This window comes from Camelus dromedarius, chromosome 14 (genome assembly GCF_036321535.1).
Source record: "Camelus dromedarius isolate mCamDro1 chromosome 14, mCamDro1.pat, whole genome shotgun sequence".
Taxonomy (NCBI): domain Eukaryota; kingdom Metazoa; phylum Chordata; class Mammalia; order Artiodactyla; family Camelidae; genus Camelus; species Camelus dromedarius.
The window spans coordinates 24,294,485-24,366,573 of NC_087449.1; the positions used below are offsets into that span (position 1 = coordinate 24,294,485).

The 72,089-nt window shown below is 39.5% G+C and overlaps 2 protein-coding genes across 2 annotated transcripts; both read right to left on the reverse strand.

Annotated features, from left to right (window-relative positions):
* Nucleotides 1-4,982: 4,982 nt before the first annotated feature.
* On the reverse strand, nt 4,983-5,324 carry LOC116156715 (large ribosomal subunit protein eL29-like). The gene has a single exon (XM_064493314.1). It carries the CDS (start codon nt 5,322-5,324, stop codon nt 4,983-4,985), a length of 342 nt encoding a protein of 113 aa, XP_064349384.1.
* Nucleotides 5,325-23,945: 18,621 nt separating this feature from the next.
* Nucleotides 23,946-25,391, reverse strand: FOXD3 (forkhead box D3). The gene has a single exon (XM_031465282.2). It carries the CDS (start codon nt 25,389-25,391, stop codon nt 23,946-23,948), a length of 1,446 nt encoding a protein of 481 aa, XP_031321142.2.
* Between the last annotated feature and the right edge of the window lie 46,698 nt (nt 25,392-72,089).

Below are 72,089 nucleotides of genomic sequence, written 5' to 3' on the forward strand. Positions count from 1 at the left end.
CAGGGAAACAGAGTAAGTTACAAAATAAATCCTTTCCTTCCTTCTTGAGTATTTGCTTTTGCTCACCAATTTTTTAAAAAGATTGCCAAACTAAAAAAGAGCACTGAGGAGAGGGGTGGGACACAAAATATGTAGCATGTGATTTTTTTTTTATCACCATTTTGTTTTACAGTGGGTTTGGGGTTTGGTTTTAATGAGAAAGGAGATGGCAGATATTGTCAATAGTAACACTCTGCCTCTAGGAACATGGATTTAAAAATCTAAATGAGATACCACACGTGCCCAATAATAGTAGCTACTACATATCACCTGAATGATTCTCATAAAATGAAGGGAAGAACCTAGGTGCTTTGATGGTGTGGAGGAAAATAATCCTTCCTGGATATGCAGTGAAGACAGGTTTGGAAAAAGCTATCTATAAAAAGTTATTTTCTATAATTGATGGAGTTAGTTTTCTGGAATAAGAGCTGAACTGAACAGAACTAAACTACTATTGAATCCACAGTAGTCAGTTAATAACCTCTAGGTGCCCTTTCTCCTCCAGGATTTATTTCAGGATCTGGAGAAGAGGGCTAGGAAGAGGAAATTATCTTCTCCCTTCAGTTGATACCCAAATCTGCAACCCAAGAAATGTATGATCAGAAAAAATGTAAAACAAACAAACAAAAAACAACGAGAAGTTTTCCCCCAAACCCCTATCCAAAGCTGTGGTGGAGTATCATCGTGTTTACTTTTCAAAACACTGGAGCAATTGTTCTTTATAACTGTTCTTGGGAAAGAGTTGAACTACTGCATTACCCTAGGTATACATCTGGGCTGATTACAAGGGTGGGGCCAGAGGAGTACTAAATCCTGTTTAAATAAATAAGAGGGGCTGGAGAAGAAAAGTGTGAAAAGTCATTCTCCAAAATAGACCCCAGTGAAATGCAATTACGATTTATCAGATACCCTGCATTTTCATCTCCAAAGAATTCTACAGAACATTGTGGTTTAAATGAAATGCACCAAGGCTGGAATCTAGTTACATTAAGCCCTAATTTGACTCCTAGGTTTGTTCTCTGCTGGAAGCTTTCTGTCTGTGTATACTTCTCTTTCCAAATGAATTTTCCCTAGAGGCATCAGAGAAGTGGAAAGTCTTTTCTCTGGAGGCTCCTTTTCCAATTTTTGCCTCTCACCTTTGTAAAATACTTAGCTCCTTTAAGCCATTTCACAGTGTGAGATTTAATTACATTCTGGGTTGCTTTTTTTCTGGTCCCTCCTTGGTGTCACTGATTTGATCAAAACTACCAACTAGAGATTTTATTGAGTCCTAAAACCTAAGACACCCAGACCAAATTTTAGAAAACCTTGTTTTTTTACTAAAGTTCTCTATTTTCTCAGCATGCTTATCTTACATTGAATTAATGAAGTTTTGGTGGCTGTTTAAATAGATTAAATGTCACACTTTAAATAGAAAGAGAAGGCTCTTACCTAACTGACCTATTTTTCATCTGTGATTTAGAAAAAGGCGAGATTAGCATGGATATTGCATTTTCAAGGACCTCACCACTATTAAATAGACTGTTAAGTGCATTTTATGGCTGAAGAGTCTGTTCTCAGTTCAGTCTACAAGACGTGCTAAGTTCATCTCTACCTGCTACATTGAACATTCACTGACTAAAATACTTTCTGTGGATGTAATACCTATGCTCTGTATCTTTTAAGTACATAACTCTAAATATTTTAGGACTAGTAAAACGTAACTCAATAAAAGTCCCAAGAATATGTGTTGTCCCTCAAGACAAATACAGTGTTCTTATTTATCCAATGATATACATCCTGTGCTCCATTAGCAGCTGCATATCATAAGGTGACCAGATGTTGAAAACTAACATAGTCACTCATAAAATGAGATTCCAAGTCTTCTTTGAACCAAAAAAGCAACAATAACTGGTTAAAACTCCATCCTCACAACAACTTAACTTGCTCTCAGCGTTTCAAGGCTGTAAAGGAACTGGTTGATGGACTTCTAATGAACAGACATATTTTACCATTCATTCTCACTGCAACTTGGACCAACTTCAGCATTTTTCTCTTGTTTCCTTTTAAGTAAATTTGCCTGGCTGTTTACCTTTTCATTTAGGTGATCTTTGAACACAAAAGAAAATATCAGTGGATAAACATGAGATAAATCCTTAATTTAAAAATCAAAAGTACTTATATAAATCAAAAAATTATTTTCCTGTGTCCCTCCCTCTTTCATCAGTTTATGATCTATTGTACTGTGTTAGCAAACCCAAAAAGAAGTAAGTCTGTTAAAGGAGAATTCTGTTAGAAAGCCTACTTCCCTGCTTTTGCTTCCTTGACATGCCAGAACTTTGATTTTAATTGTTCAGTAGACTTCATCTAACCCAGATATCCATACATAATAGTAATTACAGGTATTCTTCAATTCAGAGCTTTATGTACCCAAAAGATCCCCTTATGGGGAGAAAAAGACTATCCATTCTGAAGGTTCGCAATAGCCCAGACATACATCTCAATCATTTAAGCCTTTTAAATTCCCCAACTTTAACTTTCTGTGAAGAAATTCTATTAACCACTCTAAATAAAGAAAAAATTTCTTTTGGTTCTTCTTCCTTTCTGCCACAAATGATATAGCCTTTCCCACTCTGCCCAGCTGGCATTACTACACTTGTTCTTCTACATTCTTATTCCTCTTTGCTAATGCCTCCCTTCCAGCATCTTATTCATTCCTCCTTATGTTGTAGTTAGTTATATACAGGCTGGCCAGCCACAAAATGTATGCTTCTTAAGAGGAAAGTAAATGCCTCATTCTTTTCTATAGTCTTTATAATTTTCAGTGCAATATTTTGAACCAGCTGGTTCACAATAGACATTTGCTGAATTAATTTAAAAATTCATTAACTAACCAATTAATAATCAATATTACAGTAATTAAAGACTAAGCTGAGCTGTTAGAGAACTCCTAAATTCCCAGTGGGACCAACAAGAATACCTTGAATATACTTGAGAGTACATTTTTTTTTTAAATATCCCAAAAGAAAACATCATCTAGGCCCCTTTGAACATTTTATAAAGCAATTTTAATGGAGTTATTTATGACTTGGTAAATTATTCATTCTACAGAGGCACTAAGTCTAGGTCTCATTAAAAAAAAAAAAAAGAATGGAGGGCTGAGGCTAGATTACCTAGATAATTCAAATTCCATTTTACTTTTCTCAGAATTACTTGGATTCTTTCTTTAGTCTTTTCCTTTGCTTGGTTGAGATGTAGCCTTTAATGTTCTTAAGTCCAGCCACAAACAATAAATGCTGGAGAAGATGTAGAGAAAAGGGCACCCTCCTACACTGTTGGTGGGAATGTAGTTTAGTGCAGCCACTATGGAGAACAGTATGGAAATTCCTCAAAAAACTAAGAATAGACTTACCATATGATCCAGCAATCCCATTCGTGGGCATATATCCAGAGGGAACTCTAATTTTAAGATACATACACCCCAATACACACACACACACACACACGTATATATACACACACAATATACATACATATTAAAACACATATACACAATATATAAACATATGTATACTATATATATATATAATGGAATACCACTTAGCCATAAAAAAGAATAAAATAATGTCATTTGCAGCAACATGGGTAGACCTGGAGATTGTCATACTAAGTGAAATAAGCCAGAAAGAAAAAGAAAAATACCATATGATATCACTTATAAGTGGAATCTAAAAAAATGAGACGGATGAACTTATTTATAAAACAGAAACAGACTCACAGACATAGAAAACAAATTTGTGATTACCAGGGGAGGAAAAAGGGGTGTGGTTGGAGGGATAAATTGGGAGTTCAGGATTTGCAGATACTAACTACCATATATAAAATATAAATAGCAAGGTCCTGCTGTATAGCACAGGGAACTGTATTCGGTATCTTGTAGTAGCCTATGATGAAAAAGAATATGAAAAGGAAAAAATATATATGTATAACTGAATCACTACGTTGTACACCAGAAATTAACACAATATTGTAAACTGACTGTACTTCAAAAAAAAAAAAAAAACACAATAACATCAGAAAAATAAATAAAGTTCTTAAGTCCAAGACTTGTCAAGTTCTCTAGATCAAAGATCACTAAAAGCTTTTCTTGCAAAAGGAAGTCCTACTGTGGAATTAAGAGCACAAGACTGGAAGTCAGAAGACCTGGTTCTAATCCTGATGCTGTTACTACCCATGTTTTCTTATCCAAAACACTTTACCTTTCTATCCTCAGTTTACTTACTTATAAAATTAGAGAATTTTTATACTAGATAATCTCCAAAGTCCCACCCAATTCATAAAACCCTATTAATTTATTACAAATAGCATTGATATTTATTTGTTTAATTAAGTATTGGGAAAAGTAGTATGTGCATGTATAGATTAAAATTGTCCACAAATTCTTTGAACTTCCTCCCTGTAAGAGATAGGATCTCTTTCCTCAGTCCTTGAATGTATGTGGGCTGGCCATGTGACTTTCTTTGACTAACAGAATACGGCAGAGGTGTTGTATGAGTTCCTCTGATTCTAGGTCTCAAGAGGCCTTGAAACTTCAGCCCTTGCTCTCCCTGAACGCAGGCAACATATCAAGAAGCTGAGGCTGACCTGCTGCAGACAGATGGCTCACAGGACAGCCAGACACTTTAGTGAGTCCATGTTAGATCATCCAGCTCTTGTCCAGTCCCCAGACAAATGCAGCCACATGACCAAGAGAAGATCAGGAGAACTATTCTGTGAGCCCACCCTAACTGCAGACCCTTAGAACTGTAACCAAAGAAAATAGTTGTTTAGCCACAAGTTTTTTGTTTTTTTTAATTTATTTTTTGACTGACAGATCCTGCCTCAGGTTTATTTGTACAAACAGGACAGGTAGACATGAGCCCCATGCAGACAGCAGCCCAGGGGTTGCACTAGTCCTTATATCCTCACATCAGTAGATGAAAGGCTCTACTCTGGAGCTTTTGTGGGGGCCTGGGCACCTTTGGGAGCCTGAGCCTGAGCTGCAGCTGCAGCTGCCGCCTTGGTCTGAGCCTTGGCCTTTGGCCAACAGAGCCTGAGACCCTTGGTGATGCGGTCATGAGCACGTTTCCTGAGCTTGGGGTGAGCAATGCAGGCAAGTTGACTGAGCTTGTGGCTGTTGCCCTTTGGGATCTCGGGCTTGACTTCCCGAGAGCCTTGACAGCCTCAGCATGTGCACTCATGGCTTTGGAGTTGTTGGCCTGCATCTTCTTCAGGCCCTTCTTGGTGTGCTTCTTGGTAAAGAGCATGTTCCTCAGGAACTTGGGGTCCACCCCCTTTAGCCACTAAGTTTTGAGGTGATTTGTTATATGTAGCAATAGATAACTGGCATAATACATCTGGTAAGAAAAAAAATTTTTTTTCAGAACAAGCAAAAATGCTTCTTTTTTCCTCCCCAAAACCTGAGTTTCCATCCCCAGAGGCAACAGCCCCCACAATGGGAGCATATTCTACACGCTGCTATGCATTTTGTTTGATTCCTTTAATATAATATAGAACTTACTCTATGTCAGCCATATAAATGGCCTTGGAGCATTCTATTCTACAGATAATATATCATAATTCATTTAACCAAACCCCTTCAGATGGACATTTAGGCTGCTTCTGCTTTTTTGTTAATTACAAACATTGATACAATGATCATCTTTGCACACACACACTTATGCATACATGTAAGTATATCTCTATATCTATAGGAGGTGGGAATGGGGACCAAGGATGGTGCTTCCTTACTCAGATATGTGGAGAGTCCACACCAACAAACGGCTATACAACAGCCAGAACTTGGGAGGCAGTCCTATTGTCCAGTCAATGCCCAAGAGGGTGATTCCTGCCTACCAAAGGCAACTTAGGTTTTTGTTTAGTTTTGTCTCCAGGCCAGAGTCACTCTATTGTTCTCGTGCTATGTGTTCTCAGTGCTGGTTCACTATAGCAGGCTTCTGAACTTCTGCCAAAAGCTACAGTTGTCATATCCTTTGCCCAGACATCTATCGTTTGCTGGGAAGTCTACCTAAGCTTTTGACAATAAGCACCAGTCTCATCACTTCCTCTCATGGAGGGAAGCCTGTCCCCAGAAGAGAACTACCAAACAGGTAAACAGTAAACACGGATAAAAATAATGCCTAGATTTCTCTGCATTATATTCCAAATAGGATACTTCGTTTTACTTCTCTTTCCTCTCTCCACTCCAGCTCTCACCTTCTTTTGTGCTTTCTAGGGCCCTTCTTCTGACTGTAATTTTTCATCTTTCACCTCTTCTTATAGTTTTGGATCAGGCTCAACCCTCTCCACACAACTTATCAATTTATCAGAAACATAGGCTTCATATGACTCTGGTTCAAGGCAGACACCAGCACTCCCCAATCAAAGGCTCACAAATGCTTTCCATTCTCACTTTCCAAAATCACCTGAACCCCCAATTATGAGAAGCACAGTTTCTGAGGCACTCCATCACTGTGCCTTAGGCTCTGAGGGAGAATGACACCCAGCACATAGGACAAAGCCTCTCCCATGGCCTCTTCTCCCAGAGAAAAGACACCTTCAATCACATGCTCCCAGGTTCTACACCCCAGCATAACATTTTCTGCTTTCATTAATAGTGAATTGAACCCATTTACAAAACAAATGAGGCTGGAAAGTGAGAGAATTTCCTACCCTCCCTTGTAGCTACAAGTAGACATCGTGTCCCATTGAAGTCATTGATATGTAGAGGGAAGTCAGCTGGGAGAGCACTCATGAAAGTTTTTCCTTTTCTAACAAAAGGGATAGATGCAGTGTGGTCTTCCTGCATTAAATGCGAAAAGTATATCTGGAGCTCCGACAGCTGTCTTTCAATCATAGATGATGTATTAATTTTCTATTGTCAAATTACCACAAACTTAGTGGCTTAAAAAACAAATTTATTATATTACAGTTCTGGAGGTCAGAACTTTTCCAGTATTTAAAGGCTGCCTGCGTTCCTTGGCTCATGGCCCTTTCCTCCATTTTCAAAACCAGCAGCACAGAATCTTCAAGTATCTCCGTTTCTCTGACCTCCGCTTTTTTCAACACATCTTCTCTGATTCTGACTCTCCTGTCTCCCTCTTATAAGGACCGTTGTTTATATTAAGCCTATGTGGATAAACCAGGTTACTTTCCTCATCTCAAGATTCTAAACTAAATCACATCTACAAAGGCCTTTTGGCCATCGAAGGTTATATACTCATAGGTTTTGAGTACTTGGACGTGGACATCTTTTGAGAGCTTTTATTCTCTCCACCAAAAATAATATGCATAATGACCAAAATCTGAGGATGATAAAATGGAAAGATGGAAGAGCCTAGATGCTTGAAAACATTACAGAATTACAGTAACCAGCACTGTGGACTGCCTATCTCTAGATAATAAAATATCTTCATTGCTTAAGTCACCATTAATCAGGTCTTCACTTTCTTGCAACTGAATACATTCTGACTGGTACATTGCTTTCATTTGTGTAAGATTTACCATGTTGGATTAAATGAGATTGTGTTTGGAAAAGTTTTGTTTGCTTTGGCCCTATTGAATTCCCTGAAAGCACCATACTGTTGCTTTCCTTTAAGCCTTCCTACACTATTTCTTTTCTACCCTTTCTCACATGTACCAACCCCTATGCCACCCACCTTCACCTGGCTAATTCATCATTTTGATCTCTTCTTGGACATCTCTCCCTGCCTGCCGAGAAGTCTTCCCCAACCTACCTCTGCTCACCAACGCCCTGGTTAGATATCCTGCCTTGGTGTTTCCATGGCAGCATGACCCTCTTTGATCATACTGTTCCTATCTATAAGCTCCTCAAAAACAAGAGACCTGTGTGTGCCTTACTTTTGACTGGATCCAGGTGCTAAAGGGTATCCTCAGGAGTCAGCTTCCCCTCATCCTTTGGGGCTGCTTTTCTTTCTCTTGCCTTTATTCCTGGGCAGATTCTTCCCTCTTGGAGCAAGATGGCCACCAGTAGCTTCCAGCTTACCTTTTACCAACTTGGCAACCTAGATGGAAAGAGAGAATCTCTCTCACATTAGGTCCAGAAAAAGATCTGGCCTGACTCTCACTGTCCTAAATTGGGCCAGGCCTGGGCCACATACCAACTTGTGGAGCAGAGCTATGGGGTCAGTCCCACCAGAACCTCAGGAACTGAGAATAAGGGAGGGGAAGTTTCACAAAGGAGAATCTGGGCTTTGCTGCCAGAAAATGAGCAAACAGATGCTGGGCAAACAAAAGCAACTGAATATCACTAAAGAAGGCAATACATAAAGTGTTCTTTTCTTGAGCACTTGCTATGTTCCAGATACAAGGCTAAGCCATTTTTATTCATTCAAGAAACAGTTACTACACCTACTACGTGCTGGGCAAGAGAACAAGAACGATATGGCCCTTGTTCCCAAGGTGCTTAATATTTGAAGAGAGTTTACAAGTACTATCTCATTTAATCCTTTCAGCCATGATAGGAAGTAGGTATTTTATTTATCCCTATATAACAAATTAAAATATAAAATGGCATATAGCATAGAGTGCTTAAGTAACTTGCTCAAACTCTCATGGCAGTGAATGGCAGAGCTGGAATTCAAAGTTTATCTGAGGGGCCTCACCCTAATCTAATACACACGTTGCAAGTGTAGATGGGAGATGAAGTGAAAGGGGACAGCATTGCCCCTAGTGACCTACAGCGCCAGGGCTGTTCCAGAGAATGCTGACGACCCAGACAAGACACTCCATTCAAGTTAACATGGATATTAAGGGCAGGTAGAGAAAAACGTATGTGAAAGAAGGAAGACAGACCCTTGTAGTTTTCAGGAGTGAAGGGGAACCTGGGGACCGATTATATATTTCAGTTCATTTTTAACATAAATGAGCCCTCATCCTCCCTCTTTGCTCCTTTCATCACCATCTGTAGTCCTTAAGTTGTAGAACCCAAGAGCTGGAAGATGAGTTAAAGAGCTTCTAGTCAAAATCTCTTCATAACCCAGACAGCAGCCAGTGTCTCCTTGCCTCTTAAGACCTACTACAATTGATTCAAGCTCCCACTCCACCTGCTCTGGAAAATCCAATGCTCTTCCCACATCACCAAAAAAACCTAGGACTTATTCTCACGGAAGCTGCTTCTGGCTCTATTTTGTCTTCTAAGTTCTTGATCTCTATATTGTTGCTTCTTCTTCATCTCAGCCTTGTCATATATTCAAATATGGAATTCAGCCCAATTAATACATAAATCTCCTGCACCTCATCTTATACTAAGGAGAAAAGTGAGGCATGAAGAGGCTAGAAAACTTGCACAGAGTCATTCAGTTACGAGGGGCAGGGCTGGGCTGAGAAGTCAGGCCTACTTCCTACTTCATCATTTGCTCCATCAGGCACTTTTGTGTAGAGCAGAAGTCGTGAAGAAAACTGTGGTGACTGTTTCCCTATCCTTATGACCTCATTTAACTTTATCTCCCAAAGACCTTGTCTTGAAATACATTTCTGTGGAGGGTTAGGACTTCAACATATGAATGTTGAATGGGACACAATGCAGTCCATAGCACAGTCCCATTAAAAGTTAAGGAAAAAACAATGTGCCATCTCAGAAAACATTTTCATCTGACTTCTCAACTCTTGGTAAAGTCTTTTTTTTTTTTTTGTCATTTGTATTTTTAAAAATTTTTATTGAAATACAGTCAGTTTACAATGTTGTGTCAATTTCTGGTGTACAGCACAATGCTTCAGTCATATAGGAACATACATAAAATCATTTTCATATTCTTTTTCACCATAAGTTACTACAAGATATTGAATATAATTCCCTGTGCTATACAGTATAAACTTGTTGTGGTAAAGTCTTAATTGTAAAGCCAGTGAGCTATAAATACACCCTTAAGCTTTCATCAATAGGGTAAAAGAACTTGCAAATCAACTAACAATCCTTGAGTGCCTACTATGTGCCAAGCACTGCTTCAAGCACCTTACATGCATTGACTAAATTCATCCTCACACCACCTTATTAGGTAGAAACTATTTCAATTCCCAGTTTGCAGATGAAGAAATAGAACCTGTCCAATATCACACAGCTAGTAACAGGCAAGGCTAGGATTCCAACCCAAATAGTCTGGCTGTAAGCCTGTGCTCTTAGCTATATTTCCACATAACTTGTACTTTTTATAGTCATTTTAAATAAATATGGTTATACAAAAACAATTGGAGAATAATATGTGTGAATTATTTTTGTATAGCTTATTCATATGAAGTGCTTAAAACTATAATTCTAAATTAAAAAGCAAAAATAGAAGTAATTGAAAATTATAGCCAACAGAAATCAGTAATGCAGGAATAAAACATCCCTCCTAAAAATTTGGGGAGTTCCATCTATCTACTTATGTCCTATATAATGGGACCACTGAAATAGAGCCAAGTCTTGCCTTTGTTAGTAGAATATTGAATCAGAGTCCTCAGTGTACCCTAACAACACTAAATTTTTTTTGTAAATATCAACTATAATTGGAAACAGAAGACCACAACCCAATTTGAATGACCAACTGTCCCAGTTTGCCTAAGACTGTCCCTCTCTTCCAGTCCAGGACATTTGTAATTCGTTTTATAAATATCAAATATAATTGGAAACAGAAGACCCACTCCCCACCTGAAACTAGGATTACCAACTGTCCCTGTCTGCCTGGGACTGTCCCTGAGTTCTCTTCTAGTCCAGAAAATGTGTATCTCCTCTAGAACCAGAAACAACTGTACTCATCCAAGCACGTTTTTTGTTTTGTTTTGTTTTACTTTGCCATATCTTTGGGTTTTGGTGCTCAAAAGCCAAAAATCCAACATTTTGTTTCTTATGGTTTCCTTCTTCTGAGGCAGTGATGTCCTAGTTTGAACTGGAGAGAGGAATGGGGTTAAAAAAAAATTACAGCACAAGAGTCCAGAAAATATTCACAGGAAGCACAGTTCTCTGCTTTCAAATCCCCAGATTCATCCACAGGGGCATTTACCCCAACTTGGGGAATCAGTCTGGCTTGGGGAAGGTCCTGTTTATACTTACCAGTTTCTCCCTGGTTGCTTCTTCTCTCTCTTCTCCAAGGCTAGGAAACTTTATAAAACTTGGCTAGCTGAGAGTCTTTATCTGTTGTTCCAAAATCAATTGTTAACAACATGAACATTTTCTCCTGAGTACTTTGGCTTTTGACAGGCAAGGAGCCCAGTTCCTTTCAAAGCCTTCCTTTTTGCCATCAACTTCAAAATGTCTGTTTTAAAACTCAAAAACTAAGCAGACACTTTTTTCTCTTTGAATTTCTGCTGTAACAAATAATAGTAGATAATATACAAAAATTTTTTAATAATAATGGTACTGCCTCATGGGGTTTGGGTGGTCCCAAAATGAAAGAGAATTAAATGAGAACTAACTGTACACATTGTCTAACCCAAGTTGTACTCTACTATTGTTTGCTGGCCAAGCACTGTTGTAAGCACCTGACATGTGTTCTCACAACAGCTTCATGAGGTACGTAGGTACCTTTATTATCCTGTAGTTACAGATGAAGACACTAGTAACAGTAAGGTTACATGGTCACATGGCTGGTAAATAGCAGGGCTGAATTTCAAGCCCAGGCTGTCAAGCTTCGGTCTGATCTCTATGCCACCCTGCTTCTGCACCTGAGAGGAAACCGAGTTGTAGGAAATTCTAAGGGAAGAATTAAAAGTTAGCATTTCAGAATATTACTGCAACACTCTACTTTGAACTGCATCAGAAAAGTAAGATGGAATGATGGATGGATCAAAAGATGAATGGCTGGATCAATTACATGATAGAGCAAGTATATTAAAATGTTAATGGTAGAACGGTGAGTATATAGGTCTTTGTTGCAAATGTTGAAAATGTTTCAATTTTTCTGTATGTTTGAACTTTTCCAGGACAAAATGTTGAATATTCTCCCCAAATATTACTCCAGCATATCTGCATCCTGAGAAGAGCCATTCAGGTGCTTCTGTCTTTAAAAAAAAAATTCTGCTCTATGCAGCATCACATTGCGTGTGACAGCACTTACTTAATTGCTTAACTGTATAGGATAGGGAAAGGGGCTCTGAAATAAGAGCCAGCATAGTGGACTAGTCTGAAGACCTCATCAAAGTAGTCTAAAAGTGTCCCTAAGGAAAAAAAAAAAAGTAGCTCATGGTGAAAAAGAATATGAAAATGAATATATGTATGTTCATGTATGACTGGAGAATTGTGCTGTACACCAGAAATTGACACAACATTGTAAACTGACTGTAACTCAATAAAAAAAAATTTTTTTTAAAGTGTCTCTAAGAAATGTCACTCTGAGCCCCATTTCTACAGATTGTGGCAAGTAGAGAAAAAGGGAGGAAAAAAAGACTACATTACTATGTTTAGCACAGAGAATTAACCAGCAGAAAGTCCCCGAGATGAGAATTAGTAAATTAACATATTTTAAGAAAGGAAGTTAGACTCTGAATGCAAATTATTTGCAAATATTCAGATTGTATCTTTGGGCTATTAATATTAATATAATAATAAGAAAAGCTAACATTTGTTGAATGCTTATTGTATACCCAGGACTATTCTAAATACTTTACATGTATTAACTTATTTAATCCTCTCACCAATTCTATAAGGGTAGGTAGTATTATTGCCCACATTTTACAGACAGGGTAACTAAGGCACAGAGAGTTTAAGTAACTTGCACAAGGTAACACAGCTGAAAGGTAATAGAGCCAGAATTTGAAATTAGGCAATCTCATTTCCACACTTAGGCTTTTAACTGCTCACTCCCTTATATTGTCTATTGTCAGAGTTTTAAGTAGTTAATTGATAACCCTTCTCTTTCCTATCTAAATTTAGAATGAATTGAGAAGTAGACACAGGAGTCAGAGATAAGAAACGTTAGCTTTATTTCTAATGAAAGCTGAATTAAATAATATTCAACCAGATGGACTTGCTTATAGTTGCTCAACTAGTCAGACTTACCTACCCAGTCATAGGCTGCCCTGAACAGCTGCAGAGCTCAACCACAAGCACAGAGCATGTTTTGCTAAGGGCATGGCATGGCAGAGGCTGAAAACCAGAATGCATCCTCTCTGTGAGCAGGCAAGTCCAAAATGTGCAGAAGTGGCTGATCCACAAATGCCTGGTTCCTTCTTCTAAACTCGCCAATCAGATAAATCATCCTCCCTCCCTCAGAAGAGAAGGGAGTAAGAAGGAAAGGCTCACATGTCCTCAAGTAAAAATTTCTCCTCATGGAAACGTATTGAGTAGGAAATAGGTATTTTCTGACTTAGCACTTCTTAGTTATTAAATTCAGCGGTATAAGAAGGAAACAAACTGGCTACACACACGCATGCCTGTGTGCGAGTAATTTGGAGGCTTCCCAGAAAGTGTATACATTATTTGAAATTGAGGTACCCTTAGGAGAACCTGGAAAGATAGAAATCAAAGAGGAAAAACTCCTCCCAAAGCAGTGTCTAATTGGGATAATCCACTGGAGGCACTAAACACATTTCCTGGCATGTGGTAAGTGGTCAATTGATCTTCTTCACTTGTATCTTTGTTATCACTGCTATGCTATTGTTCTGTACTCAGCCACAACTCACTCTCTGTGTGAAAACACAGGAAAGAACCATTTAAGTGGATTCCCGGCCAAGTCTTGTCCAGAGGAGAGAAACATTTTACATTTTATAGCACCATGAATTTTGCAAAGCACTTTAACATATATTATTTCATTTGATTCCCAGAACAACCCTGCTAAGGCAGATATTACAATGGAAATTGCATTTTGTGCAAGAACTAGATTCTAAAGTAACATATAAGGTTAAAAAAATCAAATATAATAAAAATTAGTCACAAAATCCCTTAAGTTTGCCCTTATAATATACACGCATACCGTCTCCCTTAATCTAATTGTCAGCATTTCCTCCATTGTTGGAACAGGTTGATGCCTCTTCGGTTGAACTCTAGATATAAGAGATGGCTTGCATTTGGAGGCCATGTGGTACAAAATATAAGGGCAGTATATATAAACATTGAGAGCCCATCCTATTTTCTGTAGCAAGATACAGTGTCAAATGCATAAAGGAACAGAGACTAACTGGAACCAGCAACCTCATGCCTCCCTTGCTTCATTTCCCTGTACACCATGCCCACTGAATGGAATTCATGGCAGCTTCACATTTAAATGTTTTTTTCTGTTCTCTCTTTTGTCTCTTTTTCTTTGTGTTTCTCTCTCTTTCTCACACTTTTAAAGTGATGTTTGGTTTAATTTAAGCAAAACAGATTTATAATGTTTAGATTATCATAATCTAAGGTTTACAGTTTCAAGTGGCTTAGCTAAAATCACAAGGCAGCAAACCCAACTGACTGACTTCTATTCCATCTTCCTTTAACTGTACAACATCACATCCTCCCATTAACCAGATAGTGTAACTGAGGTAGTCTTTACAAGCTAGGAATTAGGTATTTGCCTGATCAGATACAATCTAGGCAGACAGTAACTTCTTATAGTGAAATCTTAGTGTACATCTAGAAAAATGTTAAAATGAATACACCTAGACCAGACTTCAGCAAAGACATAAGGCACATGTCCTTGCTCTTGTGAAAGTGCCATCATATCTTTAATGACTATTGTCAAGACCTCTCATCCACAAGATTGAAAAATACTTTGAAAGTGAAAAAGTGATTTACCAAGTGGCACTACAGAGTAAATTGTTTCACATTTGTTAAGTTGTGAGAACACAAAAATGATACGTAGCTCAAGCAGATGGAAGGGATAGTGGTATCAGCAACATCATTTAAAAATATCAAGTGTAACAACTATGGGTTCATAATATCAGAGAAAAAAATAAAGGTAACCTAATAAAAACATGACCACTATAAAAATCAGCAAAACTGTAAAGCATTAATAGTTGCCATTTCTGAGTGCTCCAAATACCACAGTAAATCTTCATACTACAGTCCCCATCTCATAGATAAGAAAACTGAGATTCAGAGAGACCAAATAGCTTCGATCAAAATCACATTTCAGAAATGGCAGAGCCAGGATTTGGTTGACTATCAGATCCAAAGCCCATGCTCTTCCCAGAACATCATTCTGCGTCTCAAACCCTTCCTAGTAAAGGAATCAAGATTGAAAATGCAGTATAGCTATCTCTTACACAGTAAGTTTTTAGCTCTTCTAATTTAATAAAGTTTTTTCTCACATTTCATCTCATTTATATAAGAATATTTAAAAGCAATAGTTAAAGTAGCCCATTAAGTGTGTGTGTGTGTGTATATATATATACACACACACACATATATAATATATTGAATGTACTATACTAGAATGATGGTTCCCAAAGTGGAGGGTGGATTCGCTCATAGCCTCATGTGGGGCTTCTTTACTTTATTCATGGGGCCCTAAGGGTGGTAGTGGGGGGGTGATTCAGTCCCCTCCCCTGAAATACAATATACACTATCAGTATCAGAGTGAAGGAGTCATCAAACTGCTAGAGGTTTGAATCACAGATATCTTGGAATAACAGATATCTTAAATCAAGACAAAGTGAAATTAAGGTTTAAAAAAATTTCTGCATTTTTAAACAGTCACTCAAAAAGATCTGTTGGCTGTTGAAATGATAGGTATGATACTATAATTCCTCTCTTTCCTCTCTTTTTTTCTCTCAGCTAAATTTATAAGAGTGGTCCTTACAGAGAAAGACAAATACTGTATGATATCACTTATACGTGAAATCTAAAAAAATACAATAAACTAGTGAATATAACAAGAAAGAAAAAGACTCACAGATACAGAGAACAAATTAGTGGTTACCAGTGGGGAGAGGAAAGGGGAGAGGGGCAACATTGGGGTAGGGGATTAAGAGGTACAAAATATCATGTATAAAACAAGCTACAAGGATATATTGTACAGCACAGGGAATAAAGCCAATATTCTATAATAAGAAAAGATAGTGGTCTTTATATGGGCAAATACAGAGTCTATCAGGTACTTCCAAGTTCAATGTCAGGGCTAGGACTAAGAATTAGTCTTGTCTTTTAATCCAATCTATTAACTCTTGTACTCGACTCCCTCCAGCAGCAAGAGCAACTTTATCATAAAGTCATAATTCCTGATGTATGTGGAAAGGTGATGCTGTTGAAGTACCATCAATAAAGCAGATGTTTCACGGTGGTTGTGATTAATTTGTGCTGATCTTGATACCACCTTGCTCTTGTAACCAACATTTACATTTGCAAGATGGTAGAATTTGAGAGATGGCTTACTGGTATAATCTGTAACAATGGGAAAGAAAGACGCTAACTGGGCTATATACAGACTAAATCAGTAAATCAACTATACTTCAATAATAAAAAAAAAAGACTAAATCAATAGGAACCACATAAACTAGATATATATTTGCAAAAAAAATGCATAATGTGTATAATACTAAAGAGCACATCATCTTGATCCCAATTGGAGGGCAATGGCCAAATAATCTGGGATTTTCTTTCTTCTCTGTATTAAATAGTAGAATCTATATATTATTTAGGGAAGCCATCTAAGGTCCTAGTTTCATATGGTTAATGGTTTGGATAACTGACAGGTAAGAGATTTAACTTTTATGCCAATGTTTACAACAATGAAAGAGAAATTAAATGATTTAACTTTCTAACAATGCTTTTTTTTTAAAAAAAAAAATCTGGTTAAAAAAAAAAAAAAAGAACTTAAGAGTCTAACAACCATCCACAAAACTTTTACTACCAGTATAGTCTGAACCCAACCCTAGAGGAGGTGGTAAATAACCAGGGCTCTGCAAGTAGGTCTCAGAGCAAGGCCCATGGACAGCCCTGGAACATGTTTACTGAATACAGAATCCTGATACTTTCTCAAAGCTTTAGCTTTTGCTCAGTTTTCTCCACAAACAGTAGTCTTAACATAAAGGCCAAACCACAGTGGATTCTTTGTGCTTCAAGATAAAGAATCCCAATGAGTAACAACATGATCATCTTTAATATTGAAATCTAAGCAAATTACTCTGAAATTCTCTATACTTTACTAAGGAAATAAAAGAGTTCTATGAAAGAAAGACACTCTAACAGAAAGAGATGCCCCTAAGTGCAATGGACGTTTTGTGAGGTAGTGATTCTTCTTCTACTGGGAGAACTGAAGCAGAGGCTGGCTGAAAACCCCACGGTACTCTAGAGGAGTTTTCTTCATTAGGCTGGAGGTGGGAACTGTCTGCTGGTATTTTAGGCTAGGTCAAGGAATTTTCAACTAATTTCACAATGGCAGAAAAAATATTACACTTTTTAGATCTCTAATAAATGCTTTTTAAATTCCTTCATTTAAAAAATTAACATGATGTTTATAAAAAGCATATATTATTAAAAAAAAAAAAAAGAGGACTGAAGGAAAGGAATGGGAAGAAACAGTCCCCTCAACTCAAGAAAGGCCTCATTTGATCAATCAACAGCCTTTAAGGGTCCTCATCCCCACTCCCATGGTCCTAGTTTGTCTCTTAAATTAGTCAAATAATTTTGATCGTCCCCTTTGTGCTCAGCAATGTTAGACAGTAGGAACTCACAGGGTATCGTTGGCAATGGTTCATTGGTTGGCACCCTGGGCTCCAAGAAGGCACAACTAACCTGAGCTAGGAGGCTCAGGAGGGCTTTCCTGAGGAGGCGTTGTCTCCCGGATGGAGCTTCAGAGCAAAAAGAAAATTTAAGGTTTGGGGTTGCTAACTCGCTACGATCCTGGGCATGCGCCCCTTGCGGAAAAGGGTAACGGACAAAATGTGTGGTTGATCCTTTGGAGAAAACTGAGTCTCGCTTACCATCTGTCGAGATGAGAGGGTGGAAGGGATGGAGGGCGAAAAAGAACCAAAGCTCCCCTCTCCGGTAAGACGGGCACCGCAGCTCTTGTCGCCGGATCCCAGAGATGAGCATTCCAAATGCCCAGTCCGTTGAAGCGGGAGCGGCGGGCTAGGGATGGCGGAGAGGAGACTTCCTGCCACGCGTTGGCGACCGGACGCACAGGCCCGACTCGGGGGGCACTGTCGTCCGTCCCCCACCCTGGCCTTGTCGCCGGAGTTCTCACGACACTTCTTAAGACCTCCAGGGCTGTGACTTAACCAAAACCTAATACAGCTGTCCCTGGTTCCCCAGAGATCCCAGGTTGGGGCGTCTCGGACACCGGGGTTCACACCGCGGAGATTTGTTCCGGTCGCGAGTCAGTGGGGCGCTGCGGGAGCGGGTGTCTTTTACGGATGGGTTTCTTCCCTAATCAATTCTCTTCTCCCTTCCTTCCCTCCTTCCAGGCAGGGGGAGCTGGAGTCCCGCAGGCTAGAGCAAAGGTGGACCCGGCGTGGGAGGGGGTGGGGACACCCGTGGGGACCGACTCCCGACACCAGAGCGATGAGGCTGGGCCTCTGACCCCTCGGAGTGAGGGTAGCCACGGGCCTGGAATTCCAGCCTCCTTTCTTCCCCTCCTAAATTACGAGGCAAGAAGGGGATCGAGCCGTCGGTCGCCGCAGAACGGCCCAGCGCTGGGCGAGCGGCACGGCGCGGACGGGTCGCGGCGCAGCGGGCGCCCGGGGTCGCCCGGCCGCCCAGGGTCTAGGTCTTGGCCTTCCGCGAGCTGAGTCCCACTAGTCCTAGTATTTCTCTGCATTTGTCTTTTTCTTCTCTCCACTCTTCCCAGCCTTCCTTGTCCCACTGATCGCTTTCTTCCTTTCCTCAAGTAGGACATCCTTCCTGGGTAGAGAACAGTTTTTCCTCCGCTGAGTGTTTCCATAGCTTACAACTTGGGCTGCTGAGTGACCCTGGGGAAGTCACGGAACTTTCAGGGCCAGGGTGGAAAGAGGGAGCGGGTGCTCTGTAGGGCAGTTTTTTCTGAAGATGCCTCCAAAATTCAGCCCCGGAGGACTCAAACAAGGGAATGACGGTGTTCCCTCTTCCTCCCCACCTCGCCACTGACAGGATGGAGCTGTATGCATAAGCACAAAATTATCTGAAGAAGGAGGGTTTTTGGTACGAGTTTTATAGTAAAATAAGGGAGGTGACTAATTTAATCCTTATTTTGAAAAATTAGGATATAAGATACCCCTCGGGAAATAAAAATAAGATGATGCTTTCTACGACTCCTTGGCTGATTTTGTAGCAGTTCAAAGTTTGCTCTCAGTACCTGCTCTTCCTTGGCTGGCTGGCTGGCCTTCGGGGAGCAAGGAATGCTTGTACATTCCTAAGAGGGTAAGGGGAGGTGATGGGGATGGTTAAGAGAGAAGTTGGCTCTGGGTGTAATTCTGCCAACTGTTCGAGTGAGGCAAAGGGAGGGTGGTCTTTTACACGGGTTTGGGATCTGGTTACCTTTAATTCGCCCCGTTGGCTGCGTATTGCGCTAATGGGCGTCTGTCAGCGTAGGGCTCAGGTTTCCGCACTTGCCTCGGACAGTGGAAGCAAAGGGGCAAACAGCAAAGTAGACCGCTTAACCAAAAGAAATATACCAGGCCTCTGGAGCTGGGGTTGCAGGCTGAGAGTAGCTGGGCATTATGGGCATCTCCTCAGGCCCAGGGCGAATCGAAGGACTCAAGACCTGGAGGAGACGCCACCTTTTAAAAAGCCCTTTCTGACCAGCCTGTTTTGCTCCATCCTTTCAGATAGCAGGGGGATAGAATAGGCTATGCAATCCCTCATAGAAAAATTCATCTTTCACACCTAAAATCTAGTTGTTCAAAACCAAGCCAAACACTGCAGGTGTTTGAAACAGAGCTGTTTGTCTTTCCAGAAGCCATTAACAAACAAACTCCTTACATCCCCTTAGGTCTTTACAGTTTATACAACATATTTCGCTGGCACCAACTCACCTAATCCTGCAAGTCCAAGTGACAGGTAGACTCCTCAGTTCTCGTTGTGGGGGCAAGGGAATGGAGAGGCTCAAAGAAGCCAAGCAGTTTGTGCAAGGTCACAGTCAGGAAATGCCTGTTCCTAGTCTGGGACGCCCTCCCCCTCTGGAAGGCCTCTCTCGTTCCACTGCTTCCTGTCATCCCTTCCCATGAAATAGACATACACACAACCGCCCCCCTTCTCCCCCTTGACTCAACCTAGGCACTCTGAAAACACCTTTCCAACCTCCCTATGCCACCTCCTAGACAGGAGCTCATCCACTAATTATGCCACCATCACAGACACAGGTGGAGTATAACGGACACATGGCTCTGGAACTGACTTTCTTTCAGATCACATTCTCTTCAGGACATTTCTTCAAGGAACCCATGTTAGTTAAAATGTGCCCACACACAGACACACACACCAGCCTTTCATGGTCCCCTCACTGCCAAGACTCTTCGTATAAGCCACATAAAATAAATAACCTCAAATATAACTCTTAATTGCTTCCAAGTCTATGTTTCCTCATCACTAAACTTTACTGCTTCACAATCTTTAGGGCAAACTCCCCTCGGGACTCTGTCCTTTCCAAGACAGAGGCCGGAGAAAACAGCTTTTCCGAGATTCGAGCTGGGTGTCCCAGTCAGGGAGGATGAGAACAGAAAGGGTGCTTAGAGCCTGGGAGGGAATGAGAGGTCTCAGAGGGTTGGGACTGGACCCTCAGAGATAAACGGGGAAGTTTTCCATCTGCTCGCCGCCCCCTACAGGCCACGTCCGCCATTGCAGCAAGAGTCCTACACAGCCGGTGCCTGTATTTTGCTCTAGTCTTCGCACGCATTTTCCTGGACCTCCGGATCCACCCTCCTTTCTCCGAGAGACTGAGTACCGGGACCCCACTCAGGGACTTCATCCAAGGGATGCTCTAGGGGCCACAAGCCTTGGAACTGGATGGAGTTTCTAGAAATGAGTGCCGGAGGAAGTGGAAACCAGTTTAAATTCGTGTGTAGCCGATAGCTAAAATCCTCCCCATAAAAAATTACCTGCTTCCCCTCTTTATTACAAATAAATCTGCCTAAGTGAAATAAAAAGCGGATATCAGTCGTGTTGCCTTTAAATCTCAATGTAAGAGGGGGATTTCAATGCCTTTCTCGCTAGTGCCCGCGTTCGGTCATATCAAATGTGGGTTGCAAGCCCTCCCTCCTCCAAGTGCTTGCGTTTATTATATATGATATTTGCATTTTCCCCTTCTGCTCTAAGCCTTCGTGGTTTAACAAGCTTAAACCAAAAAGAGCTTTTCAGAGTGGGTACGGCCAGGCCTATCTCCCTGACACCTGCCAGGACTTTAAACAGCCATTGGTCGGTTTGGGGTCTGGGTCTAAGAGTCTCTTATGCTCCAAGAAATAAAGGAAGGGGACCATCTCCAGGCTCTATGTCAAGGTTGATAAAGTGTCTGGGAGGAAAGTTGCCGGCAGATCTCTCCTCTACACCCCGCCGCCTAATGTAACGGGAAAAAAGCCCTGCGGATCTCAAGCGGCAGCTTGTGGCCGAGTGTCACGCCGCGGGTGCAGGCTCGGCCGGTATTGCTGCTATGCGCGGAAATATGAGCGAGTAATTTTATAAGTAACAAAGGATCAGGGATGGAATGAGGCTCCTGTTATCCAATGTCATTTAGAAGCCTTGGATCAGCAGCTTCTTGAGGCTAAAAGTGAATTCAAGAAGCCCTGCCTTTCCCTTTTCCCAGGGGTGTCAGCTAAATTTAGAAATAACCTCTATGTGTTTGCACAAATCATGTACCATTTGCTGTTTGTGTAAAAACCGATTAGCCAGACACAACTGTGAAACAACTTGTTACTTTTATAGCTGCAACACACAAACAAATTTAGATCCGTTTAGTTTTCCTTGTAAAAAGAGATTAGAAGGGACCCGCCCGAGACTGTGTGGTCCATAATCTCTTCTCCGTGAAGGTTACTGTGGCTTCTCTCAGTGGCGGCTGATTATCAGGTTCTTGTTTATCAAGTTAAACGATCTCACCCCCGGCAGCCTGTTTTATTTTAGGACTCTGATCCAGAAGGAATGTTTACTCAGGACACAATAATGTTTACTGTTTACCAGGAAAACAGGTTCGGTATTAGAGAGGAACTGTCTTTCAAAGCAATTCCCTAGTCCACGCCGAAAGCAGAGAAATAAGGCTGGGATCAGCAACCGGGAGGCATCTCCGAGACCAGGGAGGCGAGGTGGACGCTCGCGCCAGGGACTGGCTGTGTTTTGCAAACAGCACGCGAGAAGGGCCGAGCTGACAGTACTAGTGCCCGCTCCAGTTTTAAAAAGCGATTTCACATAAGTAATTTTAACAGCTAAATTAATTACGGAATAATTAGAATTGATGCCATTTGAGGATTTATTGGTGATGGGAATCGGCTTCCCGCGTCTAGATGTTTCATTTCTACCTTAATACTTCAGGTTGCAACAGCTGAAATGTACATTAAAAAGAATTTGCAAGGACATCTCCCCAATGCTGTTCTGTGATCTCGCATTTCACACTAAACTAACCTAAGGTATTAAAAAAAAGTTTTTAAAAGAGGAGTGATATGCATCTGTTTTTAAAAGGGTATTAAGGCCATTATTTTTTGGTCTTTGGAAAGCCTAGGGGTTGGAGGAAAAGGAGGCATCTACAGGAATCCTTCAGAATTCGAAATTATGTTGTGGATGGATTATTGACATAGGAAAGAGGTATCTTATTTTAAAATAATAGAAAATTTTATGAAAGAATAAAACAACTGTGTATCTATCAGGTTAATATAGGAAATACAATTCCACTGCAAAATTTAAAGTGCCGTAACATATATTTTAAAAGTCAGCTGGGTTTATTACCAATCCCACTTCAGGGATGAAAAGAAATAGTTTGAAAACTCAAAGCTTTAAATGCTAAAATGAGGGAGATGTTTGGAATTCACATTCTTTTGAAAGGATAATTGAAATGACCAAGAACTCTCATTTGGGAAGTTTACATTGTGAAAGATAAAGTCTGATATTTAAAAAAAAATAAAATAAAATTGTGCTGATGTTTTGAATTAGGTTGAATTTTTTTTAATGACACCTTACTTTACATAACTATCTTGTCATTTAGATTTAATGGATTGATAGGAAGGAGATCATCACCCACATCTCGATTTTATGTGAAAACTAAAAGAAAATATTCATACGATTTAAATTAGGCATATTCTTTCCTTTCTCCAATTATTTTTCTTACACTCAAATTATGAATTAGTAAAGTCTGAAAAGGTCATTACTTGAAAGTCCTCGAATATCTGGGAAAGATAAAAAGCAAATACTAATTTAAAATCTTGTTATTTACCTCAGACACCTAAATAAAACACTAAGCTGAGCCTTTTAAAAATTTATTTACAAAGCTGTGTACAACACGATGGAATAACATTTAGAATACCATATATATTCATTCATATATAAACAGACTTTTATAATAGAATGACACTTTTTGCCTTTTGAAAATTTTTTTATATTTAAAATCTCCCAACGTCTCTATACATTTTTTTTCTCACATAAAACTGCGGAGAGTGAACCTTCAAAAAAATGAAAGTTCAGAGCTCTAAATCTACTGAATTTGTTTTTTTCTTAAAAAAATAAAAACCCCAAAAGGAAAGTCAATAATTTTTCTACAAATATGTACAAAGAATTTCCCTCCCATCCCCAAGGTACTGAGAGCAGGCGCCGTCGGGTACGTTTTTGAAAAATTCGGTTTTCGGTTTTACCTGTACGGAAAGCTATTCCCCGCAGGCGCGCGTGAGTTTGCTCCGCCAGCCTAGGTGTGCAGGACCGGGTGGAGGCCGCCGAAGGTCGATGCTGAGGGCTCGGGGGAGGAAATGGAGGAGAGGCAGAGTCCAGGATTGGGCACCGGGGCCAGGACCGGGGCGGGGCGCGCAGCTTGCAAATGCAGCCGACGCTCGAGGCCGCCGCCGGGCCCTGCATCCCGGCCACCCGCGCGTCCCTATTGAGCGGGCCACTTGGCTTGCGCCGCGGCAGCGGCAGCTGCGGCGGCCGAGGCTGCGGGCTGCAGGAACTGTCCAGAAAGCGGCACGCTCAGGATGGGCGCGATGGTGGCCGTCGTCCTGCTCAGAGAGAGCGGCTGGTGCGTGGCCATGAGCGCCGCCGACTGCACGGTCCCGGGCGGCCGCAGGAAGGACTGCGCCGCGCCGCCGCCCCCGCCACCCCCTGTGCCCCCAGTTACCCCGCTGCCCCCAGCGCCCGCTGCCGAGCCCCCGGGTGCCGCGGGACCCCCACCAATGATGTTCTCGATGCTGAACGACGGCCGCGCACTCGGCTCGGACTTAATGAGCGACGCCGTGGTGCCCGCAGCGCCCGCCGTGCCCGCGGCGGCCGCGGCGGCGCCCAAGCTGTTGAGCTGCAGCTGCAGGCCTGGGCCGAGCTGCGAGCCGAAGGCGGCCGCTTTGCGGCCGAGCTCGCCCGAGGGCAGGAGCGGCACGGCGGGCGGCAACACGGGTGTCACGGGGGGCAGCGCGTACGGGTACTGGAGCGCCGCGGCCGCCGCCGCGGCTGCCGCGGCAGCAGGGTGAGAATAGGCGCCGGCCGCGGCCGCAGGGTGCAGGCCGTAGGGGCGGCCGTAGGGCCCCGCGGCGCCGGCCGCCGCCGCAAGGCTGTAGGCGCCGAAGCTCTGCATCATGAGCGCCGTCTGCTCGCGCAGGTGCTCCTGCTGGTGGCGCTTGAAGCGTTTCCGGCGCCGCAGGAAGCTGCCGTTGTCGAACATGTCCTCGGATTGCGGGTCCAGGGTCCAGTAGTTGCCCTTGCCTGGGTTGCCCGGTTCGCGGGGGATCTTGACGAAGCAGTCGTTGAGTGAGAGATTGTGGCGGATGCTGTTCTGCCAGGCGGGGAACTTCTCCCGGTAGTAGGGGAAGCGGTTACTGATGAACTCGCAGATGCCGCTCAGGGTCAGCTTCTTCTGTGGGCTCTGCAGGATAGCCATAGTGATGAGCGCGATGTAAGAGTAGGGCGGCTTCACCAGACTGTTCTTGGGCTTGCTCGGGGCCAGGCCGCCCGCCGCACCGCTGCCCGAGCCAGGCCCGCCGCCGCTCCCGCCGCCCTCCTCGCCGCCAACGCCGCCCTTGCAGCCGTCGGCTTCGGACACGCCCGCCTCGCCCCCTGGCCCGGCCCCGGCTCCAGCTGCCTCCTTGGATAGTGCCAGGGGCTGCTGGTGCGGCGGCTGAGGCTGCCCATGGTGGGGTGCCGCCGGCGTCACCTCGTCCGCCTCGTCCAGTCGCAGCTCCGGCGGCCCCGCGGGGCTATCGCAGCCCGCGTCGCTGTCCTTCTCCTCCAGCCCGTCGTCGCCCTCGCCCACCACATCGATGTCCACATCCTCGGCCGTCAGCACCGTCTGGCCGGACATGTCGCTGGCGCTGCCGCCACCGGAGAGGGTCATCCCTCCTCGGGGTTGGTGGCGGCGGCGGGGAAGGAGTGGCACGCTAGGAGGGTCTTTAGGAGCTGCCGCCGAGCTCAGGAGAGGAGGTTTGGGATGGGAGATTGGGAGAGGGGAGAGGAGCGTAGGTGGTTCGGGGCCCTCCCGGCTTGGCTCACACTCGGCGGCCCGGCATCGCGAGCAGCGGGCGCTGCCGTCCGCCCCCCGCGGTCGCGCTCCGCAAACTCCAGCTGTCCCCGGCGCTCGGTACTAGGCGCTCGCTACCGCTCCTGGCCCTGCTGGCTTCTCTACGACGCGCCCCCTCACTTCGCCTGCCTTCCTCGGCCTCTGGACGGGTCGTGGGGACCAAGAGCGGTGCAGGCTGGCGCGGGACGCCGGGCGCCTAGCAGTTCGGGAGGGCACGGACAGGGCCAACGGGGGAGGGGGGTAAAAGGGACGCCGAAGCCCCCGTAGTCGAAAGTCCTGTTTTAAGGACTGGCCTGATAGATTACTTTCTACTTAAAGATCCAGCGGGAGGCGGGGCCACGTGACCGTGCGTGACGTCAGGGCCGCCGCGGAGCCGGCCAAACTCAAGTTGGTTCAGAGAATTGTCAACAAAGGGACGAGGGACGCGCAACTCTGCGCGGCACCGTGCGCCAGCATCCTGCGGGGCCCGAGGGTGCCCCGGCCCGCCCCAGGACCCCACCCTAGGCTGGAGCCCGCGCGGGGGTCAAGGGAGCCTCTGGGTGTGAGTGGGGGTGGGTGCGCGTGAGAAAGGGTGTGGGCCTGAGAGCGTCTGCGGGACCCCGCGGCTCTGCTGCCCTGCCCTCCCAGCTCCCTCTCCTTTCCTCCTCTTTGCCAAAGCTCCCTTGGCAGGGACTGGGCGTAGAATGTAGAACAAGATTCCCATCTTGTATTTCTTAAGAGAAAAACTTAGTAAGTAGTCTCTATTTTGTTTTTTGTTTTTGATTCTTTTTAGCTCTAAAGAGTAAGGGCTGCGTCCCGGCTCTGTCTTGCTAATTAGACTTCAACGCCCCTCCTGCCTCAGTACCCAGTCGGCGGAGACACCTACTGAGGGGTGGTGCTCCTCCTCCCTAAAGCCAAATCACTGGGTCCTGCCTTCGCTTTCCTTGCTCGATGTGGGCGTGTTTATATGTGTGTGTGTGTGTATATATATATATATTTTTTTTTTGCGGCCACAACAGCATCAGCTCGGGTTCCCCAAGGTCAGAAAATGGCTATCGATTAATCTGTTAGAATAGTTGCCGAGAGAAATAAAAAAGACATAAAATAAGAGGGAATCTATAAATAAGGAAGCTGTAACTAGCTGATTGGAGTTGTTCAACGACTTAGCATGTGAAAAAGTCGGAAATGAGGTGCTGGGGAAGGAGCCGGGATTGGCAGCGGGCTGGGTAAGTCGAGTGGGGCCGGGAAGAGGCTTCGGGCCTCTAGGTTAGACGCCGCGCCCACGCCGGGATGGCAGAATAACGCGGGGAGCGGGCATTGTGACTTCTCAGGCACCGGGGCCCAGCATCCTGGGAGTGGGGGCGGCCTCGGTTACGCCAGCGGGCTAGGCTCTTAGTTGCTGCTAACTAATGTGAATTCTTTCCTCTTAGGGCGTAAACAAACCCTCCAAGATTTAACTTCCGCAGAAACCAGCAGCAGAAGGGGTGGAGGAAGAGGCGAGGATGCGGCCAGTGCACACCGAGTTTCTATGGCAAGGAAAGTCAGTGATGGTAGGAAAGACTGTGGGCATTTAACTGGGATGGGGTGGAGGGGAACGCAAACCGCCCGCGGGTGCGCGGCATTGCTGGAGCGCGTGGACCTCGCACCTCCTAACAGTGCTCCTGACCTGGTGAATTCGCGACGCACCGCCTCTTCCCGCATTTTTAGGCCGCCTCCTTGCGAGCCGCAAGCGCCTGCCGGGTGGGGCAGGCTCCTGCAACCCAAGCCCAGTCTGTCCGCTGAGGCCTAGGAGGGGAATGTCGGCCTCGCCAGAGGAAGGACCACAATGGGAGATGGTCCGAGAGGACATAGTGAAATATTTACAGAAGACACCAAGAAACTGATATATTTCCTGGCGAACAGTGGTAGTTCTGATTCGCCCAGTCCGCCTGGCGGACTCTCACCTACGACTCCCTTTTTCCTAAGCGAAGACACATACACGTAAACTTGCTTCATTATAGGCAGTGCCACATACCGATTGACTTTAATTTTCATTAGATGATTTCCCGGATTAAACACTAGCACATTGGATCCCCACGTCGCAGGATGTTTCTGGGTGAATCTGGGGACAGGGTGGGGGCAGTTATTCCATCTTGAGACACCCATAAAAGTACAAGATTTTCCTGTATCTAAATGATACCCCGGTTACACCTGACTGTAAAAAGCATCTGAGTTTATTTCCGCAGCTGCACCGCTTTTTGGCCCGTAGGCTCCGAACCTTTTACAATACCATCTAGACAGCCTCCTGCGGAACCGACAGGAGCGGCGAGCTGCTTGCCCACTGCCCCTCCCCCCTGGCAGCGGAGGCTGCGGCTGCAATAATTACTGCCCTACCCAATAATTACAGAAGTAAGGTCGAAAAAACAAGAAAAAAACCTCTAAATTCACAAATTCAGAATTTCCTTTTGCTCAGCTTTTGGTTGTCCAGCCCCAGCAAGCACTGGCCGCAGCACGCGCCCCACCGTAGCCTAGGAGGCTGGGCCCGCGTGGACGCGTGCACGTGTGTTTGCGCGCGCGGGAGGGTGGCAGCTCCAGGGGCTGCCCTCTGCAGTCTTCTTGAAGTAGCCTCCAAATGAGCCTAATTTTGATTCCGATTAGGGCTGGCTCTCAGGATTCCCTTCGCGCCGCTGGGCGCTGCCTCTCAGCCTCCCTCGGCCAAGACCAGGCTTGATGCATCCATTCCTCCGTATCTCTTTGGAACCTCCCTGGGGGAAGGGGTGGGGAATGAACAACTCCCAGCCGTCAGTTCCATTTGTTGCGCTTTTTTCCTACCACACAATAAAAGTCAAATTAATTGATTCATACCATTAATTACGGTGCATACCGTGAAAAGCAACGCTTCCCCTCGGTTAGAGATCTATTGTGCTAATCTCTTGTTCAATCAGTGTTACCATCTGATGCCGGATCTGGCCCTTACAGAAACTTTTCGACTCTATTAGCTAAATGATGAGACGTGCAGGACCTACTGGCTGCGGCCCCGATGTCCTGCGCCCGTGCCGGCCCAACGGCTTGTTATCGATTTCCAGAGGAGTCGGCGGATTTTCCTGCGATCACTCTCGGCTGGAGAATCGGCCACCGTTTTTCTCTTTCCGAGAGAACAGTAGCGCAGCTCAACCTTCCGTGGCGGGAAGGAGGCTAAGCTGCAGCCCAGGTGGGAGGCGGGAAGGTTCCCGCTGCGATGGCAGCGGGACGCCGCCAGGGCGGAAGGGCTCAAGCCTGACGCGGTGCAGGGTCCTGCCTTAGGCCGACTAGATTCCGGGCTAAGTAAATCCTGTTTGCCGCGTAGTTTTATTTTGCAGCTAAAATCCCAAGTTGTCAGTAACTGCCAAACTTTAGAACAGAGAGATGGGAGAAGCGAGATGGATGCAGAGAGAAAGTGACACATTTGTTGGGGGGGGGGGGAGAAAAATGTGATAGAAGGAACGGAAATATCAGGGGGGAAGGAAAGGGAAATGTGATAAACATTTTCTGAGTCTCAGATGGTTAGTGGGGGAGGTACAAAGAAGGAGAATGAAAACACGCAAACACACAATTACTATGAGTGAGAGTGACTACTTGGGTCACAACGAGCAAACTTCCCAGGGAGGATTTAAAGAAGATGGCAGCTAGCTGTCTCACCTGTTCAAATGTTTGAAACGTTTCAGCCAAAAGAGAATGTAACGAGGCTCTCTCCGTTTCTCTTGGGACGGGCAGAGTCCGTGGTACCCAGCTGCGGAATCCACCAGGACTGGGGCTGTAGGGGGCGGGGGGGCTGGTGGTGGTGGAGGGGACTGAGGTTCTAGCAACAGGAAGAGAGAAAAGTGGAGTCCGGATCGATAGGAAGGAAATTGAGATGTCTCGGGGGAGGGGAGATTTAGAGTGTGTCCTAGGGGGTGAGATGGGGGTCGAGGGGAGGAGAAGTGGATGGAACAATTTATGACGGAGAAAGGGTAATTAATTACAACTCAATTTGGGTTCTTAACTGGTCAACACGGGAGGAGGGGCACGGTCAGAGTCTGCGGACGGCTGGAATGGCCCACATACCCCCTCGACAGGACGAAGCGAACCCAGGTGCCCTCTTCCTCCTCCTTTAGGTCAGAGACTATACCAATGGTTTGAATAAATCGTTGGCCCGAGGTGAGACAGAATCTTTCCCTGGGCGCGAGTGCACTTTTCTTACAATACGGGGAGAAAGGACCAGGTTCCGCGCAGTGAGAGGCGCGACCCGCACTGAGAGCAACCACCCTCCCTCTACTGACTGGGAAACAAACGTGGGTGGAGCCCATCTGGAATATACCCTTCCCCCAGGCCAAAAAAAAACACAAAAAACAAAAAACAAAAAACACCAAAAAAAAAAAAAAACCCACACAAAAACAAAACAAAAAACAAGAACCCAAGTCGGCTCTTTCTTGACAATCTTCATAGATGTGTTAAACTGTTATCCGCCTCTGCCTGGATGGACGCCACTGAGGGAGGTGGGAAGGGCTGAGATGATACCCGGTTCCCAAAGTTATTTCTGTTTCCAAGAAGGTGGAATTCGACTCACTTACCACCAACCTTGTATGCCTATCCAGATATCTTGGCGGCGGGGGGGGGGGGGGATTTAATGTTCATGTTTGGATTTGCATCTCAAAACTTCATTTATTTTCAAGGGGTCCGCCACTCAGGGCCCATGCCAAGAAGTGCCTTGTAATGGCGAGAGACCAAAGGGAAAGGAAGAGAGAGAGAAAGAGAGAGAGGATGGTTTTGAATTTATTTATATTGGAAATGTATAAACATCCATTCTGTAAAAGGCAACACGTTTAATTAACGATGAGAGAGCAGTTAGGGGCAGAAAGCTAGTAAAATTGTGTGATAAATTTATGGCATTGTTAGCGTGCTTTTAATTATGGCTATTATGTTAATTATTTCACATTAGCATGGAGTTATCAGCAGCATGTCAGATTTAATCAAAACGAGCCTTTCTCTCGAAAATTGTTCTTTTTATCCGCGAGGAGAAAGGTCCCGGGCAGGATCGGGGCTTAGAAATGACTTGGCGTTGAAAGCATTGAAAGTCTTTCCGACACCGTTTGGCCGGGTCCGGCTGTCCGCTGGATCCCTCCAGGCTACCGGCAGCTCGCGGAGGAGCCGAGGGCTGGGTTTTTAGGAATTCACCATTTTCACCCCCTTCGGAGCCGACACTTCATCATATGGGATCATTCTGTCAAACAATATGATGCTGCTCATTTTTATCTGTCCCGCTTTACAAAACCCCCATTCAGCCCGCGGAGGAGCAACAAAAGCCTGGAAGCGGCGCGGCGGCCGCTGCCGGCCACGGCCTCCCCCACGAGCTGGAGGGAAAGGCGAGAGGGGTCGAGGAGCGCCGGCGGCGGGCGCGCGCCCTTCGCGGTCCGTGGGAACGCGGCCTGGCGGGGCCCACACACCCAGGTGGCGGTCCCCGGGTATGGCCCGGGCGGGACACGCCTCTCACAGGCCGGAGCCCGTCCTTGGTCTCCCCGCGGGCCCAGGGCGGAAGCGCCTTTCCCTCCCCGAGAGCGACTTGCCCACCCGGGCCACATCGATTTCTTAATCACTGGCGATCGATTTATTGGGAGCAAATAAATAGCCCGTTTTGGAAACGTTTCAATTGTTGGCCTGATGGTTGGGGCGCTGACGCGGGAGGGCGCGCAGGGCGGAGGGGCGCGCGCGGGAAAGGGCTTGTGGGAACGTGGGAGCGCAAAGGCCGAGCGCCCCTCGCCACCGAAGCCTCGTGTGTGTGCGCGCGCGCCGCTGCCGCCACACGTCGCCCGCGCTCCGGCCTCCGGCGACGCCCGGGCCTTCTCGAGGGTACGGCTTCCTTCCCTCGCGCTCAGCCCCCTCTGGCGGCGGGGCGGGCAGGAGTTCAGCGCCCAGCCCTTCTACCTTGTCACGTCCAGGCAAGTTCACCCGGGGTTCTGATTCCTTCGTAAAGTTTCCCCTCGGGCCCCCGAGCGACCCTGAGGCCAGTCCCTGGGACCCGCGCGGGTGGAGGCTCTCAGGCCCAGGGCCGCTCACGCTCACCCACCGGCCTTCCGGCCTGGGCCCGCGGACGCTGCTGCCTCCTCGTCCAAGGGCCAAGGGCCGGGAGCGGCCTTCCTACACAAGACCACTCAGGCCCCCGCCCTTCCTGGGACGGGGCTGTGGACCGGCCAGCTGTTGCCTTATTTTTAGCGCCATTCCATTCGCGCGGTTATATTTAACTTGATCCACTCCTCCGAGGAGGTCGCTCGGACATCGAATTCTCTACATCGCAGCTTGGGCCCGCCCGCCTAGCCTCAGGGGCAGATTGGAAAACCCCTGCTTAAGAATCTTTGACATCTCCGGAGCTTGGCTAGGAGAGGAGAGGTTGAGAGGTCTGGTTCTAGAAGCAGTCGCCACCGCACTTGCACACACACTGTGAGGGTTCAGTCTTGTGTGGGGGAGGGCAGTGGGAGGGAGGATTCCGTCCCAAGGGAAGGATTCTCTGTGGGGAGTATTGAGTCCATTTCCTACTTATGCATGATCCAGAGCACCCAGGTGACCTGGAAGACCTCTTACACTCTGCCCTTCAGAAAGGTTATGGCTTTTGTATTAATGCAGGATTCTCCCTCTTCTTCTCCCTACTCCCAAACACAGGCAACAGGACACTTAAATTTAAGTAGTTTGTTGGTTCCTCAGTTTCAGCCTAGTGTTCCCTCGGCAAAATCTCAGAAAGAGTATGATACAGGCTGGAAAGGACCCACTTGGATAACATATAGAAGCACCATGGGAATACACACATTTTTCTCTCAGAAGATCAAACTGAATTTACCAAAAAAATGCAAAAGCCACATACGAAAGGTGCACATACAGATGTGACATAACCTGGGATATCGAAACACGTGTTTAAAATTTAAATTCTTTTCTTTCTAACACTCTTATTAAAGAAAGGACTTTCTTAGCCTTAGGTCCAAAGCAGATTATTTCTGACTGCCTCTTTCTGTAGGTCTCCCCACAACCTATGGGAGAAGGACGGAAGTCCCAGATGAATTTAAGGGGAGAGGAAGGATATCTATGCATACACACACACACACATATATATTCATTTACTTATTTATTAATACTTTGTTGACCAGTTCTAGACTCTGGAGAGTGCTCGGGAGGAAAAGAATTAAACTCAAGATTCCAGGATGATGAGTGCCATGATAGAGGAACATAGCACACTGAGTAGGGCCTTCCCACTCTTTGGGGAATGAGACAGTGTGAAGTTTTCCAATACAGAAAGTAATACTGATGAGCTTGTTCTGACTTTAGGGCTATACTAGGAAGATTAGGGAGAAATAAATTAGAACCTGGAATACTTTGGGAAAACAAAGTACTAAGATGTCTAACCATACTTCTAGACAGCCAGGGTGCCTTGGTCTGAAGGGAAATAGAGAATAGAATGTGACAAAGAAGCAGATGAGAGTTGGAAGAAGGGAAAAGTTACAGTATAAAAATAGAACTTTGCTTAGAAATTTTGTCTACGTCTGGTATGATTCCTTTTGGATTACATGGAAGTGCTTTGACTAACACTTAGAAGAAGTTATACAAGGGACACGGATAAAAGGAAAAGATCCTAGGGAGGGGACTCACAGGGAGAGACTACTGAAAAGTCTGGCTGGTAGACCCAGCTACTCTTCTAACCTTACATTAGTTCAAGGGCCAGGCTCAGAACTGCAGGGTTAGAATATTTAGAGGGTAGGCTTCACCTTTAGAATGTTACCTCCACAAGGGCAGGAAGTTTGATCTGTGTTTGTTCACTGTGGTTTCCGTAGCCTCTAGCCAAGCACTCTTGGTTTGGGTTGGAGTTGGGGGTGAGGGGATGGGGAAGGGACTGGCAGCACTCAAAAAATACTGGTTTGATGACTGAATTAGTGAGACACAGCCCCACTGTGATGGGTGACTTATTTGAGAAAGTTTGTAGTTTAAATGTTGTTTAATTAATTTTATAAATATTTATCACAAAATGTTACAGGGGTTCAGAGTAGTTACATCTAACTCTGCCTGGAAAAGAGGAGTGTGTAGGAAGGTTTCCCAAAATGTGTAGGAGGTATGCAAGATGTGAGAAGCAGCTTATAATTTAATTTGACTGAAACGGGAGGGTGGCTGGAGTCGATGCTGTAGAGGTAGACAAGAGTGAAATCATGAAGCCTCCTGAATATTGCGCTAAAGAGCCTGAAGTTAATACTGAAGGTATTAAGTAACTGAAGTTACACTGAAAGGTATAACTTGGTGATTGGCATGATCAGAGTAAAATTTGGCAACAGTTGTCTGGGGACATGTGAAGGATAAACTAGAGGGAGTAAGACTGGAGGTAGTAAAGAGGCTATTTCTGTTATGTCAGTAAGAGGTGATGAAGATGTGACTTAAATTACTCGCAGTGAGACTGGAGAAGATGGGATGAATTGGAGAAAGATTTAGAAGGGAAAATTGATAGTATTAAGTGTCTGATTAATAAAGGAGAAGTTCATAGTAGCTCCCAGATATGAAATTTGGGTCTAGAGGAAAAGTTGGTATTGAGAGGGAGAATACAGATGGAGGAACACTCTCCTGCACCTCGGTCATGCACATGACTACCCAAGTTATCTCCTTAAATATCAGTTAGAGCATGCCAATTACTTCCTGGATCAAAAACCTTGTTGTATATAGAAAAAAACCCCCAAACTCTTCGGGAAAGCATTTCAGGTGTGCCATGATGTGATCTGGTTCCAACTTACCTTCTAGTTTCATTTACACTTCATGCTCCAGCCCCATGGGACTATATTCCATTTCCAGGACACTCCATGATCTCCATTATATACCAGTTATGTGACCTTGAGCACATACCTTAAGACTCTGTACTTTATTTCCTCATCTGTAAAATGGGGATAATAGTATCTTCTTTATGGAGTTGTTGTAATAAGTATACCCAAAACATTCAGAGTAGAGTTTGACACATAGTTTTAAGGATCACACCAAAAACACTTTTTTTTTTTTAATGAATTGTGTCTTTGCAATGCCTTTTCCTGATTTCTGATTGATAGACAGAGTCCCAGCCTTCTCAGAATTTTCAGTTTAGTTGTGAAGAGTGAGAGAGGGGACATTGTAAGCCCTTGAAGGTAGAGATTGAGAGGCTTAGATTATTATTATTTTTTATCTTGGAAGTGACTTTTCTAGAATTTTGAGCAGGGCAGTGATGTGACTGGATATGTGTTTTAGCAATATCACTCTATCATTGGTGTGGAGAATGGACTGAATGCAGAAGATGATGAGTTCAATTTTGCACATACTGAATTTGAGGTGCTGGTGAAATTTCAGAGTCCATATAATTATAGAGATAGAAATCTAGACCAGTGCTGTCCAATGGAAATATAATGTGAGATACAAATGTGAGTTATGTATGTACTTTGACATATCTAATAGCTTCATTGAAAAAAGTTAACAGAAACAGAGGTAAGTTGATTTTAATGACACATTTTGACTCAATATACCTAAAAATAGTGTCATTTCGGCATACAATTTTTACAAAAATTATTGAGATATTTTCCATTCTTTCTTTTCTGACTAAGTGATGTGTATTTCATTCTTGCAGCCAGCACAATTTGAACCAGCCACATTTCAAGTGCCTCATAGCCACGTTTGGCTAATGGCTGTTATATTGCATAGGTTAGGTCTAGACCTTAGGAGAGAAGTCAAAACTACAAATAAAGACTTAGGAGCCATCAGTGTTCAAGTGCGATAGTTAAAGCAATGAGAGTATATAAGCTCAGCAAACAGGAGTGTGTGGGATGAGAAAAAGGCCAAGGGAATACCAAAGATGGGAGAAAGAAAAAGAACCCATTAAAGAAATTGAGAAAATAAATGGAATAAACTGGGAGCAAGTTCAATCATGGGAAGCAAGGAAGAGGGACTTTTGAGAAGATAAATTAGTCAACAAGGTCAAGTGTTTCTGAGATGTATTTTTATTACGTGTAATTGTTATATAGATCTTATTATAAGGGTTTGGCCATCTCTGATAGAAATTATTTCAATATAAGTAGATTGTTTATTCAAATTCTGATTAGGCAGTTATTGAGAGTAGATATCATTTCTTCATTCTGTGCATAGTTGCAAAATATTATTGTTTGATTTCATTAAAACATGCGTATTGCCTCGTTCCATGAACTTGTGCCAAAGTCACAATGACCAAAATGTTCATTGCTCCTTGCCAGGAACAGTTCCAGTTTAAGCCTACTTTTCAAGTATAATTATATCTAGGTCCTAGTTTATTCTCAGAAGTGTCCCAGTTTGGATAGTAAATTATTTGGTCACCGCATACATAGTAGACATAACTTTCATCACTTAGAGCATAATCAAGCTGGCTGTCAGGTTTTCTACTGATGGATAGAGAAATGCTTAAAGCAAATATAGGTGCCACTAACTATAGTTTTAATTGCCTCCCAGTTAAATCAGGGCTTCTCTTTGCATTCTCCTGAGGTTTTCCTGAAGGGAAATTAAAGCAGAATAACGTGCCAAGTAAGACTGTGACTGAATCTTTTTGTGACACAAAATACATCTATACATTCCTATCCCATCCACACCTCCAGGATGATGGAAGTGATTTTTATTAAGTACATGCTATGTGCTAGGTGCTCTCCAATGCAATTTACATGTATTTATTTAATCCTTACAACAATCTTGCAAGGGAGGGACTGTATTGACTCCCATTTTACAAATGAGGAAGGTCACTCAGCCAGGATTTGAAGGCAGTTGGCTCTTAACCTACCATATTGCACTGCCCTCTAATACCATCTTTCTTTTTATCGCTCCCTTCTTTGCCTTTCTCATCCCTGATAGCTTTCTCACTGGCACCCACAACTGAATTAAACCTTTCAGTGGGAGCATATCGATTAAATGCCTCTATAATTTTAATATTAATTATTTGAATTATGGAAGATGATGCACAAGATGAAGATCTTTATGTTCTAGTCATTACTGTAGAGTTTTGATTTTTGTTTTTTCCTGGGATTAAGATATGTGTCAACCCTTTTATGCTATTTTCTTTTAAAAGGGACCCTAATACTTTTTTTTTTAATTGAAGTACAGTTAGTTTACAATGTGTGTCAATTCCTGGAGTACAGCATAATGTTTCAGTCATACATGAACATACATACATTCCTTTTCATATTCTTTTTCATTATAGGTTACTATAAGATATTGAATATAATTGCATGTCCTAATACTTTTTTGATAACTGAGTTTGAGAATGTCTCAGATCAGGCAGTCTTTAGGAAAACTTTATTATAGAATTTTTAATGACACCTTGAATTATTGTCTCTCACTACATCATCCCTAAATTTAAAAAATACAAATAGTAAATACTAATTTTCTCATAGTTTCTGTGGATCAGGAATTCAGAAAGGGTATAGCTTGGTGATTCTTGCTTAGTATATCCTGTAAGGCTGCAGATAAGCTGATGTCTGAGGCTGCATTCATCTGAAGACTTGACTGGGGCTTACTCACATGGCTGTTTGCAGGAGGCCTCAGTTCTTTGCCATGAAGCCCTCTTAATAAGACTGTTTAAGTGTCTTTCTGACATGGCAGCTGGGTCCCCAGAGCAAATGATGTAAGAGAAAAAGCAAGGCAGAAGCCACGATGTCTTTTATGACCTAGCCTCATCACATGCTATCACTTCTAAGGGTCACACAGAACAGCACTGATGCAGTGTAGTAGTGCGCTGTACTGCAAATGTGCATACTGGAATGTTGGGGTCATTGGGGCCACCTTGGAGTCTGGCTACCACAATCCACTTTCTGCTCCCTCTGACTCACATTGCTACCACATGTAAAATGTACTCTTTTTCTCCCAAAGTTCCTAAAAGTCTTTTTCCAATACAGTATCACCTCAGAGTTCAGAATCTCATCATATAAATCAAATTCAGGTGCAAATGAAACTTCTTAGATGTAGTTCCATAAGTACAGCTCCTTGAGTACAGTTCCTCTTGCTCTGAAGACCTGTGAACTAAAGAGACAAATTATCTTCCTCCACACACACCCAACATTTAATGGTAGGATAGGCATAGGATATCTGCTGTACAGGTGCTCCTATTCAAAAAGAGGGAATAGGGAGCCACACAAGAGTAACTGATCCAGAGCAATTTTGATGTTCAGTTTGGGACAGGCTGGCATTTCCTTGATTAGGGCTCAGTGCCTGAGAATAATTCTTGGTGGCTCTTGGCTCCAACTTTTGTGTTCTTATTTCTACTCTTCATGTCATCCTTCCATTCTCATGAAGGATAGCACGTGTTTGCAGCTGAGTAGTTTTCTTAGCCTGCCTCCTGCTTGTAGAGTGTTGGGGGATCCAAAGACCTTTTTTGATTTTGTGCTGTTTATACCCATTTTAGTCCAATCTAGTGATGTTTCTGCCAATATAATTCTATTCTAATGTAATTCCCCAGGTGTCTTCTGTCATCCTCCTAGCCATGTATAATGATGAAAATGAACCCTACTCTGGGTGTGGGTGGTGGGAAGGGTTGAAACTTCATTGATTTAATCCAACTGTGATGGTTTCATCCACCTTGCCAAAGACTGATTAAGACATGGTCAAGTGATACCATTCTGTCCAATGAGAAAGAAGGAGAAGATTGTTGAGGGGTTTCTAGGAAAGGTTTTCTTTGTCAACAAAAAGGTCTCCAAGGAAGGAAGTGTTCCTCTTCTTCTGCTAGACATTATGTCTGCATCATACTTGCAGTTGTCATCTTTTGCCCTTGAGTCTGGCAGAATAAAACAATGGAAGCACTTAGGTTCTTTGTTACATAGTTGAGCAACTGCATTAATCAAGGTCAGAAAAACAAATTTTCTTTATTTTTAAACCAGTTGCTAGTTGTGGTCATGAATTTAAAGTGAAACCCAATCAGCATGGCTGTGTGGTTTTTTGTTTGGTTGGTTTGGGTTTTTTGGGCCAATCGCTCAGGTGAAGGCTGGAGAAAGTAGTGGATAATGGGATACAAGCGGGTTTTGGTGATTACGTGTTTGCAAAGTACAGTGGCTGTACTTCACAAAGAAGTGATTACTATCATTATGGCTCTCTTTTTCCTTTCCTCTCCCCTCACCCTTCTAATGGCCTGCACCCACCTTTCCTGTCCCTTCTCCTTTTTCCTCTTCTTCCTCCTGCGTGGGTAGCTTCCTGATTCTCAGTCGTCTTTGAGCTACCATTTATATGTGTGAATTGTCTTACTCAGTCCTCATAACAACCCCATCTAGCAGTTACTGATTAATAGTCCCATTTTTTTAGTTGAGAGATTAGATTAAGCAATTTTTTTTCATGGCCATACAGCTCAGAAGTAACCAAACAGGCATCCAGCTCAAGCCTATGTGATTCCAAAGTCTGTATTTTAACCACTCTGCAGGAGTGAAAGGAACTCTTTTAAAAGAAAGACCATTCCCTAGCTCTCAGTGTTAACCTAGTTGAATTCATATATCTACCTGGTGGATGTAGATTAACAGAAAACTATGGTCAAGGCCTCTACTTGTGGGGCCAACATTGTAACTTTAGAATAATCAGACTTTCAGTGTTTATTTTCCTTTAAAACAAAGGAGAATAAACCTTGAAACTTGAAACAAGATCAAGATTCTAATATCTCTGACCAGTTCCGGCCTATTAAATGAGCTAGTTTCCCAGAGATCTGGTTACTTTGCCACCCTTGGGCAGCTAGGCAGGAGGAAGATTTCAGTCCAGACCTTCTCAACTGGTAAAAAGGGTGGCAACCATTTCTGATACTTACCATTTTTTTTTCTGGAGTATTTTATTTAGTATAAACCATGGCCTAGAGATCATTCTAAGAGGCCTAAGGAAATTAATCTTTATGTATTGACTTAGATAACTTTACCTTTAGTGTCCTGCCCTGATTTTCCAGTTGTTTAAAGGAAGTCATATTTAGTTTTGACATGTATCTTTCTTTTTCAGGAATAGGAAATTGGCCTCAAAAAAGCCATGAAATCTTCTGTCTCTGGTAGTCTTATCAGTCTGTAATTCCTTGAGACTTCTTAGGAATTCACAAATTTTTGAACACAGAACCTTAAAGAGGAAACAGTTTTCTTTGTGCTCTGATTTGGGCGTTGTGTAGAGAAAGTGATACTTAGTTTGGAGATGGGCAGTCCTCCTGTCCTCCTGTAGATCAGTGGTGATAACTCACAAAGAGCCTGCATGTCCCCAGGGCATTTATAGTTTTTGAATATTCACTCCTACTTATTTAAAAGACTTAGAGGAAAACAGCTATACTTATTCTTTTATTGTGTTAATCTCATTTACATACTGACTGGAATTGTTTATATAGGGGATTTTGACTGTGGTATTGTTTGCCTAAGGAAGAAAACTTGGTAGCAATCTTGTCATGCAATATTTACAGTCTGCACACTGTATATATTTGGGGTATCTTGCTAAAATATTGCATGACAGGAAATTTCAATAAGCATGTTTAAATGAATTCTAAGAAACCAGACAGAGAGGAAATATGCCTCTCTGGTTCTGAAACATTTATCTCCCTGGGTGGAAAAGGGTATGGGTAAGCCTTTGAATGATAGATTGCCCAAGAGAAAAATGTACATTAATCTGTGGTTTGTGTTCCCTAAATGTCTTAATTGCTTTTAAAGCCATGTAAATAAATAACATTCAAAGGATATGAATTAATATCCTAAGAAATGACTTTCCTGATATAGAGGCTCCTATTTCAAATAATATTTACAAGACACTGCAAATAATTTTTCAGCCCAGAATTAAAAAGTCTGAGGTTGAGAAACCTGAATTTACCACTGTTAAGGTAGGAACATTTGTTTTGTTTTGTTTTACAATGAGATTAATCCTTGCCCTACATATTCACTTGTTATTTTATAAAGGAAGGAAGGATCAAATCTCCCTGGGAGGGACCAAGGACTTTGGATCGCTAAGACTTTTAAAAAAAAAATTGAAGTATAGTCAGTTATACTGTGTCAATTTCCTATGTACAGCATAATGTCCCAGTCATGCATATAAACACATAGATTCATTTTCATATTGCTTTTCATTAAAGGTTATTTTGAGATACTGAATATGGTTCCCTGTGCATTACAGAAGAAATTTGTTTTTTATCTAGGATTGCTAAATCTTAATGGTGATTACAGTACTTTAAAGCTAGGAATTGAACCTAAAGGTAAACTCAGCATACCCTTCATTTTATTTCTGAACAGAACATTGTATGTTTTAGAGAGGGGTTAAAATAGGTTTGCTATAAATGCGCATCAATTTTCTGAATTAACAGTGAATGCATTTGGTCATAATGCTTCTCACTCTCCTCTCAAATGATTAAAACAAAAATCTGTAAGTTGATTACCATTTGAAGAAGTTTTAATATTGAACTTTCTTTGATTTATAAAAATCAGCTTATTCTCACTTTGTACTTACAAGTGATCCTCCTCTTACTCCTCCCAACATATGAAGATTCGTGGTATTTTTTATCTTTGACTCACGACAAGAAATATGTGACCAGGTATATAAATGCATGTAACTAGATTCATACATACATGAAACACACGTTTCATAGAATGAGATTCACACTATGTACATTGTACTATGATTTTTTTTTTTTCTATTCTGGGGGAAAAAATGCTTGTCACGACCCACAAAATCAATTTCATGGCCCCCTAATGAGTTGCAACTAAGAGTCTGATAAAACACTATCTAGACTGTAGAGAGATAACAGAATTGAATAAGCACATTCTTTTTGACTCTTAGGAATTCTGAAGCCCAGTGAAACCAACCTCCTCCCCTTACATTGTCTTCCATGTTTTTCCTCTTATATTATAGCATATATTTTCTCCTTACGCTGTAGTCAGACCTGGGATTTTACACATTGAAAAACGGAAAGAATTTTTATTACCCCTAGCTTCAAGAGTGGAGGAAGTTGTAGCTAGAAAGTTTCTCAGAGAATAACCTGTTAAGGAATGAAAGAACTGTATCTGATTACTATCGGATACTTGCTAGGTGCACTTTAAGCCTATTGTAGAGGTGGTCCTTTGTTATAGATGTACTCACTTCATGTGACAGATGGATCTACAGCCTTGCTTTTTAAAACCTTTTTAGTTATTTGATTGCTTGCCTATTTATTTATTTGTTTGTTTGTTTATTTATTTATTTATATTGAATTATAGTTGACTTACAGCATTGTGTTAGTTTCTGGTATACAGCATGCTTTTAAAGCACAATGTATGGCTATTTAAAAGAATCTATGAGGAAAATTTATGAAGTTTCTAAAATCCTTCTATATTACAGCAAATGATACTAGATTGTCAACTCCAGGAAGGCAAGGCTTTTTGTCCGTTTTATTCACTAATACATCTCTAACTTGTAGAATACTACCTGGCACAAGATGGTGCCCAGTAAATATTTGTTTAATGAATCTAAACTGTGTTTCCTGAAGATTCCTCCAACTAGGACATACTGTATTCATATAGCGTGGAAGGTTATACACAATGTTGTTGGCTAGCATTCCTTATCACACATTTTCTAGAAGACCCTTTGTGCCAAGATCAGATTTAAAAAATAACCTCAGTGCAGTTTATGGCATGTCAATTATACATTAATAAAGCTGTCTACAAAACACCAAAAAAATTTAAAAATTACCTCATTATTGTAAAATTGTTGCTTTATGTGAAACAAATAATGAACAAGCAAACAATGGGAGACAAAATATTCTAATATAAATAATAGCAACCATTTATTGAGTCCTTAATAGATAAGTAGGGAGGGAAGAATATTGTCATTCAGTTCTCACAGCTCTGAGAAGTAAATATTATTTTTAGTCCCTTTTTGAAGAAAAAGATTTACAGGGTCTAAGGAAATTACTAACACTACACACCTAGTAAGCAGTTAAAACTGGAATTTGAACCCAGGTCCAGTGTTCTAACCATTACAGTTTTTGAGGTTGAAGCTTTTTTCGTTTGTTTGTTTTAGCTTTTTTTTTTTTTGAGGTTGAAGCTTATTAAGACACCAAAGTCACCTTATCACTTCAGTTAGAAATTCATGTATTTGATATTTTATTCATTCATTCAAATGAAGGAACTGAGAACCTACTATACAACAGGTATTAGGTATAACAGTGGTAACCACACCAGATATGGTTGGTTCCTGCTCTCATGACCATAGGATCTGAAAGAGCAGACAGATAATATAGATCAGTTTAGAAACAAAAATAGTACAAAATGTGATGAAGGAGGAATCAGAGTGTTACAGTAGAAAATAATAGCTGGGAAGCCTATAGTGACATTCAAGATAGAGTTGGCTGGTGAGTCTTTTAAGCTAAGATCTGAAAGATGAGGAACCAGTCTATGTAAGAGTTTTGGGGTAGTTGGTGGGTGGTGAGGAGAGGAGGGGTGGGTAGTGTGTTCCACGTGGCAGAATGGCCCCAGATGGCAAGAGCCCTGAGGCAAAAAGAGTTGGAGGAGTTTTTTGTGGCAGAGGGACAGGAAATGCAGCTGGAGAGGTTGACCCGGCTAGATTATAAAGGGTCTTACAGGCTAAGGAAAGGAGATTGGATCCTGTTACATATACAAAAAGGAATAGGCATTCTCAGATCAGGCATCAGTTACATAATGAGAGGTTCTTATTAAAATACTTGGATTGCATCAAATGAAATTTCAATATTGAATTAATTAGCATACATTACATTGACTACTGTGTATCCAGCCTTCTAACACCCTTTCCAAGAGTGCATATATTTTCTTTGGTAATTTTCTGTTTGAAAATGCCCAGCATTTTATTTTAATTCCTCTACTCTCTATCTCTATAATGCATTGATTCAGCTTTTAGAAAGCACGTGTTGAAATCTTACTAAGTTATTTAAATACGGATCCTAACCTAATGAACTTGAAGAATAGTAGCAGAGTTAAGATACATAAACTATTATACAGTATAATTTGTTAAGTGGGATAGAAGGTACCAATAAAGTACTCCTGGGAGTTCAGAAGAAAGATTTCTTTTAGCTCTGGGGGATTGAGAAGGAGGGGTGGGGGGGATTAAGAGAGACTTCCTGAAGGAGGTAGCATTTGCTCCTGGTTTTGAAAGGATAAGTGGGATTTAAACATTAGGAAGTTGAGTAAAGGGCAAAAAGTCCTGTTAAAAGTTCCAAGTGTAAATGAGTGCCTGTGTGTTTAGCGTGGTCCTTACTACACTGCCGATCCTCAATTTGATATGATTGTCACCAGACCCTTGGGAGACATCCAGGACTAAAATAGTTTGAAAGTGTTATGCGGCAGGATTGAAGTTCATAGCCCTCTGCGAAATTATCTGTAGATCCAGCCAGGGTTGTTTGTCTTGACTTTCTCAGCTGCTTAAATTTATTAACAAATTATATGGAGGCCTAAAGAATTAGAGAGGTAGTTTTAAAAGAGCACTGGAAGGGGAGACAAAGAATCCAGTCTTGTTCTTTTGCTATCTTGATGTGTGATCTGTTTCTCTGTCTGTAAAGTGGAAAGTGATGATTCTGTCCCTTCTCCCCCACTTCCTATGAAGGCGGAGATGACTAGGAATGGTGATGAAAAAAGCTCAGAAGAAAGATACTGCATAAGTCAAATAAATAAAAACAACGATTAAGAAAGCACTATGATGCAAAATGACGTTGTTTAAACTCTTTCCTTTTGGGCTTTGTAAAGAACCATGGGGTAATTTGAAATTCTTTTTACCTTTTTTTAAACAAGGTATCTCAGGTTGGAAGTTAAAGGAAGGCTGGAGGTATTTAAATTTGTGGCTAAGGGTGGTCAATTCAGAAGGCAGTTTATAAGGCTAACTGGGTGGGGAGGTTGGGGGTGGTGTCTTTTGTTAAAATCTGGAAGTGAAAAGCTAAAACCAACACCAATTTAAAAAGCAGTATTCACTGTAAAACTTCAGGATGCACTTGTTATCAATTATAGTCAAAACAAAAAATATTTGGAGTAAGGTTGAAAAGGCTGTACAGAGTTTTTCTTAGGAAAGGGGGTTTCTTAGAAAACTAAGGTGCAATATTGATATATTTTATTCTGAATCCCATCACTGTATGCTTTATTGTGAAAAAAATCTTAAAAGAATGGTAAAGTACATTGTGGTAAAGCACTTATAATTTCCACCAATCTCCCAGTTCTCTCTAGCTCAATATTGTTAAATAATTATTATTACTACTTGAAGGAGATGATTCTTTCTGATCTTAATTTGAAGCAATTCTGATACTAAGAAAACAGAAGAAAACAAGGACTTTTAGTTAATTAGTAAAGCTATTTCCTAGAGAACTTGAAAAACTCTCAATACATTTTAACCTTTCAAAATCAGAGCAGTATCATCAAATATATACTTGTTTTGTATACTATTTAATGATTTACAGTATCTTTTTCAAAGAAAATATTGTGAATGAAACCTTGACATTTACATATTAATTTTTAATTAAACCCTAATCCCAAACCAGGGTTTCTAGAAGTTATGTTCTAATATGTAAAATATTTAGAGAGGTTTAAGAAATCTATATTGAAAATACTTCTGTTTTGTCTTTTATACTGAAGTTTTAACATTTACTAATATTAAACCAGATTGAGTGTGGACTGCTGATACGGGATTGAGAAAAAAAGCTTTCTTGGAGATGGCATATCAGAAAGAGGGTTAGTCTTATACATAACAAAATTATACTTAAGTACTTAAGGCCAGCTTCAGGATACAACATTAACAATGTCAATTACATAAATGTTTTCAAAACTTTAAATATATTTCTCTAAGGTATAACAAAAGTTTTATTATCTTATATATATATGTGTGTGTATATGTATGAGTCTCTGTATATACCTATTTTAAATCTTACTATTTTGTACCAAACAAATTGATCCTTAAAAGAGGTAAAACAGCTGATAATTAAGAGCTATTGGTGATGGTTTTTGATCATTGATCATTGATAATGAATATTGTAATTTAAATGCTTTGGGACTTTTTTTCTCCCCTACATATTATTTGTGGTACCATGTATCATTTCCAAGTTCTCTTCTGTAAAGTACTCCAAAATGATTATGAAATATTGTTATAAAATTAATGAGATATATTATAAATAACCTAAAGAAGAAAATCAGTCCCATCACTACATGCACGTCTAACTTTTGATCCCTAATTAGTACTGTCTTTATTATCCACTTTTCTGCAACTTACTCTTGGAGGCTATTGTCTAAAACAACAGCCAGCTTCAAATAATGACAGTTTCTTATCCTTAAGGATGATCAAAACATCATGCTTTAGTCTGCAAAGGCCTTTTCAAACAGGAGTCTAAAATAGTTTTGAGCATTTGAAAATAAACATATAACCTCCAAGATGAACTCTCAGAGAGATAACACTCATCTGGAAAGAGAACAGCTTTAAGTAACACTGCTTTTCTTTGAAATATCTCTGAAATAGCTTCCATATAAATATACTGCACGATACTGGAATTTAAGTATAACTCCCTACCCCTATCCCCCCAAGTTCTGTGAGCTGTTACACACTCTTGGCCATTGAACTCTCAGGACATCTGAACTGTGGCCATCTGCCCTCATCCTCAGAGCTCTTTATCCTGCTGTCCTGGGTGGAGTGTGTTTGGCAATGGCTGTACTCTGCTGTGGTCTCTCTCTGCTGCTTCCCTGTGCTCTGGCAAATCTGTCATGGCTGACAAAAGATATACATGAATAGTGCTTTGTTACAAAGTCACAAAGGAAGGGTATCATACCAGGTATTAAAATGCACTTTTAAGGTAGGTTGAGGTGTCTTCAAGTGAAAGGTGGATTAAGAGAGTAAGGGACAGCCAGAGGCCTTTAAGGATTGGTGGAGACCTTGACATTATGAAGGGCATTATAAACATCACTGAAGTCTTGCAGGATTGATAGGTGGTTGTAGGAAAGGTAGCAGAAGATACCTGTTGCTTAAGGGATGTAGTGACTTCAGGGGATTTGAAGAGAACAGTTGCTGATTTACAAAGCATCTCCACAGGGGCTATGCTAAAACAACTACACATACACCGATTTAGTTTGCACACCTATCTCAAGAATGCGACCCCCACCCCCTTACCCCAGGACTAAACAGGATATTCATGCAATTAACCCTTACTCTGGCATAAAAACCTAATAATAGTCTGTGACAGAGTGGGGAAGTTACCCATATTGCTCTTTTTCTCAACATTAAGGACAACATATATAATTTATTCTTTCTTTTGCTTTGGTTATTTAAAACAGTAGTCTTCTAAGTGGTGAAAGTTGTAACTAAGGTAGATAAAGGATTCTGAGAGAAGAGAGTAAGAATTGTACAATACAGAGGGTTTCCAGGGACTTTTTTTTTTGTTGTTGTTTGTTTGCTTCCAGCTTATGGTGAGGTTATTGCGGTTAGCATTTGTTAGTTTAAGTGAATTTATAAATTATATTATGTAATAAATTAAAATAACCTGACAGATCGTACATGTAATTTAAGTGTGAAAAGATTCCTGCAAAGAACCTTTGTTTTGAGGATATTACTAATGATAAAATGGTAGTACCGACTTCTCTCCGCTCCTAATAGAAGTCTTTCTCAGCCACATTACAAGATAAAAATAATTATGATCTAATTAGAGCTCTTCTCCAGCACATTACAAAATAAAAGCAATGCATTGGTAATCTAATTAGAGCTGACAAGAAATTAACCAGAAAACTTTTTATCAGAAGTTTTTGAAATAGGGATTTATATTCACTTCTGTTAATGATAAACTTTATCCTAAATGTGTATTATGCTTTGAGAATAATAATTCAGGTTTTTAAAGAGCCCTTGTCATAGGTCAAGCACTGTTCTAAAGTGCTGGGGGTACATCAGTGAAGCAGATAAATATACTTGTAGTGGAGCTTACTTTCTATCAAGACAATAAAAGACAGCAACATTGATACATTAGCTTAGAAAGAAAGAAGTGCTAAGGGAAAAAGAGGAACAGGGTAAAGGAATTAGGAGCTCTAGGGGTGGGGCACTGGTGAAATTTTAAACAGGGTTGCCAGGGTAGGCCTTAAAATGACATTTGAATGAAGACTTGAAAGAGCTGTATACTTGGTGTACTATCCTCCTAAGATATCTGCATGCCATGAATTCTTTAAATTGGGACTTATTTATAGTTATTGAAGATAGTATTATGAAAATGCCAGGCACATGCTACGTATTAGTTTGAATGGCAATATGGAAAAAAAGAAAGACTAACAATTATTAAATGGCTATTTGGGCTAGGTACGGACTACATTATTTTATATAATCCTGTCATGTAAATGTCATCAGTCCCACTTTATAACCAAGGCTGAGGGGTACCAAGTACCTTGTTTATGATCACACAGCTAAGTAGGTAATAGAGCTGGGGCTGGACATTAATTCCTAATCTTGTTCTCTGTTACAGTGCCTGGCCCTGCAAAAAGTTTTATCAGTTGTTCGCAGCTGGTAAGAGAATTGTGTTTAGAGAGATTCTGAGGCCAAATCCAAGATCCCACAAAAAAATACTTTGACCAGTGTCATAACACCGGAGTAGAGAGTAGCAGCATGTGCATATCTATATTGCCATGCTAGTTCTTCAGATGGACATCTCAAAAACAAAGAAAGGTATTTTAGATACATTACTGTAGTTCATAAGCAGTATTTTGAAAGGATCCCAATTTGTTACATGAATCATATTATTCTTTCTAAAACATGTCACTTCCCTAATAATCTTCTATACTCTCCTTCTTATTCTCCTTCTGAATAAACTTACTGATGTGGCTCCAGTCTACTTTCTCATAATCCTACTTCTCTGACTTGTTTGTTGGTGTGATTTTCTCTGTCTAGCATGTTTACACAGCGCATTAAAATTACCTATATTTCAAGTTACAGCTTCCTAGTAAAATAGAATGCTTCTATTATTAGAAATGTCTACACAGAGATGTATGTACATATGAGTTACAAAGAATAATAAAATGAACACCTGTATAACCAACACACAAGTTTAAAAAAAAGAATGTTAACAACTCAGTTGAAGCCTTCAATGAACCATTTCCTACCATCTTTACCAGAGAAAATTACAATACTGAGTTTTTAAAACCATATTACCATTAGTCTTTTTAAAAAAAACTTTTATTATGTATATCACACACACACTTTTTACATGTTTTTGTTCAAATATATTTTCGATCCCCTTTCCTCTTTCTTCTCCTTCTGGGTATATGCTTTTTATCTTAAGCAGAATCATACTGTATGTATTCTTTTGCAACTTGCTTTTTTTCTCTCTACATTAGTTATTTGTGAAGTTTATCTGGGTTGATATACGCATTTCTAATTTATTCACTTTATACTCTTAATTTTTCCTGATTAATCTGGCTAGAAGTTTATCAATATTACTGATTTTCTCAAAGAACCATCTTTTGGTTTCATTGATTTTCTGTATTGTTTTCTATTTAGTTAATTTTTTGTTTAGATCCTTATTACTTTCTTTTTTGCTTTATTTTTGGTTTCATTTATTCTTTTTTTTCTAGCTAAGTCATTGGTTTCAAATCTCTCTTTTCTAATATAGATGTTTTAGTACTATAAATTTCCCTTCAAGTATGGTTTTAGCAGCTTCCCACAAATATTAATAGGTTGTATTTTCAATTTTATGTAGTTGAAAATACTTTCTAACTTCTCTTTTGATGTGTTTTTTTTGACTTATGGGTTATTTAGAAGTTAGTTCCTCAATAGTTGGGGATTTTCTACATGTCCTTTTGTTACTAATTTGTAATTTAATTCTATTGCAGTTACTTTGTATGTCTTGAATATTTTTAACTATATGAAGGCCTATTTTATTGCTTAGAATATGGTCTCTATCATAGTAAGTGCTCTGTGTACACTAGAAAATAATGTGAATTCTGCTGTTGTTGGGTAGATTGTCCTATAAGTGTTAATTAGATCAGATTGGTTGATAGTGCTTTTCAAGTCTTCTGTACATTTGCTGTTTTTCTGTCATTATTCTATTGATTTTGATAGGATATTGAAATCTCTGATTAACCAATTGCAGACTTACTTCTTGCAGTTCAATTAGGTTGTTCTTCATATATTTTGATGCTTAATTATTAGGTTCATAAATAGGGTTGTTACCCTCTTAATGAATCCACCCCTTTATCTTTATGAAATGACTTTCTTTATCTCTGGTAATAGTCTTCGTTCAGAAATCTACTTTCATATTAATATAGCCCCTCCAGCTTTCTTTTCATTAGCATTAGCATAGAATAAATTACTTCATTCTTGTACTTTTAACCTATTTGAATCTTCATATTTAAAGTGGGTTTTTTAGTAGGCAGCATATAGTTGGGTTTGCTTTTTTTTTTTACCCAATTTGATAACCTCTGCCTTTTAATTGGGAGTTTTTACACCATTTACACTTAGTATGATTATTGATAATGATTATGCTGCCATCTTGCTGTTTGTTTGATCTTTGTTTTTCTTTTCTTCCTTTACTTCTTCCTTTGGATTGGTATTTTTAATGATTGTATTTTATCTTCTTTATTGCCTAATGAGTTTAAAATTTTTTTGTTATTTTAGTGTTTGATTTAGAATATATAATGTTCATCTTTAACTCATCAAGTGATATTATACTGCTTTATATTTAGTATAAGCACCTTTAATATATAGCTTCTCAACATAGGTATATTTGCATTGCTCCCCTCCCAGCTTTTGTGCTGTTGTCATACATTTTACTTTACATATTATATATCCATACCACACTGTTATGATTTTTAAATATGAGATTTAAATAAGAAAAAAAAATTTACTCACATTAGCTATCATTTCTGATGCTCTTTATTTATTTATTTATTTTTCCATATTTCTTTCTATCTGGGTATCATTTTTCCTTTTCCCTAAAGGACATTCTTTAATATTTCTTGTAGTGATTTCTGTTGGTGATGAATTCTTTCTAATTTTCTATGTTTGAAATAGTTCTTACCTCACCTTCATTTAAAAAAAAATAGCGTTTTTTGAGGTATAATTCACATACAATACAATTCACTCATTTAAACTGTAAAATTCAGGAGGGAGGGTAGAGTGCATACCTAGCATGCATGAAGTCCTGGGTTCAATCCCCAGTACCTCCATTAAAAATAAATAAATAAACTTAATTACCTGCCCCCCAACAAAAAAAATTCTAAAAAGTTTAAACAAAAGAATAATTAAAAAAAGATGAAGTATAAAATTCAACAGTTTTTAGTATCTTCACAATTATATGCAACTATTACCACAGTCAATTTTAGAATGTTTTTATCACCTGAAGAAGAAACCCCACCCACCCTTCCTCCCCGCCCCAACTCCCCAATCCCTAAGTAACCAGTACACTTTTTGTCTCTATAGATTTCCCTATTCTAGAATTTAATATGAATGGGATCATATAGTATGTGGTCTTTTTAACTGTTTTTTTCACTTAGCATAATGCTTTCAAGTTTCATCTATACTGAAGCATATGTCAGTACTTTATTTCTTTTTATGGTAGAGTAATAGTCCATTGTATAGATACACTACATTCTGTTTATGCATTCATCCATTGGTGGGCATTTGGCTTGTTTCCACCCTTTGGATGTTATGAATATTCATCTTCAGTTTTGAAAGATATTTTCCCTGTTTACAGAATAGTAGTTTGATAATTTTTTCCTTTAGTACCTTATGAATGTTGTTCTGTTGGCTTCTTAATTGCATTTATTCTGGTGAGGAATTTGTAATTATTCTTATCTTTATCCTCCAAGTAGTATGACTTCTTTCTCTAGGTGCTTTTAAGATTTTCTCTTTATCACTGATTTTGAGTAATTTATTGTAGTGTGCCTTAGTGTAGTTCATTTTTATGTACTTAGGGTTTGTTGAACTTCTTGGATCTGTGGATTTACAGTTTTCATTAAATTTGGAAAATTTATAGCCAGTATTTCTTCAAATATTTTTCTATCTCTCCCTTTTTCTTTTTGAATTCCAGTTGCAAATATACTAAGTCACTTGAAGTTATTACACAACTTACTGATATTATTTCCTTCCTTCATTCCTTCCTTTCCTCTCTCTTACTCTCTCTCAAATATTTTTTGTGTGTTTATTTTTGGATAATTTCTATTGCTCTGTCTTCAGGCTCACTGGTATTTTCTTCATTAATGCCTCACCTGATGTTAATCTCATCCAGTACATTTTTCATTTCAGGTATTTCAGTTTTTTAATCTCTAGAAGTTTGATTTATTTTTAAAAATATCGTTTAATATCTCTACTTAACATTTTTAACATTTTCTCTAGCTTTTTGAATATATGAAATGCAGTTATAATAACTCTCTTAATGTTCTTATGTTCTTATAATTCTAACATCTGTTAGTTTTGGGTTGGTTTTGGTTGATTGATTTTTCTCCTCATTCTGGTACATGTATAAACTTTAAACATGCATATTTGGCTTAATAATGTCAATATTGATCAATACCTCTAACTCCCTTTCAAATAATAAAAGAATCATAAAACATTCTAACTTTAGTCATTCTTTTTAATTACTCATGTTATTGTCATGTATCTTGTTTCACTTTGATTGTAAATTAACAATATTATTTTTATTTTGTATCATCAATTCCTATTTACTGTTACCAACATATTTATCAATTTCTTTGTTCATCATATTTTTCTTTATATATTTTTTAAAGCTTTGGGCTTGATTTTCTTCTTTCTGTAATATGTATTCAGTAATTCTCTAAATGGGGATTTATTTAAAATATATTGTCTCAGTTTTTGTCTAATGGTAACTTCACTGTGTTCTCATTTAAAAATTATGATTTAGCTGATTATAGAATTCTGTATTCATAGACATGTTTCCTTGATATTTTAAATATATCATTCAGTTTCTTCTGGCATCTGTTTATTGCTGTTGAGGAGTCTGTTTTCAGCTTAATTATTATTCCTTTGTGAATAATCTATGCTTCTCTCTGGTATTCTGAAGATATTTCTGTTTATCTTTGGTGTTCTGTGGTTTCTTACATTCTGCAAATTGTGTCTTTAATTTCACTTATCCTGTTTGAGATTTTTTGTGTCTTGAATGCATCAATTCTGAAAAATTTTTGATTACTGTATTTTTAAAAGTTGCTTTAAAAATTGAGATATAATCCACATACCATAAAATTCACCCTTTTAAAGTGTACATACAATTTAGTAGCTTTTAGTGTGTTCACAAAGTTGTGCAACCATCACCACTTTCTAACTCCAGAACATTTTTATTGCTTAGAAATGAAACCCCATATCCATTAGCAATCAGTCTCCATTCCTTTCTCTCTCCAACTCCTGGCATCTGCTAATTTACTTTCTGTCTCTGTGGATTTGCCTATGTGCCTATTCCAGACATTCCTTATAAATGGAATCATACAATACATGGTATTTGTGTCTGGTTTCTTTCACTTTGCATAATGTTTTAAGGGTTCATCCATGTTGTAACAAGTGTCAGAACTTCATTCCTTTTTGTGGACAAATAATATTCGAATGTATGGATATAGCACATATTGTTCTTTCATCAGTTGATGACATTTGGGTTTTTTCCATTTTTTGGCTCTAATGAATAATACTGCTGTGGATATCCATGTACAAGTTTTTGTGGAGACATTTGGTAACTATGTTGAACTTTCTGAAGGATTGCCAAAATGTTTTTCAAAGTGGCTGCACTATTTCTGCAACCACAATCTCTTAAATATTGCTTGTCTCCTGTTCTACCCTTTCCTTCTTATGGAGCTCTTATCAGAGATTTGTTGGAGTTTTTTATTTTATCCTCCATGTCTCTTTATTTCTCTTTGCATTTTCCCAGTTTTTAGCTCTTTGTGCTTCATTCTTCAGATCTATCTTCCAGTTCATTAATTCTTTTATTCAGCTGGTTTAATCTTTCATTTAACCCATTCCTTGAGTTTTAACTTTAAAGAGTTTAATTTTTCATTTCTGAAAGTGCTAATATTTTCCAAAAAGTTTTATAGTTTTGTTTTCCTCTGTAATCAATTTATTCTTTTTTTATAGTGCCTCCTTTTTTTATGGCTTTATTCCTTTCTCAATATTCTCTTTCAGAATGTTGTTTTATTTTAAGTCATTGGATGTGGATTCTTGCTCACTGTGGATTGTTTCCTCACATATTTTTTTGTAAGATTGTCTTTATTGAGGCTTTTTTTTTGCTTTTGCTTCTACCAATTGCTTGAGTGAGATCAGCAATCATAGCTCAATCATTGTGTTAACTTCTCAATTTGCAGCTTCCTAAACCATATATATTATATTCATTTTATCCCCAAGTTTATGGGAGGCACAAGCCTGAGATTTTGAATTTAAGGGGAAGGATTTTCCCTCCAACTTATAGCTCATAAGAGATAGACAAGCTTCCTTGTCACTTTGTCCTGGTAAACATATTTCTTTTCTAGTTCACCTTTTCCTGGAAAGAGCAGCCATTTGAGGGTCTTGGCTTTATCCAAGGATTCTTGGTTCCTCATATACTTTCAAATCCTCATTTCTTTTTCCTGTATGAATATTAAAACCTAAATCTTTAGGTTACTGGGACCAATTTTCCTCCAAGGAAATTGACGGTCCACTCTACCTTATGGTTTAGCAGCCTCTTCATTTTTGGCAACTAGGATGGATGGAATTTTCCCTTCCTGCTCCTTTCCTCGCTCCCTTCCTTTCTTCCTCCTCCCTTCCTCCCTTCCTCCTTCTTAGTCATACTTTAAAAATTATGTTTATTTTACTTCTTCCAGCATTTCTATGTCTTTGTACTGGACAGTTCATTTTTGTTATCTTAGGTCATTTTATTATCGGAAGTCTCAGTTTCCTTACCATTAATGTGGGAAAATATTTACTTAATAGCATTTATAGAATTAAATGAGATAATGTATATAAAGTGCTTAGCATAGTGTCCAAAATGTAAGTGCTCAATAAATGTAAGTTATTATAATTATTAATTAATGCTGATTGAGAAGCTCTAGATAAGAACACAAATCTGCATAAGGAAAATTACTAAAATGAATCCAAAGATTAATATTTTGGCCCTCCCTTAAACGTAATGTTGGCTCATTTAAGTTAGCTCCCTTTTTGATAAAATGTGAACATGTTAGACTTACTGCTTGAATATATACTAGCTTGTATTTTATACCCTTGAGTGGGTCCCCTCACTTTTCTCCTACTCTACATAGCATGTGGCAGGGCATGGAACAGTGTTTATAGATATTTGATGCCTGATTTAGTTGATAATGTGTATTTTTTCGTTTTGCAGATGCATTTCAATTCCTCATAATGTGACTTATTTTATAAACATATTTATAGTTTCTCTAGTGAAAAAAAAATCTACATTAGGCTGACATGAAATTAGATAATTTGAAATTCATTTTATTAAGAAAAATTAATCTCTCAGTCTTTTTCTAAAATATTTATTTCTCACAAGATATGCATTTTTGAAAAATATTGCGTGGACTATTAACAGGCTACCTGATTTGATTATTTCCACCTAGGAATATAATTCACTTAAAAGAAAGGGATATCTGATTAAAATGCTGTGTGGAAGTGACCTTTTTGATGTTTTAGAAGAGAGGAATGATGGAAGAAAAGAATAATATTTTTAGTCTGAGTCTTTAAGAGATCTTGAAATGGATGCTGTTCTTTCTCCTTCCTCTCTGTAACAGATATTGTGCTTGTGAGTCTGTGTGTGTGTGTGTGTGTGTGTGTGTGTGTAGTCCCACTTTTGTTAATGTGTCTACATTTCTCAGTGAAATGAAAGCTGACCTAGAACCATGGCCATTCCTGTGTCAAAGTTGCAACAACTATGGTCACTGAGCAATTACTATGGCAGTCTGACTGGTCCTGAAGGAATAGTTGTGTTAGACCAAGATCTGAAATAATCTGTGGAAGGGAATGAAGTGAGGATTCTAACTGCAGTATAATTTGATCTTTTGTCTGTATTTAACCAAAAAGAATCAAATTTGTAAACAAGACTTACTCTGCAGAAGAATAAAAATCCTAGAAACGTTTAAATGCTTTTTGTTTTACTCAGTTGCTTTTTCTTGGCAATTTTATTTCAATACTGAAATATTGATAGAATGCTAGCAAAGACATAGAGGATTGTGTACCGTCTATGTCCAAGTAAAGCGCTTTTCTTTTAGAACTGTTAAACTATCTTGAACTGGTCTGCAAATGAAAGTGTTACTATTTTTTTTTTCGTTTTTTTAACATGAGATCCTAAAATATCTGTGAGGTGCTTAACTGATAAGATTATTAATATACAGAAGAAAATTTGAAAAAGTGACCAAGTATGTAGCAGTAGGACATGTTTTTTCATTCTCTTTTTTTGCAGAGGGGTGATAGATTTGTACTGATCAATTTACCTTCTCTCACTGCTCACATCTGTTGTTCAGTTGTGAGAATTTTGGCTGGAGTAAGAACGCAGCTGGAAACAAATGAATATCCTGCCTTTTTCAAAACTATTCTTTGTTTGTTTCTTTATCCTGATTCTTTCACTGATTCCACATAGACAGAGCACCTGTTCTTTACCAGGCACTTATTGAACAAGACAATCAGGATTCCCTTTATGAATTTCTAATCCTGGACGTCCCCCCCCCCCTTTTTCTCTCTTTTCTTTTCGTTATTGCATTTTTCTGTCATTTTCTTTCTCTACCCTTTCTTTTTCTTACCATTATCCTTTCCCTCAATTTTCTTACTTCTCTTCCATTTTTTCTTTGTCAGGAAATTGCTAAAGAGTTTCCCTTTCTATTTCAAGCTTGTCTAGGCTCAGTAGATGAGACTCCTTTCTTTCTTTGCACTATGCTCTTTTCCTATGGGAATTCAGGGACATTCATAACTTTTGGCCTGACTTAGCAGTGTCTGTACCTCCTCTGAGGAAAATTGGTTGCCAGGTAATGAGAGTATCATTTCCTCTACTGCCATGGAATCATACTCCTTTGCCTTTCATCATGCTGCCAAACTTTGTGAAGAGTGAATAGTTTGGGGAAAGACATCTTCATACCTCTATCTACAAGCAATCATTTTTTTGTTAAAAGCATTTCTAAAAAATTGGTTTTTATACCCATGTACCTAAATTTATCTCCAGTTTGATTCCAATGGTCACAGATTAGTTTTACCTTACTGACTGAGTATTTTCATTTTTGCTGAGCTTCCCACAGTGAATATCACAGAGTATTTTCCAGCAGTATTTTTTGTGAATGGGTGGGGTGGATAAAGGCCTCGTATAAATTCTGATATTCTATTGTCTATTGCTTTCTGACACAATGTAGTAAGAAATCAATGCAATTATAGTAACAAATGACTGTAGATAAGGATAAGCCAGCTGAGTTCATCTGAAAGCACAGATGAATCAGAATTTTAGGGTTAATTTTAGCCCTTTAGATTAAGAATTCTTTTGATCCATTCCTGGCTCTTTAAAGTTGAAGAGAAGAGATATCAAGTGATTTCTAGAGATCACACAGCAAGTTAATGACAGAGCTGGAGCTAGAACCTAGGTCTCAATTCCCAGTTTTCTTTTTACCTGGCAGGATATAGGAAGTATGGTACAGGGGGAGAATTACTGTTTGATGGAGAAGGATTTGTCAAATCCACAGGTTCCAGAATTTTATACTCTTCAGTTGAGAAGCAAAGAATGTAACCAGCTAAGATATTGAAAAGAATTGGTACAAAAAATTAAGTGCTGCCCACTGAATATCCAGTCTGTGTCTATTAGCTCCTATATCCATAGGTGGGGTTTATTTTTATGTCTTGGTTATTGATGTTGGTTATTGCTTAGGAAAGATATGACTTTCCCCCAACCTCAAGTGCTGTGATTATATGTAAAGTTGGGGAAGAGTATATGTTTCTGATGAGTTCAGGGGATCAGTGATACAGTGAAGAAGAGTTCTGGATATAAAAACCACATGACAAACAAGTTTGAACTTGAATAAGAAGTCAGAACTCCAAGTTCATCCACTTACTTTATTATTTGAGGTGGTTTAGTAGAGCTTAATCTCAGTTTGAGGAAGTCATTTGGACTCTAGCTTTCCACCCTCGGAACAACTAAGAATCATTTCTTCCCGGCTCCATTGGTGTGGATATTCATTTTTATGCTATAGTAGCCAGGCTCTAAGATGGTGCCCAGTGATCCCTTACCTCCCAGCAATCATGGCTTTGTATAGTCCTCCCCACACTGCATCAGAGTTGGTCTGTGTGACCATTAGAATACGGTAGGCATAATGTCACTTCTGAGGCCATCTCATAGAAGACATTGTGGCTTTTGCCTTGTACTCCTTGTAGCCTTCACTCTGGAGAAGAGAGCTGCTAGGTTATGAGGACACTCAGATAGCCCTGTGAGAGGTCCGTGTGGCAAGGCACTGAGGCCTTCTACCAACAACCAGTGAGGAACTGGTTGAGGCCTTCTGCCAATCCCCATGTGGGTGAGTCATCTCAGAAAGATGTTCCAGCTCTGGTCAAGTCTTCAGGTGACTGTAGCACCAGCTGATTGCTTGATTGCAACCTCACCCTGAGCCATAGCCACCCAGCTGAGTCTCACTCAGATTCCTGACCCCAGAAACCATGTGGGCTAATAAATGCTTGTTGTGTTAAGCTGCTAAATTTTGGGGATAATTTGTTACACAGCAATAGATAACTAATACAATTGACAAAACAGAAGTTGAACACTCTCAATTTAAAAGCAATTATAATAACAATAGATGTAGATGTTTTTATTATGAGATTTAACACTTAGAAACAAAAACTATATCCATACTTGGTGTATATTCAGTATTTTCATTGTATTAAACAGGAAACTGAGGAACAGAAAAATTAAATGATTTATTTATTGGAGGAAGTGATGGTGGCCAAGAATTGAAACATACTTCTTTCTTTTTCCATTTCTCTTTGAAATATGGCTCTATTAAATTACAAGGAAAAGGGAGGAAGGTATAAATTAAAAAACAAACAAACAAACCAAGTAAAGGGTAATTCCAAAATGACACCAACAAATTCAAAAGAGAGAGGTATGGTTTGAAGAAACTTTTATTTAAGAGAAATTTACTGAGGGCTATTGTTTTAGTATTAAATCATTAAATACTAAAACAATCATTTATATTTATAATCATTTTATAATTACACACAGGTTAATTATGCCACCTTCAATTAATAAACTTGGAGGGAGTTTCAATGGATCATTTAACTCAAGCCTAGATATGAATATTTTTGATCAATTCAGCAAACGTTTGTCAAGAACACCACGGGTGACCTGGGAATGCAAAGATAAATATCTCTGCCCATGAATAGTTGATAGGTTCGTGGTGAGACAGATCATTTCAGTAATGTGGGAAGAGTTCTGATACAGGCATTCATAGCAAACACGTAGCATACAGATGAAGAGTATAGAGGAAGGGTACCTAACTCAGCCTGGGATGATGAGTGACTTTCCCAAAGTTGCACAGCTACTTTGTAGCTTTTTTTTTTTTTTTTTTTGGGTGGGGGGAAGTAATTAGGTTTATTTATTCTTGGAGGAGGTACTGTCCCAGGACCTCATGCATGCTAAGCATGTGCTTTACCACTTGAGCTATACCTTCCCCCTACTTTGTAGCATTCTGAATTTGTATTGGCTGTTTTCTAGACACCTGGAAGGAGTAATAATAAGATTATGTGCTGCTGGCCTGTTCACTTTCATGTTTTGGTAAAATGCTCCTTGCTTTTCTGCAGAGACCTTTTTCACACCTTTATTCACTGAAATAGTACTCAAACTTTTTTAAAAGAATAATTTCTTTTGTCTTTCAATTAGGATCAAGGAATGAGACAGAGACAGTAAGAAAAAGACACATTAAAATGCAAAACCAAACCCAGAAAGTATAGAAGTGTGGGAAACATGAATCAGGAGACAGATACATAATGTCAAACTGTAGGAATAAAACATTTGGTGTGTGAGACTCCAAAAAAATTCATTAAACAAATCTTCTTCTTAGTGATTTGTCACAAATATTTTAGCTACCAGTCAGTAAGAAATTTGTGGCAAAGTGCTGATTTGACTGGAAGGAGAGATTGCACCTGAGGATCAATCAATCTGGTAGAATCTGGAACTTAATTCTGTCAGTTTGAACAAGCAAGTTTCAGACACTCTAGAGTCAAGGGAAATTCCAATAGTCTTCCATGAATGAGGCAGGATGAATGAACAGACCTTTCATAACTTAATTTTGAACTCTGCCTGCAAACCAGAGGTCAGCAGGCCCTTGAATCTCAAGTGGCTGCACAATGCCTGGAGGTGCTGGTGGTGCTATGGGACAGGCAGATAAAAGAGAAAAGGAAGAGGGGGCAAAAGACAAAAAGAAAGGGACTGGGAGAAGTGAAGAGAGAGAGAAAGAAAAGAGAAGGAAAAGGAAGAATTAATAATGAACTTGTTGAGCACTGCTAGCCCGTGCTAAGTGCTTTGCACGTGTTCTCTCAGTCCTCACAACAGCCCGATGAAGTTAGCGCTGGTAGGACCTCTGTTTACTGATTAGGATACTGAGGCTCAAATGAGGTCATCTGCCCAAAGTCACACAGCTAGTAAGTAGCGGAGCTGTAATTTGAACTCAGGTTTGTTTGACTCAAATCCAGAGCTCCTAACCATGATGCCACGAAGGAACTGTATTCACCTACTGCAGTGGGAGAGAGGGCCACCACAGATAACCAACTGGGCTGCTCTGTGGCTGGCCCTTGGGGTTTTTTTTTTTAAGTTTGTAGGCAAGTCTTTAACAGAATGAAGATCCCTTAATTGGATTTGCCTGTTATCCAATATTGCACACCACATCACATGCCGTGCTTCAGTTCCCTACATGAATCAGTTAGAACCTTCCCATTTAGTCTAATGAACCCTAATTTCAGACAAAGGTAACTGTCACCTTTTGTTTCATCCTGTGCTTTTATTTTTCAAATACCAGAGCTGACCTCTGAACTCAATCTGCACTTGCCTATTGATGCATAAATATCTGTAATATCACAGTAAATTAAATTCTATTTTAAAGGGTTTCTATTTAACAATCTGTCAGAACTTTCACAGCATTTGATTTCTGGTCTCCTCTGTCCAGTGACAGGTTTATCTCAATATGGCTTGATTAATGAAACCTTTTATTTGGTGTAAGCATACCTATTATTACCATAATCTCTTAATGCTTGCTTAGGCAACATTGGGGTCTGGTGGCAGGGACTCTCAAAACTTCTGGCTTCTTTAGCTCCCCCAGAACACTGGGTGAGATTGACGGGTGGGAGACCATTGCCCTCCTAGTGGGGAGCATGGTAATGTTGGTGTCAGCTGAATGATATAGCACTCTGTCTCAGAGGCTTGGCCAAACTCCCTTTTAACCTCTAGGGTTTAAGAAATGCTTTTGACTTCGTGCCAACAAATCTGCCTTACTCTCCATTGCTACCTTGTCCTTGCAAGCCACTCGTTGGGGGGGCGTGGCTGACATCTCCCTTAGGAGCTGAGAAATTGCAGTGCGCAATGTGTAGCCAAGAAGTGGGATGAAGTCTAAAATAAAAGAATGTATTGAAAAAGAGTGTCTTAATGAAGCCAAGGGGCCAGGCACTAATAGCTCTTAAGAAATAGAAATGACTTTATGATGGATATTCCACAAGCAACCTTTTCAGAAAAGAAGAGTGCAATTGAATTATGTTTTGTTCCTAACAAGTATTTACCTCGGAGAGGAGCTGCCGCTACTGCTGGATTATGTTCTTCGTGTCCTACATGCTTCCAAAACACTGGGAAAAGAATACCTTGGATTTCACATAGACTCAGCGTTGTCACCCTGTTTTACTCTGCTATTAAATATTTACTAACATTTAAAGTCAGACACTGAAAATAAAATCAGAATCTTGTTTGTGCTGCAGAAATTGTCTTCTCTGTGGTTTTCCTATCTAGTATTTTCTGCACTGGTAAAATGATAGGCTTATGTTCCTTTATTTGTACCCGTGTCCACCTCTAATGCTTAAAACATCTCATACTTTTTTCTTTCTTTTTTCAGTTTGTGGTCATTGTGGTTTTAAGTGCAATAAAATCCACCTGGAGGGTCTTGCTGTTGTTTTTTAAACTCCTTGAGGTAGGAAGGGGAACAAGATAATATTAACAAATATGATTCAAGATCCTAATAAATAATCAAATAAAATCAGATAAAAGAAACAAGTGAGTGTTATTTCAAAAGAGCATTATGATAGTTATTCTTTGTTAAAACTTGAATGTTCAAAGGGAAAATAACCTCTGAAAACAGTAGAAAAAGGATTTTGTTTATCTAGTAACTGTACTAGCCTGATAATTAATTTGACTACTTGAATGTGCAAATTGTTATTAAATTTATATGCTTATAGAGACTTTAAAATAGAAGAGTTTTCTTTCTGGAGTTTTAGTAGTGAAAAGAAAAATACTACAGGAAGTATTTCTTTTAAAGAGGCAATGTCAGATTTTTATTATCGGTTTAGCTTTAATTGGATTAATTGTAATCACATTGAAAAAATAAAATATGGCTTAACTGTACTTTCAAAATTAGATATATGGTTTAAGAATATCCATTCAAAAAAATCAGGAAATAGAGAACCTAGTTTAGTTTAAAGTGATGCCACAAGTCGAATAATTTTCAAAGATGTAATTAATAATAAGGACCTTGTGTTCTGTTTGAAAAATATAGAACATTTTTGTTCATTAAAAGTCTCTTTTGCAAGAAAACACAGAAATCTCTTAATGAGATACTGAGTGGAGGATTATTATAATTCTCCAACATGTTTCTAGTTTTTAGTTTATTTCACATCATGCTTTTTAACCTTCGACAACAAATATTGTTGTACCATGAAGACAGCAAATCCAAACAATTACATATGTAGTCCAAAGGCATACACAAGAAAATCAATATTTGACATCTTTGCAACTCCCTCTTTGCAGTAGCGTTCAATAGCTCTTATTCATTATACACTTATATCTCTTTCAGATTCGCCTTTGTCACTAGAAACCCATTTTTTTTTCTCCTTTGACTTCCACATAACTTCTTTGCCCTGTACTTTTACAGATGCCTTCTGGCTATAAATACTAATGAAATCTCTTTGCTTAATTCAATTTTGCTGGTACACTTACAGTTATGACCTAACTTTCCCACGAGAGAGACTGATTGAACATTCCACTACCTTATGGATGGGAGCAAACATTCTTAGAGAACTGGACTGACAATTTCCATAATTATAGAATTCACAGCCTAATGACCTTAAAAAACAATAAAAAGATCTCTTGTTAATTCCATTTCTATTACTGACATTCAAGATATTTCATTTTTCACGGGACAACAAATTTACTTTTTTATTTTCCAAAGAGCAGTCTATCCTTTCCCCCCAGATTAAATTTTCTGAATATTGATGTATTCCGTTGAATATTTAGCATTTCTTTGTCTTTTAAAAGTTAGAATATTTATGATCCTTAGAATACATTTGACTGATTTATAGCAATCAATTATAAGAGTACGTTTTCAAATAGCCCTTTTAAAAATGAAGAATAGAATAATTAAAAAGATCACAAGTCCTCCCTTGCATACAATTATTTCATTATTTCATTACAGTGCAGAAATTATTTTTGCTGACTGTGAGCAATTTTAATTTAGCGAGATCTGTGTTAATATACGATAGCAAGCAGTTCATCCTAAGAAATAAGATCACTAATTGCCTAAATTTTTATTCAGTACAGTAAGTCTTATGAGTCACACTGCAGTATAAACCTAATCACTGGGTAGAGTGGCTGCAATACCTTTTCTGTAGTGTAGGTATCCTAAAAACATAACCTGCCTGCCAATTTATTTTCAACAGGTCTCCTGCTTTATTAAGCATTTGTTTTGTAGAAAATTCTTATTCCATCCAGTTATCACAAAAACACTAATGGTAATGAAACATTAAAATTCAGACTTGAAGTCCACTAAAGCCAACCTAAATAAGCAAAGCTAAAACATAGCCTCTTTGATTCTTCCTAAAAACCAGAATGCTCAGCACCCTCACATATATTCTGAAAGCTTTTGGCTTACAAATAAAGATTGCTCCTCAGGAACAGAAATCTCGAGTGTAGCAAGATAGCATGCAATTTAGTGGAGTTAAATTAAATGTTAATAACAGCCATTTTCTTCCAAAAATGTAACATTCATCATAACTGTTATAGTATTCTTGACATACCTAAATATTTTATGCATATCTAAGATATTTTCTTCCCAATAAATATTTTACATATATTTATTGATTGCTATGGGAGAATGTAAAAAGTATAATTAGAACCACTGTCTTAACAACATAGACTGTTTTGATAAAACCTGAATAAACATTCATTTTAGAAAGCATATTTGTTTTTATGTGTAACAGTTGGGTATTGAATATACTGTTGCTGATTTAACTTAGACCTTCAGTGAAAAGTACTGTATTTGAGTGTATTCTTAGTTTGAATATAATTTTTGAAAGTGGAAACAAAATACTTAAAAAACCCAATGATATTTATTAGCAATTCATTTATTCATTCAGTACATATTTATTAATACTTAAAATTAATTTAACAATAATTCTAATTTACCAATACTAATTTCCCACCGCCTTCTAAAACAAGTGCTAACATTTTTGCCCTCTTTTCTTGGATTCAGGTGCATTCATTTGCTGCTAAAAGGAGAAGTTGACCAGATTGGTATTTAACTACCAATGTAGATGTTACAGAGTTGTTTACAGTTCTGATTTCCAGATTTCAATATTTAAATGTGTCAGTGATGACTAAAACCTTTTGGAAATCTCTGAGAAATTATTTCTTATTGTGAATAGGACAGTTTTTATATTTAGATCTTTTTCACTGGAGGTCAAAAGTTGTATGTGTTATGGAGGGTAAAATAAACTGTTGGCTACAGGAGGAGGCTTTCTTATGGTGAAGGAACTTCATCATAGTGCAGTGGGCAGGCAATATGATCTAGAAAAATAAGAAGTAGAACACATGAAACTAATATAATGTTGTATGTTAAATATGCTTCAATTAAAAAAAAAACAAAACAACAAAGCTAGACTGTCCAGAGTCTTGGGTTCTGCCACTGCTGTTAACTAGCTAAGACTTTGGGCAAGTCTAGAAATGTCTGGGACCTTAGTTTCCAGATCTGGAAAATGTGGATAATAATCCTTAATCTGTCTCCTTATAGTAATGCTGCCATGATAAATAGTCGCTTCCTCATTTGTAAAATGTGAGTTGCAAATTAGACAGTTCTTAACCTGGGAGTTTCCAAGGTTAAGTTGTAACTGGAAACTATGCAGATTTGTGTGTATGTGCTTATATGTACATTTTTCTGGGTATGAAGTCTGTAGCTTTTGTCAGATTCTCAAATGGGCAAGTGACCTAAAGAAGGTTAGGAAACACTGGATTTGAAAACCTCTGACATCCTTTCTATCTTAAGTTCAAATTCCATTCTCCCTCTCTGAATAATATATATGAAAGCACTTTGAGAGACTGCTAAACAAATGCAAAGTATCATTCTCCATCTCTCTTTATGGATCTAGTCTATGTAAAAGTCATAGCCATACTTGAAAAGGTGATATTATATTATGTTGCATGGGTTATTGAATAAACATATTGCCTGAGGGAATCCTTCAAATACAAGGTTCAGTATTAGACCCCTAGGGGAATTAGAGTGTGACAGACTCAGAGAAAATAGAAGGCAATTTAGGTGAGAGTGCAAAAATATTTTAATATAGGTTCAGTGTAGTTTAGTGGGCAAGCTTTAAACTAGTAATTAAACTAGGATGAGGCTTTTGATCTCATTCTCATCTAGATTATGACACTCATAGCTGTATCTCAATTTCCTCCTCTCTAAAATGATTTTAGTAATTCATACCTTACAGGAATTGGAGAAGATTAAGTTAGCTAGTTAGATTAGACTAGTTAGTATAGGTGAAAGTGTTTTTAGTCAACTGTACACAATACACCAAAGCAAGGAATTCTCCATTCAAAGGGGGAAAATACCACACTGTTAAGGATTTCCTGATTATGGAGGGGAGGCAGATTGGGAAGGGCACACTAAGTTAGAGTGCCCTTAACCACAGTAAAAAAAAATTACTACATAGGAAGAAGGATTTTCATCTAAGAAATAGTTGATGCGGGTCTCAGTTTACCTCTTGCTTTCTAGATTTGCATCAGAATGGAGTGAAAAGAGCATTTGGTTCTAGAACTTGTTTGCTTTCTTACTAAGAGTGAGTCTGAGTTCCTAGATGGAAGGCAGAGATGGGATCTTACACATTTTTATATTCATAGCTCTATGCAGGTACTCAATAAAGTCTATTCACTGAATGCCCTTGGAATGGTTACTTTCCCTAAGTGATGTTTCCTCTATTTGTAATAATAATAATAATAACAACAACAACAACAACAGTAAACTGGCTACCATTTATTGAGTGAGTACTCTGTACAGAGTACTTTGCATGTTGTTTTGTTCTGGCCTCACAGCACCCCTGGTAAATATTATTCCCATTTTAAAGGTGGGGATTCTGAAGCTCACAGAAGTGATTTAAGATTATAACCATCTTACAAATTCATTGGAAAGATAGAATTAAAATTTTTTAATGTGTTTGTGCTTTGAAAATTATTTCAGCTACGTAGATGTAATGCTGCTGCTCTTTTACTTTTTGTTTCATTTGTCAGCTGCTCTAGCTTCAAAGATTTTGCCCTATTAACAGCCTCCTCATTGAACCACAAGGATGAGATTTAAGGTACACTGTGTCCCAGAAACGCAGATTTGGTGACGACAGGACGTGTTGCTAGGTCATTTTTGATTGGGTTAGATGTGCCTATGGTGTCCCCTCGTAGCAGCTGCTGGGAGCGGGGAGAGAGAGTGAAGAAAGGGGACCACACGAATATTTGATGAATAAAGCCCTTTGTAAATGTTCTTCCTGGAGCTTCTCCCATCATCTCGAAGTTAAAATAGACTAAGATAATGAAAACCAGGAAGTTCAGATGTAAAGCTAAGATTCAAGGTTGGAACATCATCAGTCTTAACTGGTGCATGCAAAACCATAACATCTTTTTTTGAGGGGGGTGGGTAATTAAGTTTATAAAACCAGTAAGCGCTGTGGGACCAGGACCATGAGTTTGCTCTGAATCTTGGCTTCTGTGGAGCTGCGATTCATATTCTCTATAATATACAGAATTGAAATACTTTAAAACTTCATAACATAACAAAGACAGATTTATAATTATAGAACAGCAGCATCTTTCACTGGAGGAGTGGTAAAGTTAGAAGAAAACTGCTGATTATCATGGAGAGTTACCTTTTACTTCTGACAACTGTATTTCTCCTTGGTTTTAAAAATACCCTTTTATGGAGCAATTTGACTTGATGCAATTTTTTTTTCTGCTTAAAAATTTAATAGGTGACTTGGAAGAAGAATTTGATCATTTATTGCACATCTACACATTCACTAATAATGATGAAAGATTTATTGGTTGTCTAGTTTATCTGAGAGCGAGATGAGCCACAGCATAAGAGAGGGTGGAGAAACTGGGCTCAGTGCCCAGGATTTTTCTTTGCTATTTGGATCACTGTGTTTGCTAGAATATTTAATTAATCCCACTCTTGGAGTAATGCTTATTGCTGATGGCCATTACTGAACTGAAATATTAAACCATATGTAATATATCTTCAATAAAATTTAAATTTAAAAGTCCTTAAATGATGTATGTATTTGACAGTCCTTAATGAAAACTGACTAAAGGAATTTCAGAGAATGGATAGGCTTCATAGAAACAATTCTTCGCATTCATGTGGAAGGAAGTTCAGAATTATAAAGTTAAACATAAGGAATTAGCACAACATTTGGGGTAGGAGTGTACCAATTCTTGGATATATGGTTTATTTTATTGTTGTTAAATATTTGGCTCTTCTACTATATCTCTAGTGAAGCCTTTCCTGAAGTTCTTTAAGACCAGTTCTTTCTGGAGTACAGTTTGGCCATAGTTAGACCATCAGGGGACTCTCTGATAATTCTCTTTTGAGTAATTCAATACATAGCATGATTTTCTCTTATTATTGAACCGATGCCTCAGCAAAGGGTTGGAGGAATTCTGCTGTTTGTAGCGAAAAATCTTGTGCCAAGAGCATTAACCTTGAAGTTCTATACACTTTGCAGGTCAGGCAATTACCACAGTTATCCTATTTACTTATTTAAGGATGTGGCAAGATGAGCTCCCAAAAAATGGACTGATAAATGTGAGTGGGGGGGAAAATCAATTTCTTCTTTTTTTGAAAGGATAGATCCAGAATTGCAATGATGGAAAGAATTCTAAGATTCAATTAAAATATCTCTTGAACAGACAAATAGTCTGATGTATTGGAGTGTGCCTGTGCAGTCAAGAGGGATAGAATATTTGAAATGAGGCAATACTTAAGAATTTGATCGAATCCCGTGGTCTTCAAACTTTGTAAAGCCTTGAGTTCCTTTATTCAAACAAAATCTCCTATATTTAATATGTAAAACAGGTTCAAGGGGGAGCTATTCTCCTTGAAGCCAAAGAGGTCGCACCTGTTCATATGCTTCCTCGTCTCCCTTCCGAGCACAGTTTGAAAATCATCTTATCCAACTTTTTCATTTGAAAAACATTCATCCTTGAAAACGAATATTCATTTCCAAGAAGAGTGAACTGACTTATCCAAGGTTATATAACTACAAAGAGTCAGGGCTGATTCTTTGCTCTATTGCATACTTTCTATCTCAGACACTATTTCTACTTCTTGCTTGGAACTCTGGGGAGAGAGCCACCAACCCTCTCTACTAGAATACTAGGGAAAAATCATGTGGTCAGGGGTTTTGAAGACAGGTGGGGAATACAGATCACAAATATAGGACAGGCATTCATTGATTATCTGTTATGCGCAAGGCATAGCTTGAAGCTATAAAGGATATGCAGAATTCTAGAATAGAGGAAGAAATCATATCTTTACTATTCTTTGCCTTTTATTTTCTTCTTAAAAATATGGACAATGTGATAATTTAAAGAATACATATTGTACATTCACATAGTGTTTTTCAGCATGGGCTCTGGAGTCAAGAGTGCCTAGTTTGTTTGTTTGTTTTTAACTGAAGTATTGTTGATTTAAAATGTTGTGAGAGTGCCTAGTTTTGAAGTCTGACCCTGACATTTACCTTTGGCAAATTACTTAATTCCTCAGCATCTCAGTCCTCTCATCTGTAAAGTAGGAATAGTAAATTACTTACATCATGTAATTCTTGTGAGGATGAAATACATATTTATATATAACTTAGAATAGTACCTAGCACATAGTAAATACTAGGTAAGTCTTAGCCATAATTACGATTATGATTATTATCGTATGTCACTCATAGTGAAAATTCAAAATCATTGTTTTGGTTTTGTACTTCTTATGTATATTTTTAAATAAATTATATGGAAATTATATTATGAATAGCTAAGTTACCAAAGCATTATCAACTCAATTTGGTAATATTCATTTTTTATTCTATAAAATGGTATGGTATGCTATATACTTGTCTTATATAAGTTTGGGCTGCTATAACAAAGTACCTCAGACTGAGTGGCTTATAACCAACTGAAATTTATTTCTCACAGTTCTGGAGGCTAGAAGTCTGAGATCAGGGTGCTAGTACGACCAGAATCTGGTGAAGGCCCTCTTCTGGGTTGCAGACTGCCACTTCCCACTGTGTCCTTACATGGAGGAAAGAGCAGAGAGCAGGAGCAAACTCTCATCTCTTTTCTTGTAAGGGCACTAATCCTGTTCATGAGGGCTCCACCCTCATGACATGTTACCTCCCAAAGGCCCCATCTTTCCAATACTATCACATTGACGGTTAAGATTTCAACATATGAATTTTGGGGGGACACAAACATTCAGTCCATGATAATACTCTAAGATTAATGATAGTTCTTATAGTATATATAATATATACAGTATGATGCATTTCATTTACAAAAAATAAGACTGTGGGCATAGACAATGTCATATGTATCTCTTCATGTTTCTAGAGTTTAGCCTTGTATCTTGCACATAGAAGGCAATCAGAAGATGCTTGCTATGTCATTTCTACTGTTAATGGCAAGATCTCTTCTCAATTTCAGTTTTCCTTTCCTAATTTCAAACTGTCAGCCTAATTATAATATCTTCTATACTAATTTTACTTTGTTCCACTGGATCTAAATTTCATAAATTTGTTGAGCCATGAATAAAAGCAAGAAGCAAGCACATGTAGGTAAGAGCCATATGCATTGCTTTAATGAATAGTCATTGCGACATATGGAGGAGGACTGCCCGATTAATTATTGGGTTTGATGGAGTTGCTTCCTGCCTGAACGAGTCAGTCCAGGGGCCAATTTATAGTGGCAAAATCCTGTGATGGGCTGGTCTGACCGATAAACAAAGTAAATAAATGAACCAAGTTGATTCAGTAGCTCAGATAATTTGCTAGATTGGCATGACAATATTACATTGCTTCTTAACAAGATTTGTATACTTTTTGGAAGTATATAGAGTCTCATGGTGAAATCCCATTTACATATGTTTTTAGTAATTTAATAAATTTCTTCAGCACATGTAAAGCAAGTATTTTTGTTCCTTTAGAGCCAGTGGTGAAAACTGTGAGTCATGGTAATAGACTGTCAAATGAACAGGTATTTTTTAGACTTTTTATAGTCATAAAAATCATGTGTATTTAGATAAACAAATTAAAATCCCACAGGGTATAAAGTGAAAAGTAAATGTCTTCCTGCCACTCCTAACTCCCTAGTACTTCTTCCCCAGCAATAAGCAGTATATCATCTTTTGGATATTCTTCCAGATATTTTTAATCATCTACACAAGCAGGACCAAATTTACCTATTTTCTTGCAATTTGCTTTGTTCTCTTTACAACATACTATACACATTTCCATATCAGAACATATAGATCTACCTGATGAAAACATAATTGTGCAATATTTTTCCCTATGAATATAATAATTTAACAACTTTCATATCAATAGACAGTATTTTGCTGTTACAACTGGTGCTTCAATGATCATCTTTTAAATAACATCTTTGGACATTGGTGTGATTTATCTACAGGATACATTTCTTGAAGAGGAATTGGGCAAAAAGAACATGCATGTGCCAAACTGCCTACTCAGAATAATACATTAAAATGTCAGCTTTCTTATTTGGTGTTTTACTATTAGTTTGTTACAGAATTTTATTTTATCTTCTCACAGATATTTGTTTTTTTCTGCTTCTCATTATGTCTGAGCTCTACCCAAACATCCTTTGGAGAACCATCTTTTTCCCATGTAGTTGGTGGGGCTCCATTAGGAATAGATCGTGTGACTCAGTCCCAGCCAGAGTATTAAATCCTCCTAATAACATTGTTTATTTTAATGCCTTTATTTTTTCCCCAGTTTTATGAGAAATAGTGTATATTTAAAATGTATAGCATAATGATTTGATATACATAAACATTCTGAAATGATTACTACCATCAAGTTAATTAACACATCTATTACCTCACATAGTTGCCATTCCTAATAACATTGTTGATTCAGGGGTGGACCTAAGACCTAAGTTGTTCCAAAGCTCCAAACTCAAAAGAAAGTCACCAGGAAGAGCTGTTGTTTATTTTTGGCTGGAACAAAACCAGGTTGGATGTAGGCATGAAGTTGCTGAATGTTACATTGCCTCCTTGTGGCATATCAATATGGAGGAAAGTTAAGCTGAGAGCTGGAGGCAAATGGTGGGTGCCTCTGGACCAAGTTTAGATGAAAGCCAGAACAATCTACCTCTGGATTTTTCAGCTGTGTGAAATAATAAATCTCACTTTTTGCTCAATCTGGTTTGAGTTGAGTTTTTGGTCACTTATGACTGGAAGAGTTCTATTGGATGTTTCTACCTGTTTCTCCTAGCCCTAATACACTAGAAAGTTTAAGTAATTTTAACAATTTCCTTTTACTGAGTACCAGTTATGTGTCAGGAACTGAACTAGATCCATTACATGCATTATCTCAATCCTCACAACTATTCTTGAAATGCATAATTATCCTTTTACTTTACAGGGAAGGAAAAAGAATTCCAGAGAACTTAATTGTCAAGGCTAGACAGCTGGTAAGTAGTGAAGATTCATATTTCAATCACTATGATTCTCAAACCCATCTTTTATCCTCCCGGCCACTATTTTGCTAAGATTTAGAAATTGGAAGCTTGAAAATGTGCAGCATCTGTGCTATGGGTTATTGTTTCAGTGTTTTATTTAATATTTTGCTTGTATGATGCTTTGCATATTTCTAAAAGAATTTTATACATTAAAAAATATCCAGATGCTAAGATCTATTTATTTTCTCTAAACACTGTGCTGCTGTGCTTGAAATTTAGTAGCTGTCTAGTGAATCGTGAAGTTTGTTAGACTTGATAGGACCAAATGTCATACTGTTTCCAGACCAAGTTAATGCTAAGAAAGTAATTCATGTGCTCTGGCTGAGAACAATTTTTCTCAAGAAAAATTCACTTCATAGTAGAATTATAACTGTATGGGACACTGATAATAT

Excerpts from the sequence above, each read along its gene's own strand:
- LOC116156715 (XM_064493314.1), bottom strand. The coding sequence starts at position 5,324 with ATGCTCTTTACCAAGAAGCACACCAAGAAGGGCCTGAAGAAGATGCAG.
- FOXD3 (XM_031465282.2), bottom strand. The coding sequence starts at position 25,391 with ATGACCCTCTCCGGTGGCGGCAGCGCCAGCGACATGTCCGGCCAGACG.